We start from the raw sequence: 72089 nt of genomic DNA on the forward strand, positions 1-72089 counted from the left end.
TTAGATTGCAAACCAAAGTGCACAATACATAGTAAAAGGTATATGCAACACATTTTAATACTCAAACCTCTCATACTTACATTTTCCATCATTTTGCTCCATTTAGCCTATTTGAGATCGGGGTTGGACTCCAAAACCTCATGTCAACATAACTTGATCCTTTTAGCAAACTATGAGCTCTAACACCCTACAATGGTCAACAAGAACATTACCAAACATAGCACTGACCCAAACTACAATTCAAAGTATACTTAACTCTTTGGGCACTTATAGGTTCTGACTTTGATAATTCTGTACTTCTTGTGACCATGACTCTGCTCGAGGTAGGATCTTGAGCCTTATGACTTAAACAATTAAACCACAAACATTACCTCAATGGTTGTAAGTCACGTCCATATATCACAGACTTCAATGCATTAGGACTGTTCATAGCTTGACCAACCTTGACCTCTTGCAAGAACCTCTTCTTCTTTGTGACCTTAGGTACTTTAGTCTTCTTAACCTTCTCCCTTGCTCTTCGTACCTTGAAGTCCTTGCCTTTGCCTTAGTTCAATCAGCTATCTCCAAGTCATGCCCATTGAGTTCCACTTAGTCAATGTCCATCCTTCAACTTGACTTGTGATGTCCACAATTCATAGTCATCTCAGTCTATGGGTCCATCACGCTTGACTCCATGTGATGAACCTTGTAAGGTTTTCACTAAATACATGCTCAACACTTAATACATAGGTCAGACCTTTAATTGTGTTGCCATCCAAAAAACCAAAACCCAGATTGGACCATTCATTATATTCATCAATCATTGTACTTGCAAGAGTGATCAAGGTCATATTATTTCTCTCAACTACTCCATTTTGTTGAGGGGTGTAAGTTGTGGAGACTTCTTGTTTAATCCCAACCTCATCACAATACTCATGAATATAGTTGTTGTCAAATTCATTTCCATTGTCACTTCTTATTTTTCTTGATTTTGCAATCAAACTCATTTTGTACTTTCTTGGTAAATTTATTTAATGTTGATGCAACTTTTGACTTTTTTGGAAGAAAGAATACCCAATTACATCTAGAGAAATCATCAACAATGACCAAACAATACAGGTTTCCCCCAACACTAGTGTTGGGGCCTTCGTCCTCCCAAGGTCCTCAAAAACGTGATTTAATAATATCTTCCAAGTGTGACATGTAAATAGGTACCTTCGGACTCGGGCTAAAAGCATATACGATGTAAAAAGCATGATCGTGACGAAGGTTGGAGTCGCTCCGAAGCTACGTGCAGGGGAGCTTCGGCTAAATGGCGGAAAAAGGAACCGACTTAAAGGGGAAAAGGCTATCTAGTCCTCATAGGATTATCTATAAGTTGATAATAAATGTAAAGGGCATGAATGTAATTTCTCACAGGTTGCGTCATGTGCCTATAAAAAGATGAACAGTACCCCCGTACTGTTCACGCTGACTTGTACTTGCTCGTGCGTCACGCTTGTACTTTTACCTTCTGTCAAGCCGAAGGTACATTTGTAATTCAATATTGTTTCTACTTTTCCATGATAATATAATGAGGATGAATTGACAATGCTATATAATTGTTCATGTTATCTCTTATATTTCATATGCTTCTCCTTTTATTAACATATACCGCGATGATGAAGGTATGTCCTCCATGACCTTCGTCTGAGGATCATTATATCCAAAGGGAAATAATGCTTCGAAGGACGAAGGGCATTAACATTTAACATTTTGTGTTGCCTTGTTCTTAATTCATAGCACTTGAGAATAAGTCCCCAACATTGGCGCCCACCTCCGGTGAACCCTTTTCGACCACCTTCGGCAAGCACTGACCTTCGTCATGCCACCGAAGAAAGCTTCAGCACCAGGGACCACTGCACTGCAACCGCTGGACCCAAACCAAGAAACTCTTTCTCTTCGAGAGGCTCGAAGCCAGAAGAGTAAAGCCACCAGTCCAACACTCCAGGGGGAGGAGTTGGACCAAGAGATCAGGGACATGGAGATCATCCATCAGCAAGTACAAAGAAAGAAGGAGAAGATGACGCGACTGGCTGATCTTCAAAGGAAGATCGATGAAGCCACTAAAGAAGTGCATCATCTTGTTCAAGATGAACAAGATCGAAGGCCCCGATACAGGGAGCTTCGTCAAGAAGGCTTATTCATTGAGGATAGATGGTATGATGATTTTAATCATGATGCCTTTACTTTTGATGATGCTTCTCCCTTGGCAGCAGAACTGCAAGCTACCCCATGGCCCCCATCATACAAGCCACCTCAGCTACCCATGTATGATGGGCACTCAGATTCAAAGCAGTTTCTGATGAGCTACGAAGCAACTATATCTTCGTATGGGGGCAATACTGCAATCATGGCGAAGTCCTTCATCATGGGGTCCGGAATGTAGCCCAAACATGGTATTCTTCTCTTCGGCTAGGGACTATCACGTCATGGCAGAAGCTTAAGGACATGTTGGTTACCAGCTTCCAAGGCTTTCAAACAAAGCCGGTCACAGCTCAGGCTCTGTTTCAATGCACGCAAGACCACGAAGAATACCTTCAGGCATATGTATGAAGGTTCTTGCGATTGAGGTCACAAGTGCCTACGGTACCCAATGAGATTGTCATTGAGGCCACGATCAAGGGTCTTCGCCCAGGACCTACTGCCCAATATTTCGCCAGGAAGCCCCCACAAACTCAGGAGAAGCTGCTTCAGAAGATGGATGAGTACATCCGAGCTAACAATGATTTTCGCCAAAGAAGGGAGGAAGCTTACAGATTCTCCGAAATGACCAGGGGCTTCGGAGGAAGAATCCATTCGAGGCATGTCAGGTCAATCCATAACTCCACTCAAAGTGACGACAAAGGAAGTCAGTCTCAGAGGTCACAATATACCTCACAATCTTCGGGGCAACAACAAAGCTCTTTCAGGCCACCAGCTCCAAGGGGCAGAGGCGCCAGGGGCTTCGGAGAAAGATTTGGGGATCAGCCTAGAAAGATCTATTGCTTATTCTGTGGTGAGGACAAGGGCCATACTACAAGAATGTGTCACGTCACCATTCAGAAGCAAAAAGAGATAGCAGAAGCCGAAGCTCGGCAGAATTAGCCGAAGCAGGTCTTGCACACTGCTTCGTGTCACTCTCCTTACATACCAGAGTATGTGAACAATCATCCTGTAGCTTCTATCGCTTCGGCTAGCCATTCACAGGCTTCATGGCCACAACTCCCGCCTCTGCCACCAATACAACCGACCTATTCCCGAAGCCAGCAGCCAGAAGGGCGCCGACACTCTCAACAGCAACGAGAATTCAGGGAGGAATTCGAAGCCCGCACAGTCAATAGTACTATGCCAGAATCAAAGCGCATCTATTGAGAGATATCCTACCTCTGAAACATTTTTACTTTCATTGTCATTTTGTTTTTAATAAGGAACAATCAATGTAAACCTAGTTTTAATTTCTTGTAATAGCTTTGCTCCTGTCAGAATGAAATTTATCTTCTTCACAAACTTACGAAGCTCAAAAATTGCTGAAGCTCAAAAGACGTTCCTAAGGGAATGCAGAGCTAAAAATCGCAGTGCAAGTTTCACCGAAGCTACAAAAAGTCGTTCCTAAGGAGCGCAGCGTAAGTTTTGCCGAAGCTACAAAAAGTCGTTCCTAAGGGAGCGCAGTGTAAGTTTTCTGCTCAAAAGTCATTCCAAAGGGAATGCAGAGCCAAATACCGCCGAAATAGAAGGCGAAGAAGTTCAAAAGACGTTCCTAAGGGGATGCAGAACTTACACCGAAAAATAAGCGGTGAAGCCGAAAAATAAGCGGCAAAGAGATTTTGATTGTTCCTAAGGGGACACAGAGATTGTGTTTCAGCGTGGGTGTGTGTCTTCGGCATTAGCATCATTCTTTGCATCATATCATTGCATCATCTCGCATAGCATTACATGATACATCATATCACACCAATGACACGAATTGGAAACGAAGTCGATCTTCGGAGAATGCTTTACAAAAATGAAAAGGTGCTAAGGCACAAAGTAAGCTGAGAATTACAGCTTCATCAGCTCTGATGTGGAAGAAGAGATCTTTTGTTTACGAAGCATTGATGTTTTTACGAAGCTTGGATGTTATTTACGAAGCGTGGATATTCTCACGAAGCATAAATATTCTTCTTTTACGAAGCATGAAAAGAAGGGAAGGTGTTTTTTCGCCGAAGGCTCAAAAATGCTAGATCAACTGAAGGTGCCTTCAGCATTATAGCCGGCTCTTCAGCCTTCTGCGTAGGAGGAACAGGTTCTCTTGGTTCAACAGCTGAAGAAGCCTCCCCACCAAACTCAGGCACCATGGCTGGTTCCATATAGCATGGTCGATGGGTAAGGACCTTTAACTTTTGGCCCTTCGGCACAGGCTCGTCTGGAGTGGCCGAAGCAGCAGTTTTCCTCTTCTTTCCCTATCCTCGCAGTGGATAGCGGTAGTTGGGGTAAACAAAGCCAATGGCATCAAAAACTTGTTCAATCTCCTTTTTCCCCGACCTCCGAAGGCTGTGGATAATGCATTATCTTCTGCCTTGGAATATGATCCAAGCAGTTCATCACTTGTAACTTCGATGCATTTTAACCAGTCATCGTTTGGTTCATCGAACTTATCCCTATATCTGAAAGTATACTTCAGCCGGACCAGCTCACGTTCGCTAGACTTTGTGACAGTCTCCTTCGGCATTTCCCAGTTCTCTACAAGCGGCCATACTCTGAAGGCTATATGCTCTTGAATTAAATCTCTTGTACTAATGAAAAAACAGACAGTACCAAATGCCTTCTGGCAAGCTTCCGCAGCATCATCAATTTCAACCTTCGGCCTTCGAAGGCCGAAGCGGGACCAAATGGGGCGCATAATGACTTCCTTAATATCTTCTCTTGCCTTCAAATCATTCTTCACGTAAAACCATTCCTCCATCCAAGCTTCGGGCCATCTTTTCCAGAATGTTGGCACCGGGTAGCTTGCGTCAGTGGCGGACGCAGGACGAAAATTCAGGGGGGGCCAAAAAGACCACATGAGAGACATGATTTTCTAGTTCGCCATGTCCGTCAACCGCATGGGACAAGTCATATCGTTGCGACGAGCGAGATCTAGCTTGTCGAGCGGATTGACGTCATGTAAAAACAAAACAAGGGACGAAGGCGGCAGGAAGGGGCGAAGTCGGGTGGCGTCGCATCGGGAATGGGTCGGCGGCGAAAACAGGACAACGAGCAGACTGGTTTAGGTGGTGTCGAAAAGATTAGAGTTAGACAGGTAGATGCAAGGACTAGACCGAGAGGATCAGACGAGCAGGCTCATAACATGGTTGTTTTATGTCATGTTCTAAACCTTTATAACTAACTGTTAACTGGTTTTAGCTGGGTTGTGGCATCTAACAACTAATATTTATTTGAGGAATATAACTAACAATTAGTTGATCCATTCTAAACCTCTCGACTAATTTTAGCAACTAGCTATTAGTTTTAGAGATTTAGAACAAGACTCTATACTATCTAAAACTTTGATTTTTTTTTCTACACTTAATACTAAATAATCATATACATAAAAGGGTGTACAAAATTGAGGGGGGGCCATGGCCTACTTTGCCCCCCCTATGGATCCGCCTCTGGCTTGCGTTGGGGCGAGCGGTATATCCATAATAGCCAAAATTATTATGATATTGTTCTTTGCCCATGGCCTTCGTCTCATATACAAGTTCGTGCATACTGCAAAAGAATTTCGCGCTTGGCTCCAGCCCCTAGCTTCTCACAGCCCAAACAAAAATACCCATTCTAATAATAGCTTCGGGGGTTATCTGATGAAGGTAAATCTGATAAATTTTCAGCACTTCGACTACAAACCTGCTCAATGGAAATCGAAGCCCAGCTTTGAAGAAACTTTGGTAAATCACAACTTCGTCTTCCTCAGGGGCAGGGACGTTGTTGTCTCCACCAACTCGCACAATAGACATATCCCGAAAGTACCTTCCTCTCATATTGTCAAGATGACTCTGTTTAATTGTTGATTTCCCAAAAATTGTATGACTCGGCCTCCACGGCTGATCCTCAGAATCCTCTCCCCCGCTTTCAGCATCATAATCATCACTGTCACCGGTATCTTCAGACAGGCCTTCCAGTATTTCCTTAGTAATCTTCTCTGTATTTGATTTTGCCATTAACTCGATAAACCCAGCTATGTAAGGATTTGCAGCCTTCTTCTCTTCAAAGAGCTTCTCCTCTTCAGTTAGCTTCATCTCAGCAGCAACTTTCTTGTCTTGAGACATTTTTCCTTCGGAAATGACGAAAATTTGTATTTCTATCTGAAGTTCAGGAAGCTTGAGAAACTAGCAAGCATTAGTGAGCAAGAGCTATAAAAATGAGAAAATAAAGCAAATGGCACAAGCAGCGTACCAAATGAGGTCGGTGCGAGTTCTTATTTATACGTTCAGCACGCTCCAAATTGGGGGGCCGTCCGTCATTGACTGTTGCTATTCTAGCAAAGGGAAGGTGTTTTTTCAGACCTTTGGCTTAAGGCCTTCGTCCATGTTGCAGTCTGAATTCGTTATCTTAAACAAATTAATACTGCGAGGGGCTACTGTTGGGGGCCTTCGTCCTCCAAAGGTCCTCAAAAACGTGATTTAACAATATCTTCCAAGTGTGACATGTGAATAGGTACCTTCGGACTCAGGCTAAAAGAATATATGATGTAAAAAGCATGATCGTGACGAAGGTTGGAGTCGCTCCGAAGCTACGTGCAGGGGAGCTTCGGCTAAATGGCGGAAAAAGGAACCGACTTAAAGGGGAAAAGGCTATCTAGTCCTCATAGGATTGTCTATAAGTTAATAATAAATGTAAAGGGCATGAATGTAATTTCTCACAGGCTACGTCATGTGCCTATAAATAGATGAACAGCACACCCCTACTGTTCACGCTGACTTGTACTTGCTCGTGCGTCACACTTGTACTTTTACCTTCTATCAAGCCGAAGGTACATTTGTAATTCAATATTGTTTCTACTTTTCCATGATAATATAATGAGGATGAATTGATAATGCTATATAATTGTTCATGTTATCTCTTATATTTCATATGCTTATCCTTTTATTAACATATACCGCGATGATGAAGGTATGTCCTTCATGACCTTCGTCTGAGGATCATTATATCCAAAGGGAAATAATGCTTTAAAGGACGAAGGGCATTAACATTTAACATTTTGTGTTGCCTTGTTCTTAATTCATAGCACTTGAGAACAAGTCCCCAACAACTAGCATATGATGTAGGACCAAATAAATCCATGTGAATTAACTCTAGTGGCCTTGGTGTTGACATAAAAGCATTTGTAGGATGTGTATTGGCAACTTGTTTTCCGGCTTGACATGCACTATAAAAGCTTTTCCTTTTTCAAACACAACATCTTTCAAACCCCTAACCATTTCTTTCTTTGGAAGCTTCTTGTTGGGGAAATGATCCCCGGTCCATAGGACCCACCGGCCAGAGAGCGCGAGGAAGAGCCCCTGGTCGCTGGGACCCATTGGTCCGCTAGAAAAGGTGGTTACATCAACCCTAAAAAAACCCGCCCCCGGTCGAGCCCCGCGACACCGAGCCTGGTGTCGACCGCGGTAGAATCTGAAAGGAGGGGCCAGGCATGTTGGAGGGGAACCACTCAAGTGGATCTCGCGCCTGGCCCCAAAATGACCCATCATTAATACCCGACCACATTAACCATGCCTAGCACCGAGCCACAGCACGGACGCCGGTCCACTTCCCACTCATGACCTATGAACCACTTGGGCTGCATAGCACTCATGTTCGATAGGTTGAAGGCTTGGCTTCGCAAAGTGAAAGGCGCTGCATACATGTGAAGGCTACACGGCTCTACGGTGGGGCCCAGGCTATGCCTCGTCACTGTTTGGGCCCATTTGTAAGCCCTTCTTTGGGGTAGGTTCCGTAGTATGTCTAGTTTAATTGTACTTCACACCACTGTAATGACCCCGTAGGGGGCAATATTCCGGGGATGTAGCAGGTAACAGGAGGTATAATGGTACTTGGGGTCCCACCTACCCGCCCGATGACCTATAAATACCCCCGCACTGTACATGGACAGGACACGCATAACAAGACGCTATAGTTCTCTACCTACTGTTTTGTTGTGCACCTGAGCCCTCTCATTACTGAGTGATTGGGCCCACCTACCCACGTGTACACCCGACCGAGTACCAAGTGAGTCTGTTCTTGTGCCCCAACTAGCAACAGGTCACCGGACTGGTCCGTTGGCGCACCAACCGGTTACCCATAGATTTTGTTTTAGTACAGACAATGACTGCACGCCAGACTAGTCTGATCTACCACCAGACTTTGTTCCCAAAGAGTTTGTAAAACTAGATCTTGCCAGCCATGGTGCATCAGACCAGTTCGGTGTGCACATCTGGTGCACTAGACTCCAATACAGAACTAGCCATAGGTTGACGTCACTAGAAGGTCCGGTGAAACACCAGTGGTGCACCAAACCAGTTCGGTGTGCACAACTAGTGCACTGGACCCCCAGTACAGAATTAGTCATTCGTTAGCGTTACTGGAAGGTCCAGTGGCACATATGTGGTGCACCGGACGTGAACTATGTAGAACAGTAACGACTAGTTTTTGGTGGGTTGCTATTTATACCCTATCCAAAAGTCACATTCATTATCTTGCTCCCCAACCACATAGCATTCATTGTGAGAGCTTGCAAGACCTATAGCATAGTGATGTGATTAGTAAAATAATAATCCCACATTTAGGGCCTCATTAGTGCAAGATAGAGCCTTCTAGAGCAGACACTACTCACATTAGACTTATCTTAATCAAGTGAAAGTCTATAGCTTGTTACTCTTGGTGATCGACACCACCTAGACAGCTTATTGGTGATTGGAGCATGATGATGACCCTGGAGGATTTTTGGGGACCCAGCATGGAGTTGAACACGGTTGTGACCGATTCACAATGCTAGAGGGGCGAAGAATCAGCTCGTAGTGAGCACTTAGTTCTTGCAAGGACTAAAGGGGAGCTATACCCTTGCATGTGTGCTCCAACTAGGATTAGTGGAGACTACCGACTCGTCGATACCTCGAGAAAAAATCGTAGGAGTCTTCTAACCCTTGCTTTACTTTATGCACTTACTTTGATCATTTACATTTCAAGCAATTGCCATGGTAGCATAGGGTTGTTCTAGAGCGCCTAGCTTGTCATTATATAGATAGATAGTTTGGTGAAGTTGGGCTTTAAATTAGGACTTAATCTCTTGCAAGAAATTTAGAAAATTACAATTCACCCCCGTCTTGGGCATCATGATCCTTTCAATTGGTACTAAAGATGTGTTGCTCCTAGTTTAGTTTAATCGCTAGAGTAAAGATGTTTGGTGGGGATGGACCTCCTCCCGTTTTTATGATGACGATTTTCCATATTGGAAAATTCATATGGAAGCATATTTATAGGCCATAGACATTGGAGTCTATAGAGCCACCACCTAAGGGTCCCCCAAACCTAAGGATCCCAACAATTGATAGTCGCCTAGAGGGGGGGGTGAATAGGGCGAAACTGAAATTTACAAATATAAACACAACTACAAGCCGGGGTTAGCGTTAGTAATAATAAATGAGTCCGCAAGAGAGGGCGCAAAACAAATCCCAAGCGAATAAGCAAATGAGACACGGAGATTTGTTTTACCGAGGTTCGGTTCTTTCAAACCTACTCCCCGTTGAGGAGGCCACAAAGGCCGGGTCTCTTTCAACCCTTCCCTCTCTCAAACGGTCCCTCGGACCGAGTGAGCTTCTCTTCTCTAATCAAAGCCGGGAACAAAACTTCCCCGCAAGGGCCACCACACAATTGGTGCCTCTTGCCTTGATTACAATGGAGTTGTGATCTCAAGAACAAGTGAGAAAGAAAAGAAGCAATCCAAGCGCAAGAGCTCAAATGAACACGGCAAATCACTCTCACTAGTCACTAGGGTTTTGTGTGGAATTGGAGAGGATTTGATCTCTTTGAATGTGTCTAGAATTGAATGCCTAGAGCTCTTGTAGTAGTTGAGAAGTGGAAAACTTGGATGCAATGGATGGTGGGGTGGTTGGGGTATTTATAGCCCCAACCACCAAACTTGACCGTTGGCTGGAGGCTTCTGTTCGATGGCGCACCGGACAGTCCGGTGCACACCGGACAGTCCGGTGCCCCTGCCACGTCACCACTGCCGTTGGATTCTAGCCGTTGGAGCTTCTGACTTGTGGGCCCGCCTAGGTGTCCGGTGCACACCGGACATGCACTGTTTGATGTCCGGTGCATCGGTATGGGCAGCCCTGACGTCTGCGCGCGCTGCGCGCGCATTTAATGCTGCGCAGGGAGCCGTTGGCGCCGCAGAGAGCCGTTGCTCCGCTGGCACACCGGACAGTCCGGTGCACACCGGACAGTCCGGTGAATTATAGCGCGCCGGCTTCCGAGAATTCCCGAGGGCGAAGAGTTTGAGTCTGAGTCCCCTGGTGCACCGGACAGGTACTGTGCACTGTCCGGTGGCACACCGGACAGTCCGGTGCGCCAGACCAGGGGTGCCCTCGGTTGCCCCTTTGCTCCTTTATTGAATCCAAAACTTGGTCTTTTTATTGGCTGAGTGTGAACCTTTTACACCTGTATAATCTATACACTTGGGCAAACTAGTTAGTCCAAAGATTTGTGTTGGGCAATTCAACCACCAAAAATATATAGGAACTAGGTGTAAGCCTAATTCCCTTTCAATCTCCCCCTTTTTGGTGATTGATGCCAACACAAACCAAAGCAAATATAGAAGTGCATAATTGAACTAGTTTGCATAATGTAAGTGTAAAGGTTGCTTGGAATTGAGCCAATAAAACTACTTACAAGATATGCATGGAATGTTTCTTTCTTATATAACATTTTGGACCACGTTTGCACCACATGTTTTGTTTTTGCAAATTCTTTTTGTAAATCTATTTCAAAGATCTTTTGCAAATAGTCAAAGGTACATGAATAAGAGTTTGCAAAGCATTTTCAAGATTTGAAATTGTCTCCCCCTATTTCAAATGCTTTTCCTTTGACTAAACAAAACTCCCCCTAAAAGAGATCCACCTCTTAGTGTTCAAGAGGGTTTTGATATACCATTTTTGAAATACTACTTTCTCCCCCTTTTGAACACAATAGGATACCAAATGATAAAGACTTTTGGAAAGCACTAAGTTTTTGAATTTGGTGGTGGTGGTGCGGTCCTTTTGCTTTGGGCTCATTTCTCCCCCTTTTTGGCATGAATCGCCAAAACGGAATCATTAGAGCCCTCGAAGTGCAATCTTCCCCTTTGGTCATAAATAAGTGAGTTAAGATTATACCAAAGACGAAGTCCTTTTGCGTTTGAGCTTTTACTCTCTCCCCCAAGGATGAAGTCCTTTTCCTTGATGCTCATTTCTCCCCTGAAGAAGAGAGAGTTGCTCGGAGTGATGGCGAAGCATGAGTTACGGAGTGGAAGCCTTTGTCTTCGCCGAAGACTCTAATTCCCTTTCAATATACCTATGACTTGGTTTGAAATAGACTTGAAAACACATTAGTCATAGCATATAGAAGAGATATGATCAAAGGTATTCAAATGAGCTATGTGTGCAAGCTTAGCAAAAGAAATTTCTAGAATCAAGAATATTGAGCTCATGCCTAAGTCTGGTAAAAGATTGTTCATCAAGTGGCTTGGTAAAGATATCGGCTAATTGATCTTTAGTATTAATGTAAGAAATCTCGATATCCCCCTTTTGTTGGTGATCCCTAAGAAAATGATACCGAATGGCTATGTGCTTAGTGCGGCTATGCTCGACGGGATTGTCGGCCATTTTGATTGCACTCTCATTATCACATAGCAAAGGGACTTTGGTTAATTTGTAACCGTAGTCCCGCAGGGTTTGCCTCATCCAAAGCAATTGCGCGCAACAATGTCCTGCGGCAATGTACTCGGCTTCGGCGGTGGAAAGAGCGACCGAATTTTGCTTCTTTGAAGCCCAAGACACCAAGGATCTTCCCAAGAACTGGCAAGTCCCTGATGTGCTCTTCCTATTAATTTTGCACCCCGCCCAATCGGCATCCGAATAACCAATTAAATCAAATGTGGATCCCCGAGGGTACCAAAGCCCAAACTTAGGAGTATAAGCCAAATATCTCAAGATTCGTTTTACGGCCGTAAGGTGTGATTCCTTAGGGTCGGCTTGAAATCTTGCACACATGCAAACGGAAAGCATAATGTCCGGTCGAGATGCACATAAATAAAGCAATGAACCAATCATCGACCGGTATACCTTTTGATCCACGGACTTACCTCCCGTGTCGAGGTCGAGATGCCCATTAGTTCCCATGGGTGTCTTGATGGGTTTGGCATCCTTCATCCCAAACTTGGTTAGAATGTCTTGAGTGTACTTTGTTTGGCAAATGAAGGTGCCCTCTTGGAGTTGCTTGACTTGGAATCCTAGAAAATACTTCAACTCCCCCATCATCGACATCTCGAATTTCTGTGTCATGATCCTACTAAACTCTTCACATGTAGACTCGTTAGTAGACCCAAATATAATATCATCAACATAAATTTGGCATACAAACAGGTCATTTTCAAGAGTTTTAGTAAAGAGTGTAGGATCGGCATTGCCAACTTTGAAGCCATTAGCAATAAGGAAATCTCTTAGGCATTCATACCATGCTCTTGGGGCTTGCTTGAGCCCATAAAGCGCCTTAGAGAGCCTATAGACATGGTTAGGGTACTCACTGTCTTCAAAGCCGGGAGGTTGCTCAACATAGACCTCTTCCTTGATTGGTCCGTTGAGGAAGGCACTTTTCACGTCCATTTGATAGAGCTTAAAGCCATGGTAAGTAGCATAGGCCAATAATATGCGAATTGACTCAAGCCTAGCTACGGGTGCATAGGTTTCACCAAAATCCAAACCTTCGACTTGTGAATACCCTTTGGCCACGAGTCGAGCTTTGTTCCTTGTCACCACACCATGCTCATCTTGCTTGTTGCGGAAGACCCATTTGGTTCCTACAATATTTTGGTTAGGACGTGGAACTAAATGCCATACCTCGTTCCTCGTGAAATTGTTGAGCTCCTCTTGCATTGCCACCACCCAATCCGAATCCTGGAGAGCTTCCTCTACCCTGTGTGGCTCAATAGAGGAAACAAAAGAGTAATGTTCACAAAAATGAGCAACCCGAGATCGAGTAGTTACCCCCTTATGAATGTCGCCGAGGATGGTGTCGACGGGGTGATCTCGTTGGATTGCTTGGTGGACTCTTGGGTGTGGCGGTCTTGGTTCTTCCTCATCCTCCTTTTCTTGATCATTTGTATCTCCCCCTTGATCATTGCTATCATCTTGAGGTGGCTCGTCTTCTTGATTTTGCTCTTCATCATTTTGAGCCTCATCCTCATTTTGAGTTGGTGGAGATGCTTGCATGGAGGAGGATGGTTGATCTTGTGTACTTGGAGGCTCTTCGGATTCCTTAGGACACACATCCCCGATGGACATGTTCCTTAGCGCGATGCATGGAGCCTGTTCTTCACCTATCTCATCAAGATCAACTTGCTCTACTTGAGAGCCGTTAGTTTCATCAAACACAACGTCACAAGAAACTTCAACTAGTCCAGTGGACTTGTTAAAGACCCTATATGCCCTTGTGTTTGAGTCATAACCAAGTAAAAAGCCTTCTACAGTTTTAGGAGCAAATTTAGATTTTCTACCTCTTTTAATAAGAATGAAGCATTTGCTACCAAAAACTCTAAAATATGAAATGTTGGGCTTTTTACCGGTTAGGAGTTCATATGATGTCTTCTTGAGGATTCGGTGAAGATATAACCGGTTGATGGCGTAGCAGGCGGTGTTGACCGCTTCGGCCCAAAACCGGTCCGGTGTCTTGTACTCATCAAGCATGGTTCTTGCCATGTCCAATAGAGTTCGATTCTTCCTCTCCACTACACCGTTTTGTTGTGGCGTGTAGGGAGAAGAGAACTCATGCTTGATGCCCTCCTCCTCAAGGAAGCTTTCAATTTGAGAGTTCTTGAACTCCGTCCCATTGTCGCTTCTTATTTTCTTGATCCTTAAGCCGAACTCATTTTGAGCTCGTCTCAAGAATCCCTTTAAGGTCTCTTGGGTTTGAGATTTTTCCTGTAAAAAGAATACCCAAGTGAAGCGAGAATAATCATCCACAATAACTAGACAGTACTTACTCCCGCCGATGCTTATGTAAGCGATCGGGCCGAATAGATCCATGTGTAGGAGCTCCAGTGGCCTGTCAGTCGTCATTATGTTCTTGTGTGGATGATGAGTACCAACTTGCTTCCCTGCTTGGCATGCGCTACAAATCCTGTCTTTCTCAAAATGAACATTGGTTAGTCCTAAAATGTGCTCTCCCTTTAGAAGCTTATGAAGATTCTTCATCCCAACATGGGCTAGTCGGCGGTGCCAGAGCCAACCCATGTTAGTCTTAGCAATTAAACATGTGTCGAGCTCAGCTCTTTCAAAATCTACTAAGTATAGCTGACCCTCTAACACACCCTTAAATGCTATTGAATCATCACTTCTTCTAAAGACAGTGACACCTATATCAGTAAAGAGACAGTTGTAGCCCATTTGACATAATTGGGAAACAGAAAGCAAGTTGTAATCTAATGAATCAACAAGAAAAACATTGGAAATGGAATGGTCATGTGAAATAGCAATTTTACCCAAACCTTTGACCAACCCTTGATTTCCATCCCCAAATGTGATAGCTCGTTGGGGATCTTTGTTTTTCTCATATGAGGAGAACATCCTTTTCTCCCCGGTCATGTGGTTTGTGCACCCGCTGTCGAGTATCCAACTTGAGCCCCCGGATGCATAAACCTACAAAACAAATTTAGTTCTTGACTTTAGGTACCCAAACTGTTTTGGGTCCTTTGGCATTAGATACAAGAACTTTGGGTACCCAAACACAAGTCTTGGAATCCTTGTGTTTGCCCCCAACAAATTTGGCAACTACTTTGCCGGATTTGCTAGTAAGCACATAAGATGCATCAAAAGTTTTAAATGAAATGGCATGATCATTTGATGCATTAGGAATTTTCTTCTTAGGCAACTTAGCATGGGTTGGTTGCCTAGAACTAGATGTCTCACCCTTATACATAAAAGCATGATTAGGGCCAGAGTGAGACTTCCTAGAATGAATCTTCCTAATTTTGTTCTTAGGATAGCCTGCAGGGTATAAAATGTAACCCTCGTTATCCTGAGGCATGGGAGCTTTGCCCTTAACAAAGTTAGACAAGTTCTTAGGAGGGGCATTAAGTTTGACATTGTCTCCCCTTTGGAAGCCAATGCCATCCTTGATGCCAGGACGTCTCCCATTATAAAGCATGCTACGAGCAAATTTAAATTTCTCATTTTCTAAGTTGTGCTCGGCAATTTTAGCATCTAGTTTAGCTATATGATCATTTTGTTTTTTAATTAAGGCTAGGTGATCATGGATAGCATCAACATTAATATCTCTACATCTAGTGCAAATAGAAACATGCTCAACATTAGATGTAGAGGGTTTGCAAGATTTAAGTTCTACAACCTTAGCATGCAACATTTCATTCTTAGTTCTAAGGTCGGAAATAGTAGCATTGCAAACATCAAAATTTTTAGCCTTAGCAATTAAATTTTCATTCTCTAATCTAAGGCTAGCAAGAGATGCATTCAATTCATCAATCTTAGCAAGCAAGTCAACGTTATCATCTCTAAGATTGGGAATTGAAACATTACAAACATGTGAATCAACCTTAGCATTTAAAATAGCATTTTCATTTCTAAGGTTGTCAATCATCTCACGGCAAGTGCTTAGCTCACTAGACAATTTTTCACATTTTTCAACTTGTAGAGCGTAAGCATTTTTAACCTTAACATGTTTCTTATTCTCCTTGATTAGGAAGTCCTCTTGGGAGTCCAAGAGATCATCCTTTTCATGGATGGCACTAATTAGTTCATTTAATTTTTCCTTTTGTTCCATGTTAAGGTTAGCAAAAAGAATGCGCAAGTTATCCTCCTCATTTTTATCATCCTCATCACTAGATGTTTCATATTTAGTGGAGGACCTTGATTTTACCTTCTTTTTGCCGTCCTTGGCCATGAGACACTTGTGGCCGACGTTGGGGAAGAGAAGGCCCTTGGTGACGGCGATGTTGGCGGCGTCCTCGTCGTCGGAGGAGTCGCTTGAGCTTTCGTCGGAGTCCCACTCCCGACAAACATGGGCATCGCCGCCCTTCTTCTTGTAGTATTTCTTCTTCTCCTTTCTTCTTCCCTTTTTGTCGTCGCCCCTGTCACTGTCACTAGACATAGGACATTTTGCAATGAAGTGACCGGGCTTACCACACTTGTAGCAAACCTTCTTGGAACGAGGTTTGTAGTCCTTCCCCTTTCGTTGCTTGAGGATTTGCCTAAAGCTTTTGATGATTAGGGCCATCTCCTCATTGTCGAGCTTGGAGGCGTCAATTGGTTGTCTACTTGGTGTAGACTCCTCCTTCTTCTCCTCCGTTGCCTTAAAGGCCACTGGTTGCGCCTCGGAGGTGGAAGGCTCGTCAAGCTCGTTGATCTTCTTGGAGCCCTTAATCATGCATTCAAAACTCACAAAATTCCCGATAACTTCCTCGGGGGTCATTAGTGGATATCTAGGATTCCCACGAATTAATTGTACTTGAGTGGGGTTAAGGAAAATAAGAGCTCTTAGAATAACCTTAACCACTTCGTGGTCATCCCATTTTGTGCTCCCGAGGTTGCGCACTTGGTTCACCAAGGTCTTGAGCCGGTTGTACATGTCTTGTGGCTCCTCCCCCTGGCGAAGGCGGAAGCGACCGAGCTCCCCCTCGATCGTTTCCCGCTTGGTGATCTTGGTGAGTTCATCACCCTTGTGCGCCGTCTTGAGTAGGTCCCAAATCTCCTTGGCGTTCTTCAATCCTTGTACTTTGTTGTATTCCTCCTTGCTTAGGGAGGCAAGGAGGATGGTTGCGGCTTGGGAGTTGAAGTGCTCGATTTGGGCCACTTCGTCCGTGTCATAGTCCTCATCCCCTATTGATGGTACCTGTACACCATACTCAACAACATCCCATATTCTTTTGTGGAGAGAGGTTAGATGAAATCGCATCAAATTACTCCACATAGCATAATCTTCACCATTAAAAGTTGGTGGTTTGCCTAATGGGACGGAAAGTAAAGGTGTATGTTTAGGAATGCGAGGGTAGCGTAGGGGGATCTTACTATACTTCTTGCGCTCTTGGCGCTTAGAAGTGACGGAGGGCGCATCGGAGTCGGAGGTCGATGTTGATGAAGTGTCGGTCTCGTAGTAGACCACCTTCCTCATCCTCTTGTGCTTGTCGCCTTTCCGATGCGGCTTGTGGGAAGAAGATTTTTCCTTCTTCTCTTTGTGGTGAGAAGAAGATTTCTTCTCCTTCCCTTTGTTGGAGGAGCTCTTCTTCTTCTCCCTCCTTTTGGTGCGGGACTCTTCCGATGAAGTGCTCCCGTAGCTTGTAGTGGGCTTTTCGCCGGTCTCCATCTCCTTCTTGGCGTGATCTCCCGACATCACTTCGAGCGGTTAGGCTCTAATGAAGCACCGGGCTCTGATACCAATTGATAGTCGCCTAGAGGGGGGGTGAATAGGGCGAAACTGAAATTTACAAATATAAACACAACTACAAGCCGGGGTTAGCGTTAGTAATAATAAATGAGTCCGCAAGAGAGGGCGCAAAACAAATCCCAAGCGAATAAGCAAATGAGACACGGAGATTTGTTTTACCGAGGTTCGGTTCTTTCAAACCTACTCCCCGTTGAGGAGGCCACAAAGGCCGGGTCTCTTTCAACCCTTCCCTCTCTCAAACGGTCCCTCGGACCGAGTGAGCTTCTCTTCTCTAATCAAAGCCGGGAACAAAACTTCCCCGCAAGGGCCACCACACAATTGGTGCCTCTTGCCTTGATTACAATGGAGTTGTGATCTCAAGAACAAGTGAGAAAGAAAAGAAGCAATCCAAGCGCAAGAGCTCAAATGAACACGGCAAATCACTCTCACTAGTCACTAGGGTTTTGTGTGGAATTGGAGAGGATTTGATCTCTTTGAATGTGTCTAGAATTGAATGCCTAGAGCTCTTGTAGTAGTTGAGAAGTGGAAAACTTGGATGCAATGGATGGTGGGGTGGTTGGGGTATTTATAGCCCCAACCACCAAACTTGACCGTTGGCTGGAGGCTTCTGTTCGATGGCGCACCGGACAGTCCGGTGCACACCGGACAGTCCGGTGCCCCTGCCACGTCACCACTGCCGTTGGATTCTAGCCGTTGGAGCTTCTGACTTGTGGGCCCGCCTGGGTGTCCGGTGCACACCGGACATGCACTGTTTGATGTCCGGTGCATCGGTATGGGCAGCCCTGACGTCTGCGCGCGCTGCGCGCGCATTTAATGCTGCGCAGGGAGCCGTTGGCGCCGCAGAGAGCCGTTGCTCCGCTGGCACACCGGACAGTCCGGTGCACACCGGACAGTCCGGTGAATTATAGCGCGCCGGCTTCCGAGAATTCCCGAGGGCGAAGAGTTTGAGTCTGAGTCCCCTGGTGCACCGGACAGGTACTGTGCACTGTCCGGTGGCACACCGGACAGTCCGGTGCGCCAGACCAGGGGTGCCCTCGGTTGCCCCTTTGCTCCTTTATTGAATCCAAAACTTGGTCTTTTTATTGGCTGAGTGTGAACCTTTTACACCTGTATAATCTATACACTTGGGCAAACTAGTTAGTCCAAAGATTTGTGTTGGGCAATTCAACCACCAAAAATATATAGGAACTAGGTGTAAGCCTAATTCCCTTTCAACAATCTTGTGGGTTATGAGGCTAACTATGAGAAGTGGGATGCAAAGGCCAAAATCACCCTCTTTAGGGGCCTTTACAAAGATGTGTTTAATAGAGTCCGAAATCATAAGGATTCTCATTATCTTTGGTCTGACATTTGTGCTTTACATGAAGGGACCAAGAGTGAACGTGAGGAGCGTTATCACATTCTGATGAGAAAATTAAATTCATTTAAAATACTTTGTAATAAAAACATCAATGACATGTACTCATGACTTAATATCCTTGTAGAAGAAGTGTCACACCCAGGTTCCAGGGACCCGGGCGCAAAATCGTCTCAAATGTGCTAGGACCAAGTCTCACACATATGATGACTCATGGTACATAAATGAATGTCACATCATTTATATATAACGGAAATTAGTAAAAAATAGTTAAATAATTACATCATATGAAGACAACGATCCAGCAACCACTAATGACTAGGAGACGACAGCCTAGACTGTGACGGAACATTAGGCCCACCTATAGTTGTCCTTGTCCAACGGACCTTGAACAACCCTGTAGATGCACATAATCACTCAACAAGTTTGGTATCTGTATCCTTTTCCTTGCCCAAGAGCGTTTCACCCGTCACGCAGATATTACAACACATCGGAGGAACGAATGAGCGGAAGCGAATTACAATAACTTAATTTACATTCATCAAAATATAGAAAGAGTGTTATAGTTATTACAGAACAAGGGTATATGAGTGCATAAGTATTATTATTACAAACTTGGGAGGCAAAAACCCCTCCCGCATAAAAGTATATTGTTTTTCAAAGGGGAGGCCATCATCCTCCCGCAACCACTTCACTGCTGAGATTCTTCTTTGGGCACCACCTTAGTGCAAAAATAGCAAAAGTCTGTTGTTTCCTCACCTACAACAACATGGGTTCGAGAACCCTGAGTACGGAGTGTACTTTCGCAAGTCTTACCCGTCAAAATAAAAGACTCTCAAGGAAATGCTAGCTTAAGGGAGTCAAGGTAAGGCTTAATCAAGAATCAAGACTCTGTTTTGCATAAATGCTTACTAATAGTGGATCCTTAAAAATCTAGTTTTATTAGCAAGTTAAGTCATTACCTGTCACTAGAGTTCTTTCTACCCTAGTTCAAGCACTTGGCCTATACTAGCCATCTTTTATCAACCCCTTCTTGTTTATTGGAATGCTACGTGTAGGGCAGTGACCAAGTCTTCATGTCCGAGAAGTAACGACGATCCGAATCGATTAATACCTAGCTGGGGATCTCCAATCACATGATATATGTAGCACTTAACCCTTGCATATGTCAACCCACCACGAGGGTTCTAAAGACCAGACCGGGTTCACGCCAACCGAGAGCACAGATACACAACCGTCCAGCCTCTTGCCATGGAGGGTACACGCTACTCTCGCCATCTCTCCACTCCCATTGCGTGTTGGCCTTTCTGGTATTAGTCTGCCCGAGGCAAAGCTTACCCATGATGAGGCATGTGACCAGTTAAAAGGTCCTCAATCATCAAGTCTACATCGAGACGGTCCTTAATCGACTCAAACGGAGACACTACACCGAGACTCTCTTCTCGTGCAAGTCACCCGCCCGGTCTCAGCTTTATCATTTAAAACCCAAAGTTTAGTACCTGGCAGAGGTACATCTTTTCCGATGTTGAACCCATCATGGCCATGATGGATCCACCATCAAGTTTTATTTTTGAAAACATAACATCCACTGTGAAGCATCAGCTTTTTGGTTTAAAACAAAACATTTGCTTTTCTAAAGTAGAACTAAGCATTAGAAAACATTTTAATAAAATAGGTAATCAAGGAATGGTAAACAGTTCCAAGGAAGGAAATGTAGCAATTGGTTTAACACACAACTCCTATCACCTAATGCATCATGTAAGGTGATAAAGATTTAAAAACAGCAAGGAGGTGGCAAATCCACCGGGGCTTGCCTTGTGTTGTAGGAGAGTCGGGCTCTGTTCCACAAATATCAAAATAGAAACAGTTCTCGGCAGGTGGATTCTCTATCGATGGAGTAGTCTCTTCCTCTTCAACAGTCACTTCTTCTTCGTTTTCTATATATAACCATATATAACCATGAATGCTCATGTAATGCTTATGAAAATGCAATAATAGAACAGATACACCAAGTTGTATCTTGAATACAACTTTCCTTCACGGTGCTCTAGGGAAACTAGGGTCTTCTAGGTCAACAGCCTAGTAGGGTTAGACAGTTTTACCCTAAGGGCTAGGGTTTTGGGTTTGAGACTCAAACAATGGCCAAAGCATATCAAACTTTACCCATGGGTTCTAAGTACCAAAATAAGTTCACCCAAAAAGTTTTATGATTTTTGGAGCTACTAAATAATTCCTATAATTCCAAGAGACTTGGTTTTGGTCTTCTTAAATACTACATAATTCCTAGATTGGACTAAAAATCTTGGAACTATTTTTATTAAATACTAGAGAAATTTAGGAGCCCAACAGAATTGGTCTCATATTTTTATATCATTTTTCCATAATTTTCTATGGATTTCCTAAGTCTGGCAGAAAAGGAAAAACGAAAATAATGAACAGTGTTGGGCTGAAAACTAGCCCAAGTCAGCCCGCGTCTAGGCGAAAACGCGCCCGCGCGCGCTCGCCCTGACGTTTTTGCGCAAAGACCCTGAGAAATAAAAAAAAACAGAAAAGAACCCACACACTGTTTCTATGTGTCGCTGACAATTACAAAAAACCCCCCATACTTCTATTTCTTCACAGTTCTTGGTCCACGACGGGGCCATGCCGAACACCAGGCCGGAGCTGCGATTTCACGGCGATGGTGACCCGGTCAGAAGGCAACAAGCTTATAAACATCAAGCACAAGTCTATTCGAGCAAAACCCTCACTTAATTCGAAAGATTTGACCCTAATTGAAGCTTGTTCATGGTCACGGCGGCGGAAAGACCCTGGTGAGCGTGTTCTGGACAACTAACAGCAGTGGTGCTAAAATTGAAGCTCGGGTGAGCTTCACGGGTTCACCAGAGACTGTGTACATGTCTAAATTTGGACTGAACGGGGACGGGAGAGTGGGTCAACAGAGACGGTGTCCGCGACGACGTTCTACGGGGCGACCTGGTGTTCCGGGGTTTAGGCTTAGGTAAAGTTCAATTGACTGATATTGTGAGAAACATGAGGCTAAAGGCAAGCCAAAACAAGAGGCAAATGGGTAAGTACTGACCCGAGGAGGGCTGCCCACGAATGGGTCCTTCACGGCGGCGGAGGTGACCAAATTCAAGGAAATCCGATGATCGTGGTCGATAGGGGATGAAACGGGATGGTTAGTGTGCTATTAGCTCCGTAGCTAAGGGGCGAAGATCAGTGCACGGTCAATTTGGACGACGGGGGTAAGGGCGCGGTGAATTTATAGGACTGGTGATCAACGACGGCGATCGTGGTTGTAACCTTCACCGGACCTCGCTGGCAATCAACGGCGACGTCGGGCGCGGTCCTTTTCTAGGGGTTAGACACGTCTTGCTGCGACAGTAGCACAGTTAAATCAACGATGCCGTGGATGAACGGAGGGAAGCGACGCCGGCGACCAGGTATGGCCACAAGGGCTAGTGGCCGCATGGCGGCCGGGATATGTGCGCTCCACCGTGGCGATCTTACCCAATCCATGAATATCGCTGCGAAGAGATGCCCCCCGAGCGCCCGACTGAGACGCGGTGCGAATCACGGCGCCGATCGGTGCCGGCAGCGAGGTGCTCCGCACCTGGGATATTTCTGTTACTGTAGTATTACAATTGTTCTTCAGAGCACCTGACCGAGCACAATTGGGGGCGATTTGCTCCAAAATTTGTGTGGCGAGTTGATCATTCATCTATATCAAAGTTGTTGATCTACAATCCATCTTCAATTTTGTTATAGCATCCCCAGTCAAATTCTCATTGGATCTTGCTCAAATTTGATCCCAAAGTTCGGCCAATGTCACTTGTGGCCATATTTCAGTTCAAAAGCTAACTGACAGCCCGATTTGAAGTCCTTCTATCTTCAATTTTTGTACAATACCATGTAACACCCCAGGTGTTTATATTCCGTTCGACATCGAGTACAGATTTAAGCATGTGATATCAGTGAATAAGACGGACACTAAAGTCTAATCATCTTCATCTATCACGATTTTAATATCGCATCTGTTTCGTCTGTCGCGAATGCAACATCGCTTTTGTTTTCATCTATCTGGGTTCTTCCTAAATTTTCGTGATGTCCGGAACATAGTTGTTCCGAAAAATCGGTGCGTCCGATGATTATCTAAAATTCATCGCTCACGCGAATACGAATCCGGAAGCCCGACCCACTCGAATAATTTTTATCGTCGGACAAATTCATTTGAACTCGACGACTAAAATATTCGGGGCAAAATAATTGGGATCGCGCTTCGTCTGAGTGAAATCATGCACGCGAATATGATTCAATTTATTCGTCCGTACGCTGTTTTGACGACGAAATCGTGTATACATTAGCGGCTCTGGTTTCTGCTAATTTCGGTCGAATCACGCAGAGCAGATTAAAATAACAAAGCCGAAATATGTTTAATTCGGTCCGTTGCTTTTCGCCTTGATTTAAAAAGGTGAATTAACGATACGAATTCATCCGACTCCCGAGTAAACTTAAACCAAATTAAGTGTCGGCCGATTCAATTTGCTATTTCAAAGTCCGAGAAACTAATATGTATAGCCCAAGTGTCATTTTAATTTGATCTATTTGACTTTCGCCTAAATCGTAACACTAAAACTCGGATTAGGTTTTTCGGCTCGTGTCGCACTAATTAAGTCTAGTGTGAGACTAATTAAATTTACAATTATTCGAAAACTTTATGGTTTAGATTCTAATCAAGTTGAGTCGGTGCTACTAAAAATCAAAATAGTGGTTGCTTTGGAAATGTGTATTACGGAGTAGAGAAATCGTATAGGAATTGAATAAAAAAAACTTCTCAGATTTTGTTTTCAGCCGGCGTCGTTATCCTGCGCCGCTCAACTCTGAAAAACAAAAATCCCACCGGTCACCGCCCCCTTCTCTCTGATTTTTTCACGCGTTGGCCACAGCCTTATCTTCTGGCCGCGCGCCTTCTTCTTCCGCACAAATTTTCCAGCTCCCTCTGCGTTTCTCTCTGCTCGCCTCGGCCTCCAACTCCGGCCGTGGTGGCCACCGGAAGCGTGTCTCCCGGCCCCGGCTCAACGGTCTGCGTTCTCCCTGCTCTCCCAAGCTGCGCGCCCCTGTCCTGTTCCCTGCGCGCGCTGTTCCTGCTCGCTTTGGCGTCCGCGCCATGGGGCCCTGCGCTCGTCGCGACAGACTCCAGTCCTCCTCTACCGAGCAGCTTGCCCAACCTTCTTCTCCCTACACGCCGGAGCTCGCCCAGCCGACCGAAGCTCCAAGCTCCAGCCATGGCGCGTCCTCGCTCCCTCTTCCCTGCTCGCCGGTTCTCCTTGCCGAGCTCCCCTACGTGCTGATCTCTGCGCTGCGGCTTTCCTTTCCCCAAGCTCCTCCAGCCACGCAGCCCAGCTGCTTCTTCCTCCTCCCGGCGTTCTTCCTGTGCCGCGCGCCCTGCCCATCTCCCAGTCCCAGCTTGCCGCACGCGCAACTGCTCCTTCTGCCCAGCCGCCCCGGATCTTGCTTGGCCATAGCAAGTTCCTCCCTGTCCTCTGCTCGCGCTGCTCCAGTCGGCCGCGCGTCCAGCTTGCCCTGTCTGCACGCCGCGCTCCCTTGTCGTGGCTTTCTGCTTTCTCGTTGCGCGCATAGCGTTCCGTTGTTCCTGCACATGCTGTCGCGAAGCTCCCTGTTCAGTTCGCCTCCATCACATTGTCGTGGGCGCGAAACTGCTCGCAGTCGATATCAAATCCATGACGCGCGTGTTGGACACGATAAAACGCTGCGTGTGCTGGTGTCCGAACTCGCCCTGGCCATGGCGCTTGGTATCGTGGTGTGCTTTTTCTCTGCGCGCGTCCTCTTGTTAGCTGTCGTGACTACCGTCAAATCATCGGAGTCGTTCAACTCGCCGATCACATCTTGGCCGGTCGTCGATTTCCTATTCGTCATGGTACAACACCGTTATTAAATCTGGTCTCCAACCCGCCATGACGTTCGTCGTCCTCTAGTCCCAGTTCGACCCATCCGTGCGTTCGCTCTTCGTCCATCGGGCTTCACGCGTGCTCGCATTTGTTGTCGAGCTGTTGAACCCGTCTTTCCTTGCTCGTGACTTCGTCATCGCCAGAGCCCTCACTAAATTCGTGTCCTCGCGAGCTTGCTCCAGACTTCAAGCGAAGGTTGTCGTCGTTCGTGCATCCCCAAGAAATCCCAAGCGTCGAATGAAGATGAAGCTAGCAGCGTGGTATTCCCTAAGTGCTCGACACAAGAGCTGAACCAGAATCCTTGCCGTGTTCGCGGATAGCGCGTCAGATTTAGAATGGTAAGCCAATTCAAAATTTCCATTAGCTTAATTATTGAAGTAGTTCGATGAATATGATGTGTTTATTTTCATGATTTTGAAGCAGTCGCATCACGATAGGATTAAATATATGTGAAGTACGATAGAGTTAGTAATGCGAAAGATAGATTAATTTAAGTAATATTCGGGCGAGCTGATGACGAAAGAAATAAGCTTAGTATTCCTATTAGCTAGTTAATAGAATTTTCTAGTGTCGTTATGTCAATTTGATAAATTGATATAGTCGATGTCCTGCATAATTAGTTAGTTTATTCTAGGTATGATATTCTATGTATGTTGGTCGATTTCATGATTTGAATGAATGTTGATTGCTATTTCGAATATTTAGGATTAAGTAACATCGATATATCTGTTTTAACCAAAATCTAGGGTCTGTCTGATAAGTAATGCGTATAAACACTTTAGGTCTTTTAGTGCTAAAGTTGGAATTGGTATATTGTATAAAATATGCTTGGTTATAGGTTATAAGTGTTTCATCCTTTTTAGCGTAGATTATCTATCTTGTACTATTTATACTCGTTATACTCGTGCTCATACATGTGCATCATGCATCTCATGAGGTACGATAAATAATCGCGTGATGCGGAAGAAGAGCCAAGTCGACCCCAAGCGCGGGCTAAACCGCATGGTGATGCGGATGGACAAACCGGAAGTTGGATAATCTGAATGAGTGTCAAGCCAAAGGATACTCGCCAAGTGGTCGCCACCTAACAACACTAACCTAGTGTTACTCAGGCAAGCCCCGGTGCATTTGCCACCTCCTTGATGTTTTAAAATCTTTATCACCTTGTTTGATGTATTAGGTGATAGGAGTTGTGTGCTAAACCGTTGATGCATTTCCTTCCTTGAAAATTGATTTCCCTTCCTTGATATCCGTTTTGAAAAGGAATTTTATGATGCTTAGCCTTGCTTTAGCATACAAAAATGTTTTGTTTTAAAACAAAGGTGATGCTTCAGTGGGTGGGAATATTTTCAAAAATAAATTTTGATGGTGGATCTGTCAAAGGCCTTGATGGGTTCAACATCGGAAAAGATGTACCTCTGCTAGGTACCAAACTTTGGGTTGTAACTAATAAAGTTGAGACCGGGTGGTTGACTTGCACGAGAAAGGAGTCTCGGTGTAGTGTCTCCGTCTGAGTCGATTAAGGACTGTGCCGATGTAGGCCTGCTGACAGAGGACCCTTTAACTGGTCACATGCCTCGTCATGGGTAAGCTTTGCCTCGGGTAGACTAATACCAGAATAAGATAACACGCAATGGAAGTGGAGAGATGGCGAGAGTAGCGTGTACCCTCCGTGGCAAGAGGCTGGACGGTGGTATATCTGTGCTCTCGGTTGGCGTGAACCTGATCTAGTCTTAAGAACCTCGGTGGTGAGTTGACATATGCAAGAGTTAAGTGCTACATATGTCGTGTGATTGGAGATCCTCAGCTGAGAATAATCGATTCGGATCACCGTAACTTCGCGGTTATGAAGACTTGGTCACTGACTTACACATAGAAATCCAGTGAACTAAAGGAATGATGAAAAGATGGCTAGTGTAGGCCAAGTGATTGAACTAGGGTAGAAAGAACTTTAGATGCAGGTAACTTTACTTAACCTGACAATTAAAAGATGGATTTTAAGGATCCACTCATAGTAAGCTTTTCTGCAAAACAGAGTCTTTGATTCTTGATAAGCCATACCTTGAATCCCTCTAGCCAGCATACCCTTGAGAGTCTTTTCTTTAGTCAGGTAAGTCTTGCTGAGTAATTCCATACTCAAGGTTTTATTCCCTGTTGTTTTTCAGGTTTTAACTTTGTGCTGCTGTTGATGGTGTTAAATGCCCGTGGGCTCGACCTTCTTATAAGTCTAAGTAACTCTCCTATACTTCTTATGGAGGATGGTCACTTGAGCTAGCATATATTTCAAACTTATACTTTTGCAATCACTCCGATAAAATAATGTAAATTTTTTGTAACTTGTAAAATTTGGTAATAAGATTTCCGCTGCAAAAATATTGGTGTGTGTGATTTGTGTTACTTAATCCCGCGATCTTGGTTGTAAGTGGTTTATCCGATGTCCTTGGGGCAATCGGACGGATCCTGTTAAGTTATTTGGTGCACATGCATAGCAGTCTGAGGTCTTTGAGACAAGGACAGGTGCATGTGGGCCCAATAACTTGGGAGGTTCTGCCACAGCTGGTATCGGAGCAGGATTAAGTATATACGGTCACATACGTATTTTCAAAACAAAAGTTTTGGTTTCAAAAAACCTATTTTCAACTAAACACATTGTTTGGCTTTGAAAAACAGTTTTGAAAAACTATGATGCTAACGACATCCTCTATTAAGCCCTAAATTAAGGACTATTAGGTGGCTTATTTGAAAACCACTAACCCACAATCGGGGGTATTGCATACATGTGTATTGTTATTTTTAAGGCCATTCAGTTTTGAATGGATCGACGCTCAAGGTAAGGTGAGATGTGAGAGCATGACCGAACAACCGTCGGTCTAGGGAAGAGCATAAAAAGCGCTTGATTATATACATGTTCTACATATGTATATATGAAGGTTGCGATATGGAGTATTTACTTTTCGGGATTCAGTACCCCATGGATGTGTATGGGTATACAGACATGGGAATAGTGAGAAGTGTAATGTACTTGTAACGACGCACCTACGCTCTGGTAAGAAGGTGAGTTACCATAATGAGTTGCCCTATGGTTAAAGTGTGGCAATGACGCCTATGCGTGGCTCGGCGCTTAATGATGAGCTGGCCTCCATATAGCAATATATGGAGTATAAACTGTGATAAACTGTCCTGTGTGAACTGCATCATGGGAAAATTGGGCTGTGATGGAATTTTTCTGCACGTACACTAACCTCGAAAACGTATGGGTAGTTGATGACTAGCAAAATATCGAGAGAGTCGTAAGTATGCCACCGATATAGAACGCTATTGCCACCGTATGTTGGCAAAACTCGTGAGGACGAATAAGACGAGCATGCATCCTGATTGTTGCATTATGTTTGTCACCTATACACCCAAAATGCTTCTCTCATCTTTATTCCAGTAACCATTGATTGTAGATAATGTGGTGTAATGCTGAATTATGAACTTCGATGAAATAGGTGTCCTCCATTCTTTACGTAACCTGTTAAGGTCTTATATGGTGTTTGCTCTTGTGCTTGATACGTCGATAGAAGGTTGGTGACTTGATTGCCTAAACCCAAAACTAGGCCATGTTCTTAATTAGTGAACCATGACCCAAATTTGAATTTTTCGTTATCCCTCGATGACCAAACTCATACAAATTTAGGTTATGGCCATGCCCTGTTCATTTCATCGACCCATGATCTACTTGGCTCTCTACTTGTAACTATCCTTACAAGTGGAATATCTCCTTGTATATTGTCACCCTTGCCCAATTCATTTGTGTCGCGTGAGGTTTCTTATTGGTTATGTCTGATAATGGTGTTATGACTAAAACCAGTGGTGTCGTGACGAAACCGAGGGCCTTCTGTGTGTACGCACATGGTTGCGCTACTCGGCACACGCTAGTATCACAGTTAGTAGTCATAATCCATTATGAGATTATATCAATATGTTGTCTTCCGTAGACCTCCTCCTTGAAACAATTTCTATGTTGTTTGTGAAGTGATCAAGCAACATCTGTCATCTCCGTTGGATCAAAAGGGCATACCACTTTCATGTGTGGTCTTATTTCTTTTGATCTTGGTAGAGACTACTCATACAAGTTCCCTTTACATCCTTTGTGTAAAGGTGAAGCCTTGAAGCTTTTTAGTATTGAAGATAGTTGATTAGCTCTCAAAATGGAGATAGGTTTTCCCTGCTGCTGAGATGCAGGAGTTTGTTCATTCACTCTCTTATTTAGTCCATGTATTCCTGAACCAAGTTAGTTCATATCGCATGAAGAAACAGATGAACAACCTAACCAAATGGATTTCTACCTAAATGCATGACCTTTTGCTAGCAAATGTGAACTCTCAACCCTTAGCTTATCGATGGTACTGAGAGGACCTGCTCAATGTCAAAGGTAGTTCAACAAGTTGGTTTTACTAACTTGTATTGCTTTATGAACAAAGGTTGAGTTTAGAGATCGTTTTATCGATTTGCCTAAACTCATTTTGGTTCAACCCACTTAAGGAAGTACTTTCAAGAACCGAGATTAAGTCGGCCAGAAACCACCTAATTATCGCCCTAGTCATGCCTCGATCGCCTCACGTGGCTTTTCCAGCATGAGTGATTAGGTCGAGCCATGCCTAGTGCTTGATAAAATGGATTGGTTGCAAAGTCAACATCAACGGATCTCTTCGTTGACATTTTCCGAGTCTTTATCATTTTTCTTGGACTTGGATTTTCTGGCTAGCCGCGGGTCAACTGTGATGTTATTAGACATTCACACCCGTCTCGTGTGCTATGAACTTACCACGACCACTTGTTGGTAAACCTCCTTCTGTGTGTTTTACCCAAGATGGTGCATCTGATTCTGTTTGGGTAAAGTCACATATCCACCGCTCGCTCAACAGACTCAGATAGTACAGTGTCATTAGAAAAAGCAAACTGCACATATGGAACCTTATGTGTTTCTCTGGCAGCCACCGTCTCTATTGGTGGACACTGCTAAATTAGCCTAAGGCGATACATGTTATGTCCACTAGAGAAACCACATCCCGAGACACCCGCCTTTATTTGGAAATGTCTCACGATTATCGCTGATATGGATATGGGTTACATGCTGCTCTACTCTTAAAAGTCTTTCGCTCCGAATCTCGGGACGAGATTCTTTTAAGGGGGAGGGCTGTAACACCCCAGGTGTTTATATTCCGTTCGACATCGAGTACGGATTTAAGCATGTGATATCAGTGAATAAGACGGACACTAAAGTCTAATCATCTTCATCTATCGTGATTTTAATATCGCATCTGTTTCGTCTGTCGCGAATGCGACATCGCTTTTGTTTTCATCTATCCGGGCTCTTCCTAAATTTTCGTGATGTCCGGAACATAGTTGTTCCGAAAAATCGGTGCGTCCGATGATTATCTAAAATTCATCGCTCGCGCGAATACGAATCCGGAAGCCCGACCCACTCGAATAATTTTTATCCTCGGACAAATTCATTTGAACTCGACGACTAAAATATTCGGGGCAAAATAATTGGGATCGTGCGTCGTCTGAGTGAAATCATGCGCGCGAATATGATTCAATTTATTCGTCCGCACGCTGTTTTGACGACGAAATCGCGTATACATTAGCGGCTCTGGTTTCTGCTAATTTCGGTCGAATCACGTAGAGCGGATTAAAATAAAAAAGCCGAAATATGTTTAATTCAGTCCGTTGCTTTTCGCCTTGATTTAAAAAGGTGAATTAACGATACGAATTCATCCGACTCCCGAGTGAACTTAAACCAAATTAAGTGTCGGCCGATTCAATTTGCTATTTCAAAGTCCGAGAAAATAATATGTATAGCCCAAGTGTCATTTTAATTTGATCTATTTGACTTTCGCCCAAATCATAACCCTAAGGCCCTGTTTGGGAACAAAGTTTTTGAAAACTACAGTTTTTGAAATACTATACTATACTTTAGTTATGACAATACCGTAGTTTATAATACCGCAGTTTTGAAAACTGAGGTCCAGAGCTAAGTTTAGAATGCCTTAAAACAACTATAGTATTTGCAATACTTCAGTTTTGAAAACAGAGATTTTACCCAGCTTGCCAAACACCATTATGTATATAATACTGCAGTATTTGAGAATACTGCAGTATTCTTCCAAAACTGCAGAAAAACTTTGTTCCCAAACACCCCCTAAAACTCGGATTAGGTTTTTCGACTCGTGTCGCACTAATTAAGTCTAGTGTGAGACTAATTAAATTTAGAATTATTCGAAAACTTTATGGTTTAGATTCTAATCAAGTTGAGTCGGTGCTACTAAAAATCAAAATAGTGGTTGCTTTGAAAATGTGTATCACGGAGTAGAGAAATCGTATAGGAATTGAATAAAAAGAAACTTCTCAAAAAAAATTTCAGCCGGCGTCGTTATCCTGCGCCGCTCAACTCTGAAAAACAAAAATCCCACCAGTCATCGCCCCCTTCTCTCTGATTTTTTCATGCGTTGGCCACAACCACAACCTTATCTTCTGGCCGCGCGCCTTCTTCTTCCGCACAAATTTTCCAGCTCCCTCTGCGTTTCTCTCTGCTCGCCTCGGCCTCCAACTCCGGCCATGGTGGCCACCGGAAGCGCGTCTCCCGGCTCCAGCTCAACGGTCTGCGTTCTCCCTGCTCTCCCAAGCTGCGCGCCCCTGTCCTGTTCCCTGCGCGCGCTGTTCCTGCTCGCTTTGGCATCCGCGCCATGGAGCCCTGCAGGGACGGGCCGGTAAATTTAGAGGCCCTGTACTAAAATTCAAAAGAGGTCCTATTTCATAGAAAAAAAATACAATCAGAACTATATTGTAATAGAATTCATATATTCTAAATTGCAAAACATTTACTAGATGTGTTTGAAAAGCAGCAAGCTAGCTGCTAACTAAGTTAAGCTTAAATGGTGTAATATTAGTCTGCTCATTGATGCATATTGTTTAGACTTACTACTGAGATAAGAAGTTTTTTAGGCCCCTTAGAATTTTGGGCCCTGTGCGGTCGCACTTGTTGCACGTGCGTGAAGCCCGGCCCTGGAGCCCCGCGACGAGCGCAGCAGACTCCAGTCCTCCTCTGCCGAGCAGCTTGCCCAGCCTTCTTCTCCCTACACGCCGGAGCTCGCCCAGCCGACCGAAGCTCCAAGCTCCAGCCATGGCGCGTCCTCGCTCCCTCTTCCCTGCTCGCCGGTTCTCCTTGCCGAGCTCCCCTACGTGCTGAGCTCTCTGCTGCGGCTTTCCTTTCCCCAAGCTCCTCCAGCCGCGCAGCCCAGCTGCTTCTTCCTCCTCCTGGCGTTCTTCCTGTGCCGCGCGCCCTGCCCATCTCCCAGTTCCAGCTTGCCGCACGCGCAGCTGCTCCTTCTGCCCAGCCGCCCCGGATCTTGCTCGGCCATAGCAAGTTCCTCCCTGTCCTCTGCTCGCGCTGCTCCAGTCGGCCGCGCGTCCAGCTTGCCCAGTCTGCACGCCGCGCTCCCTCGTTGTGGCTTTCTGCTTCCTCGTCGCGCGCCTAGCGTTCCGTTGTTCCTGCGCGTGCTGCCGCGAAGCTCCCTGTTCAATTCGCCTCCGTCGCGTTGTCGTGCGCGCGAAACTGCTAGCAATCGATATCAAGTCCGTGACGCGCGCGTTGGACACGGTAAACCGCTGCATGTGCTGGTGTCTGAACTAGCCCGGGCCATGGCGCTTGGTACCGTGCCGTGCTGTTTCTCTGCGCGCGTCCTCCTGTTAGCTGTCGCGACTGCCGTCAAATCATCGGAGTCGTTCAACTCGCCGATCACATCTTGGTCGATCGTCGATTTCCTATTCGTCATGGTACAACACTGTTATTAAATCCGGTCTTCAACCCGCCATGGCGTTCGTCGTCCTCTAGTTCCAGTTCGACCCATCCGTGCGTTCGCTCTTCGTCCATCAGGCTTCATGCGTGCCCGCATTTGTCGTCGAGCTGTTGAACCCGTCCTTCCTTGCTCATGACTTCGTCATCGCCAGAGCCCTCAATAAATTCGTGTCCTCGCCAGCTCGCTCCAGACTTCAATCGAAGGTCGTCGTCGTTCGTGCATCCCCAAGAAATCCCAACCGTCGGATGAAGACGAAGCTAGCAGCGTGGTATTCCCCAAGTGCTCGACACAAGAGCTGAACCAGAATCCTTGCCGTGTTCGCGGATAGCGCGTCAGATTTAGAATGGTAAGCCGATTCAAAATTTCCGTTAGCTTAATTATTGAAGTAGTTCGATGAATATGATGTGCTTATTTTCATGATTTTGAAGCAGTCGCGTCGCGATAGGATTAAATATATGTGAAGTACGATAGAGTTAGTAATGCGAAAGATAGATTAATTTAGGTAATATTCGGGCGAGCTGATGACGAAAGAAATAAGCTTAGTATTCCTATTAGCTAGTAAATAGAATTTTCTAGTGTGGTTATGTCAATTTGATTAATTGATATAGTCGATGCCCTGCATAATTAGTTAGTTTATTCTAGGTATGATATTCTATGTATGTTGGCCGATTTCATGATTTGAATGAATGTTGATGGCTATTTCGAATATTTAGGATTAAGTAACATCGATATATCTGTTTCAACCAAAATCTAGGGTCTGTTTGATAAGTAATGCGTATAAACACTTTTGGTCTTTTAGTTCTAAAGTTGGAATTGGTATATTGTATAAAATATGCTTGGTTATAGGTTATAAGTGTTTCATCCTTTTTAGCTTAGATTATCTATCTTGTACTATTTATACTCGTTATACTCGTGCTCATACATGTGCATCATGCATCTCATGAGGTACGATAAATAATCGCGTGATGCGGAAGAAGAGCCAAGTCGACCCCAAGCATGGGCTAAATCCCATGGTGATGCGGATGGACGAACCGGAAGATGGATAATCTGAACGAGTGCCAAGCCAAAGGATACTCGCCAAGTGGTTGCCACCTAACAACACTAACCTAGTGTTACTCAGGCAAGCCCCGGTGCATTTGCCACCTCCTTGATGTTTTAAAATCTTTATCACCTTGTTTGATGTATTAGGTGATAGGAGTTGTGTGCTAAACCGTTGATGCATTTCCTTCCTTGAAAATTGATTTCCCTTCCTTGATATCCGTTTTGAAAAAGAATTTTATGATGCTTAGCCTTGCTTTAGCATACAAAAATGTTTTGTTTTAAAACAAAGGTGATGCTTCAGTGGGTGGGAATGTTTTCAAAAATAAAACTTGATGGTGGATCTTTCAAAGGCCTTGATGGGTTCAACATCGAAAAAGATGTACCTCTGCTAGGTACCAAACTTTGGGTTGTAACTAATAAAGCTGAGACCGGGCGGTTGACTTGCACGAGAAAGGAGTCTCAGTGTAGTGTCTCTGTCTGAGTCGATTAAGGACTGTGCCGATGTAGGCCTGCTGACCGAGGTCACTTTAACTGGTCACATGCCTCGTCATGGGTAAGCTTTGCCTCGGGCAGACTAATACCAAAATAAGATAACACACAATGGGAGTGGAGAGATGGCGAGAGTAGCGTGTACCCTCCGTGGCAAGAGGCTGGACGGTGGTGTATCTGTGCTCTCGGTTGGCGTGAACCTGATCTGGTCTTAAGAACCCGGTGGCGAGTTGACATATGCAAGGGTTAAGTGCTACATATGTCGTGTGATTGGAGATCCTCAGCTGAGTATAATCGATTCGGATCACCGTAACTTCGCAGTTATGAAGACTTGTTCACTGACTTACACGTAGAAATCCAGTGAACTAAAGGGATGATGAAAAGATGGCTAGTGTAGGCCAAGTGATTGAACTAGGGTAGAAAGAACTTTAGATGCAGGTAACTTTACTTAACCTGACAATTAAAAGATGGATTTTAAGGATCCACTCATAGTAAGCTTTTCTGCAAAACAGAGTCTTTGATTCTTGATAAGCCATACCTTGAATCCCTCTAGCCAGCATACCCTTGAGAGTCTTTTCTTTAGTCAGGTAAGTCTTGCTGAGTAATTCCATACTCAGGGTTTTATTCCCTGTTGTTTTTCAGGTTTTAACTTTGTGCTGCTGTTGATGGTGTTAAATGCCGGTGGACTCGGCCTTCTTATAAGTCTAAGTAACTCTCCTATACTTCTTATGGAGGATGATCACTTGAGCTAGGATATATTTCAAACTTATACTTTTGCAATCACTCCGATAAAATAATGTAAAATTTTTGTAACTTGTAAAATTTGGTAATAAGATTTCCGCTGCAAAAATATTGGTGTGTGTGATTTGTGTTACTTAATCCCGCGATCTTGGTTGTAAGTGGTTTATCCGATGTCCTTGGGGCAATCGGACGGATCCTGTTAAGTTATCTGGTGCACATGCATAGCAGTCTGAGGTCTTTGAGACAAGGACAGGTGCATGTGGGCCCAATAACTTGGGAGGTTCTGCCACAGCTGGTATCGGAGCAGAATTAAGTATATACGGTCACATACGTATTTTCAAAACAAAAGTTTTGGTTTTAAAAAACCTATTTTCAACTAAACACATTGTTTGGCTTTGAAAAACTATGATGCTTGCGACATCCTCTATTAAGCCCTAAATTAAGGACTATTAGGTGGCTTATTTGAAAACCACTAACCCACAATCGAGGGTATTGCATACATGTGTATTGTTATTTTTAAGGCCATTCAGTTTTGAATGGATCGACGCTCAAGGTAAGGTGAGATGTGAGAGCATGACCGAACAACCGTCGGTCTAGGGAAGAGCATAAAAAGCGCTTGATTATATACATGTTCTACATATGTATATATGAAGGCTGCGATATGGATTATTTACTTTTCGGGATTCAGTACCCCATGGATGTGTATGGGTATACAGACATGGGAATACTGAGAAGTGTAATGTACTTGTAACGACGCACCTACGCTCTGGTAAGAAGGTGAGTTACCATAATGAGTTGCCCTATGGTTAAAGTGTGGCAACGACGCCTATGCGTGGCTCGGCGCTTAATGATGAGCTGGCCTCCATATAGCAATATATGGAGTATAAACTGTGATAAACTGTCCTGTGTGAACTGTGTGAACTTTACTTAACCTGACAATTAAAAGATGGATTTTAAGGATCCACTCATAGTAAGCTTTTCTGCAAAACAGAGTCTTTGATTCTTGATAAGCCATACCTTGAATCCCTCTAGCCAGCATACCCTTGAGAGTCTTTTCTTTAGTCGGGTAAGTCTTGCTGAGTAATTCCATACTCAGGGTTTTATTCCCTGTTGTTTTTCAGGTTTTAACTTTGTGCTGCTGTTGATGGTGTTAAGTGCCGGTGGGCTCGGCCTTCTTATAAGTCTAAGTAACTCTCCTATACTTCTTATGGAGTCACTTGAGCTAGCATATATTTCAAACTTATACTTTTGCAATCACTCCGATAAAATAATGTAAAATTTTTGTAACTTGTAAAATTTGGTAATAAGATTTCCGCTGCAAAAATATTGGTGTGTGTGATTTGTGTTACTTAATCCCGTGATCTTGGTTGTAAGCGGTTTATCCGATGTCCTTGGGGCAATCGGACAGATCCTGTTAAGTTATCTGGTGCACATGCATAGCAGTCTGAGGTTTTTGAGATAAGGACAGGTGCATGTGGGCCCAATAACTTGGGAGGTTCTGCCACATGCCAGAACTTAGTCACTTAATCAAACTTGTACTCCTAACATAGACCTACAAGTTTGCTATATTAACTTAGGGTAAAACTCTGATAGATTTAGAGCTATAGAGCCTCAAAGTTGACCCCATTGTTCTGAAATTCAGACTTGACCTTATAAAGCTTCATGGGGTACTTTTTGCAAATAGGTCCAATTTCCACTATTCAACATGTAAATCCTCCAATATAAAAGATATTTGGTTTGAGGTGCTCTTTTACCTTGGTACTTGCACTTTGGTCCAAAAGTGCACAAAACTTACACTTAACCCCCTAGGGTTTCAATTAGAGTTTCTAGGGTTTTTAGCACTTTAGGGTTTTGATGCCACCCAAGTCCTTCAAATGTGATATCTTATGATCAGTTCTCATGTCTTTTGAGGTTTTCACTTATTTGGGCTTCACTTATATCCATAAGCCTAATTTAGGGTTAAGCACTCTACCCTAGGGTTAATCACACATCAAGTCACATCAGTACAACTGATTTGAAATTTTTACCTAATGAATGCACTCTAGGTGTAACAAACACATGATATGCCAATGCTCATGATGTTATGCTCAAGTTTTAGTGACAGTAACACCAGGGGTGTTACATCCTTCCGCTCGTAAAAGAATCTTGTCCCGAGATTTAAGGTCCTAGGGCAAGTAGTGGAAAAGGAAACACGTCACATTTTTATTTCCTTGTTTGTCGTACAGAGCAGGGGGTGGTATGGGTCTATTCCATCTTTACAAACAATTGTACATATCTCACAAATTACATGAAGCTAAAAAGCCAGGGAAATTCTTTTCTAAGAAGCCTTGGGTTTCCCATGTAGCTTCATCTTCAGTATGTTGGTTCCATTGTATCTTATAGAATTTAAGAGTTCTTCTTTGGGTGACCCTGTCCTTTTGATCTAGGACTCGAATGGGATGCTCTGAATATGTTAAGTCTGGTTCCAAGGTAACATCCACCATATCAATGGTTCGATTAGGAACCCGAAGGCACTTCTTCAATTGGGATACATGGAACACATCGTGCACTGCAGACAATGTCTTGGGTAGTTGGAGTCGGTACGCCACTGGTCCACATCTTTCAAGAATAGGAAACAGACCAATGTACCGGGGTGCAAGCTTTCCTTTTACACCGAAACGGGTTACACCCTTCAATGGTGATACTTTTAGGTACACATATTCTTTGACTTGAAAGTACAAGGGTTGGCGTTGTTTGTCTGTATAACTCTTTTGTCGAGCTTGTGCTTCTTTTAAGTTATGTATGATTCGTTGAACCTTTTCTTCCATTTCTTTAACCATATCAGGCCTGAAAAGCCATCTTTCCCATGGTTCAGACCAATTCAATGGAGTACGGCACCGTCGTCCATACAAAGCTTCAAATGGTGCCATCTAAATACTTTCTTGATAACTATTGTTATACGAAAACTCTGCCAATGGTAAACAATCATCCCATTTCTGCAGAAATTCTAGAACACATGCACGTAACATGTCTTCGAGTATTTGATTCACTCTCTCAGTCTGTCCACTTGTTTGAGGATGATAGGCTGAACTGTGGAGCAACTTAGTACCCAGAGATTTGTTGAGTTCTTCCTAGAATTTGGATACAAATTGTGGTCCATGGTCCAACACAATTGTTTTTTGGGATCCCGTGCAGACTGAGAATACGAGCAATGTAAAGTTCCGCATATGTGATCACTGGATACTTTACTTTTACTAGAAGAAAGTGGGCAATATTTGTAAGTCGATCAATTATAACCCAGATAGAATCAAATCCTTTCGCTGTTCTGGGTAATCCCACAATGAAGTCCATGCTAATGTCCTCCCATTTCCATGTTGGGATGGGAAAATATTGCAGTGGACCAGCAGTCTTCATATGTATGGCTTTGACACGTCTACTAGTGTCACATGTCGCCACATAGCGTGTAATCTCAATCTTTATTTTTGTCCACCAATAATGTTGTTTTAAATCTTGATACATCTTAGTGCTTCCGGGATGAATGGAATATCGACTAAGATGAGCTTCATCCGCCAACTTCATCATTTTTAGGCACAACTATGCGATTATTAAACCATACTATGCCTTGATTATCCTTTCTGAAACAATTTGCTTTGCCAGCTTTTATTTTCTCATGAATATGTTTCATACCCTTATCATTTCTTTAGGCATCAATAATTATTTGCAGAAGAATCGACTCAAGCTTCAGTTGGTTCAAGGTTCCATGTTGAATCATTCCTAGGTTTAACTTCTCCATTTCTTGACATAATGTGATGTCAGAGGTCTTTACTGTAAGACAATGGTAGGAAGCCTTGCGACTTAATGCATGTGCCACCACGTTAGCCTTTCCTGGGTGATAATGGATTTCTAATTCATAATCCTTAATCAGCTCAAGCCATCTTCTCTGCCTCATGTTTAGTTCTGACTGGGTAAAAATATACTTTAGACTTTTATGATCTATATATATGGCAGATATTTCCCAGCAGATAATGACGCCATATTTTAAGGGCATGCACCACAACAGCTAATTCCAAGTCATGAGTTGGATAATGTTCCTCATGCTGGCACAATTGTCTTGAAGCATATACAATAACTCGGCCCTCTTGCATTAAGACACATCCGAGGCCACTGCCCGATGCGTCATAGTACACATCAAAAGGCTTTTCAATGTCAGGTTGAGCCAATACCGGAGCAGTGGTCAATAATACCCTCAACTGCTCGAAGGCTTTGTTACATCTTGAGGACCAGTTAAATTTTGTATCATTCTTCAATACACTTGTGATGGGCTTCACAATCTTGGAGAAATCTAGGATAAATCTGTGGTAATAGCCAGCCAGTCCAAGGAAACTTCGAACTTGATGTACAGTGGTTGGTGGTTTCCACTCTAGAATATCCTTGACCATGCTGGGATCAACCGCAATCCCATTTGCAGACAATACATGTCCCAAAAATTGGATTCCTCCAGCCAAAACGCGCATTTGCTGAATTTAGCATATAATTGGTGTTCCCTTAAGCGCGTTAATACGATCCATAGATGTTTAGCATGCTCCTCTTCATTCTTAGAATAGATCAAGATATCATCAATGAAGACCACCACAAATTTATCTAGCTCGAGCATAAACACCGAGTTCATTAGATATGTGAAGTGGGCAGGAGCATTCGTCAATCCGATGGACATAACCAAATATTCGAATAATCCATACCGCGTAGTAAATGTGGTCTTGGGTATATCTTTGGGTCGAATACGGATCTGATGATAGCCTGACCTGAGGTCGATCTTGGAGAATACCCGAGCTCCAGTAAATTGATCGAACAAGATATCAATCCGGGGAAGAGGGTACATGTTCTTGATAGCGACCTCGTTAAGGGGCCTGTAGTCCACGCACATTCGAAGTGTTTGATCCTTCTTCTTGACAAAGATTGCGGGACATCCCCTACTGTGGGAGACCGATCGTCAGCCAGGTTCATGGAAGGAGGAGGCCTAAAAAGGTCCAGCTCCCCATCAGGTCCTTCACCTGCTGTCCCTGATCGTCCGACTCCCATTGCAACAGGGTCGGCAGGCACATCCGGGTGTAGTCGGGAATACAGTACATGTACTTCCTCATGTAAAGTATTGCGGTACACCTGCAAGTTGTCGAGGGCCGCACTAGTTCTGCCACCCGAGCATGAGCTTTGGCTTCATGGTCCCAAGCAACCGAACGTGAGTTGACGGCCCAATCGACCGCCAAATCCCATTCAGCAAGCTCGTCTTGCAGGCGTCTGACGTCATCTGCCAACTCATTTATACGCTGACCATCTTGTGCCCACACCCTGTTTCGGTGACGTAACTCCGTCCGAAGCTGTTCCACTTGGGCTTCCAAGTCTTCGATTGGATCGTTGCTGCCGCTACTGCTGCCTTCATGTTTTGGAGCCAACTGATGACGAGGCACGCCAATAGGTCTAGCGGACTTACGTGTAGTTTTCCTCATACGCGACATATCTCCATAAGGGGGAAAAATTTATTAGTATAGTTTTTAAACATGATGCATGCATAATTACGGAATCAACCTCCGTTGATTCTCAACCTCCTATATATTGCACTCTATTACCTGGTCTTACAAGATGAGTACTTCTAGAAAGTGGTAAGGTAAGAATGAAAGAAATTTTCTTGGATAAGTATTTGAAAATTCTTTTTAAAATGCTTCATAATATCTGAAGAGATGGGCTTCGCTTCGATACCAGCTGTGACGGAACCTCCCAAGTCATTAGGCCCACCTACAGTTGTCCTTGTCTAACCGACCTTGAACAACCCTGTAGATGCACATAACCACTCGACAAGTTTGGTATCTGTATCCTTTTCCTTGCCCAAGAGCATTTCACCCATCACGTAGATATTACAACACATTGGAGGAACGAATGAGCGGAAGCGAATTACAATAACTTAATTTACATTCATCAAAATATAGAAAGAGTGTTATAGTTATTACAAAACAAGGGTATATGAGTGCATAAGTATTATTATTACAAACTTGGGAGGCAAAAACCCCTCCCGCATAAAAGTATATTGTTTTTCAAAGGGGAGGCCATCATCCTCCCGCAACCACTTCACTGCTGAGATTCTTCTTTGGGCACCACCTTAGTGCAAAAACAGCAAAAGTCTGTTGTTTCCTCACCTACAACAACATGGGTTTGAAAACCCTGAGTACGGAGTGTACTTTCGCAAGTCTTACCCATCAAAATAAAAGACTCTCAAGGAAATGCTAGCTTAAGGGAGTCAAGGTAATGCTTAATCAAGAATCAAGACTCTGTTTTGCATAAATGCTTACTAATAGTGGATCCTTAAAAATCCAGTTTTATTAGCAAGTTAAGTCATTACCTGTCACTAGAGTTCTTTCTACCCTAGTTCAAGCACTTGGCCTATAATAGCCATCCTTTTATCAACCCCTTCTTGTTTACTGGAATGCTACGTGTAGGGCAGTGACCAAGTCTTCATGTCCGAGAAGTAACGGCGATCCGAATCGATTAATACCCAGCTGGGGATCTCCAATCACACGACATATGTAGCGCTTAACCCTTGCATATGTCAACCCGCCACTGGGGTTCTTAAGACCAGACCGGGTTCACGCCAACCGAGAGCACAGATACGCCACCGTCCAGCCTCTTGCCACGGAGGGTACACGCTACTCTCGCCATCTCTCCACTCCCATTGTGTGTTGGAATTTCTGGTATTAGTCTGCCCGAGGCAAAGCTTACCCATGATGAGGCATGTGACCAGTTAAAAGGTCCTCAATCATCAAGCCTACATCGAGACGGTCCTTAATCGACTCAGATGGAGACACTACACTGAGACTCTCTTCTCGTGCAAGTCACCCGCCCGGTCTTACCTTTATCATTTAAAACCCAAAGTTTGGTACCTCGTAGAGGTACATCTTTTCCGATGTTGAACCCATCATGGCCATGATGGATCCACCATCAAGTTTTATTTTTGAAAACATCCCATCCACTGTGAAGCATCACCTTTTTGGTTTAAAACAAAACATTTGCTTTTCTAAAGCAGAACTAAGCATCAGAAAACCTTTTAATAAAACATGTAATCAAGGAATTGTAAATAGTTCCAAGGAAGGAAATGCAGTAATTGGTTTAACACACAACTCCTATCACCTAATGCATCATATAAGGTGATAAAGATTTAAAAACAGCAAGGAGGTGGCAAATGCACCAGGTCTTGCCTTGTGTTGTAGGAGAGTCGAGCTCCGTTCCACAAATATCAAAATAGAAACATTTCCCGGCAGGTGGATTCTGTGTCGATGGAGTAGTCTCTTCCTCTTCAACAGTCACTTCTTTTTCGTTTTCTATATATAACCATATATAACCATGAATGCTCATGTAATGATTATGAAAATGCAATAATAGAAAAGATACACCAAGTTGTATCTTGAATACAACTTTCCTTCACGGTGCTCCAGGGAAACTAGGGTCTTCTGGGTCAACACCCTATTAGGGTTAGACAGTTTTACCCTAAGGGCTAGGGTTTTGGGTTTGAGACTCAAACAATGTCCAAAGCATATCAAACTTTACCCATGGGTTCTAAGTACCAAAATATGTTCACCCAAAAAGTTTTATGATTTTTGGAGCTACTAAGTAATTCATAAAATTCCAAGAGACTTGGTTTTGGTCTTCTTAAATACTACATAATTCCTAGATTGGTTTAAAAATCTTGGAACTATTTTTATTAAATACTAGAGAAACTTAAGAGCCCAACAAAATTAGTCTCATATTTTTATAATTTTTATATAATTTTATATGGATTTTCTAGGTCTAGCAGAAAAGGAAAAAGGAAAATAATGAACAGCGTTGGGCTGAAAACTAGCCCAAGTCAGCCCGCGTCTAGGCGAAAACACGCCCGCGCGCGCCCGTTCTGGCGTTTTTGCGCAAAGGCCCTGAGAAAATTAAAAAAAAACAGAAAAGAACCCACGCATTGTTTCTATGTGTCGCTGACAATTACAAAACCCCCCCATACTTCTATTTCTTCATAGTTCTTGGTCCATGACGGGGCCATGCCGAACACCTGGCCGGAGCTACGATTTCACGGTGATGGTGACCCGGACAGAAGGCAACAAGCTTATAAACATCAAGCACAAGTCTATCCGAGCAAAAACCCTCACTTAATTCGAAAGATTTGACCCTAATTGAAGCTTGTTCATGGTCACGGCGGCGGAAAGACCCTGGTGAGCGCGTTCTGGACAACTAACGATAGTGGTGCTAAAATTGAAGCTCGAGTGAGCTTCATGGGTTCACCAGAGACTATGTACATGTCTAAATTTGGACTGAACGAGGACGGGAGAGTGGGTCAACAAAGAGGGTGTCCACGACGGCATTCTATAGGGCGACCTGGTGTTCCGGGGTTTAGGCTTCGGTAAAGTTCAATTGACTTATATCGTGAGCAACACGAGGCTAAAGGCAAGCCAAAACAAGAGGCAAATGGGTAAGTACTGACCCGAGGAGGGCTGCCCATGAATGGGTCCTTCACGGCGGCAGAGGTGACTAAATTGAAGGAAATCTGATGATCTTGGTCGATAGGGGATGAAACAGGATGGTTAGTGTGTTATTAGCTCCGCAACTAAGGGGCGAAGATCAGTGCACGGTCAATTTGGACGACGAGGGTAATGGAGCGGTGAATTTATAGGACTGGTGATCAACGACGGCGGTCGTGGTGATAACCTTCACCGGACCTCGCTGGCAATCAACGACGACGTCGTGCGCGGTCCTTTTCTAGGGGTTAGACATGTCTTGCTGCGATAGTAGCACGGTTAAATCAATGATGTCGTGGATGAACGGAGGGAAGCGATGCCGGTGACCAGGTACGACCACAAGGGCTAGTGGCCACGTGGCGGCTGGGATATGTGCGCTCCACCGCGGCGATCTTACCCAATCCATGAATATCGCTGCGAAGAGATGCCCACCGAGCGCCCGACTGAGACGCGGCGTGAATCACGGCGCCGATCAGTGCCGACGGCAAGGTGCTCCGCACCTGGGATATTTTTGTTACTGTAGTATTGCAATTGTTCTTTAAAGCACCTGACCGAGCACAATTGGGGGCGATTTGCTCCAAAATTTGTGTGGCAACTTGATCATTCATCTATATCAAAGTTGTTGATCTACAATCCATCTTCAATTTTGTTATAGCATCCCAGTCAAATTCTCAATGGATCCTGCTCAAATTTGATCCCAAAGTTCGGCCAATGTCACTGGTGGCCATATTTTAGTTCAAAAGCTGACTGATAGCCCGATTTGAAGTCCTTTTATCTTCAATTTTTGTACAATAGCAGAACTTAGTCACTTAATGAAACTAGTACTCCTAACATAGTTCTACAAGTTTGCTATATTAACTTAGGGTAAAACTCTGATAGATTTAGAGCTATAGAGCCTCAAAGTTGACCCTATTGTTCTGAAATTCAGACTTAACCTTATAAAGCTTCATGGGGTACTTTTTGCAAATAGATCCAATTTCCACTATTAAACTTGCAAATCCTCCAATAAAAGATATTTGGTTTGAGGTGCTCTTTTACCTTGGTACTTGCTCTTTGGTCCAAAAGTGCACAAAACTTACACTTAACCCCCTAGGGTTTCAATTAGGGTTTCTAGGGTTTGTTTTTAGGGTTTTTAACACTTTAGGGTTTTGATGCCACCCAAGTCCTTCAATGTGATATCTTATGGTCAATTATCATGTCTTTTGAGGTTTTCACTTATTTGGGCTTCACTTATATCCATAAGCCCTAATTTAGGGTTAAGCACTCTACCCTAGGGTTAATCACACATCAAGTCACATCAGTACAACTGATTTGAAATTTTTACCTAATGAATGCACTCTAGGTGTAACAAACACATAATATGCCAATGCTCATGATGTTATGCTCAAGTTTTAGTGACAGTAACACCAGGGGTGTTACATAGACCTCTCACGATCTCATCACAGCATCCTCCTTGCACCTCATCCTAGGGGTACCTGTTCTTGACCTGGGGGATGTGAGTACAGCAAGGGTGAGCTCACACACATTCATCGCTCAACAAGTTGTGGGAAATAATGTGCATGAACTCACCAAAGGTGGGAGCTCATGTGAAGTGTAAGGCTTACCAAAGAGGATGGTTAAAGCTGAGCATTGCTTTTAAAGTTGGTCAAATTTTTATTAGCAGTTACTAAGTATATGTAGATACCAACCCAATTAAACAAGAGATCAAGATTAATAATGTCGGGGACCATAATTAGGGGTACCCTCAAGGCTCCTAAATCTCAGCTGGTAACCCCCATCAGCACAAAGCTGCAAAGGCCTGATGGGTGCGACTAAGTCAAGGATCGGTCCATTCGAGGGACACGATCACGCCTCGCCCGAGCCCAGCCTCGGGCAAGGGCAGCCGACCCCGGAGGATCTATGTCTCGCCCGAGGACCCCCTCCAGCAACGGACACACCTTCGGCTCGCCCGAGGCCCAGTCTTCACCAAGAAGCAACCTTGGCCAAGTCGCCACGCCAACCGACCAAATCGCAAGGGCATTTAATGCAAAGGTGGCCTGGCACCTTTATCCTGACGCGCGCCCTCCGATTGACAGAGCCGAAGTGATCGTAGTCACTTTGCCGCTCCACTAACCGGCCTGACAAGAGGACAGCGCCGCTTGCGCTGCTCTGACTGCTGTGCCACTCGACAGAGTGAGGCTGACAGCAGCCAAGTCCGGCCTCAGGCGCCATAGGAAACTCCGCTTCGCCCGACCCCAGGGCTCGGACTCGGGCTCAGCCCCGGAAGACGACGAACTCCGCTTCGCCCGACCCCAGGGCTCGGACTCGGGTTCAGCCCCGGAAGACGACGAACTCCGCTCCGCCCGACCCCAGGTCTCGGACTCGGGCTCGGCCCCGGAAGACGACGAACTCCGCTCCGCCCGACCCCAGGGCTCAGACTCGGGCTCAGCCCCGGAAGACGACGAACTCCGCTCCACCCAGGGCTCGGACTCGGGCTCAGCCCCGGAAGACGACGAACTCCACTCCGCCTGACCCCAGGGCTCAGACTCGGGCTCAGCCCGGGAAGACGACGAACTCGCTCCGCCCGACCCCAAGGCTCGGACTCGGGCTCAGCCCCGGAAGACGACGAACTCCGCTCCGCCCGACCCCAGGGCTCGGACTCGGGCTCAGCCCCGGAAGACGACGAACTCCGCTTCGCCCGACCCCAGGGCTCGGACTCGGGCTCAGCCCCAAAGGACGACAAACTCCGCTTCGCCCGACCCCAGGGCTCGGACTCAGCCCTGGCCTCAGCCGACGGTCTCCGCTTCGCCCGACCCAGGGGCTCGGACTCGACCTCGGCCTTGGAAGACAGACTCGACCTCGACCTCGGAGGAGCCTCCACCTCGCCCAACCCAGGGCTCGAACCGACCACGTCAACAGGAGGCGCCATCATTACCCTGCCCCAAGCTGACCCAGGCTACGGGGAACAAGACCAGCATCCCATCTGGCTCGCTCCGCCATACGAGTAATGATGGCGCCCCGCACGCTCTATGACGACGATGGCTCTCAGCCCCCTTACGGAAGCAAGAGGACGTCAGCAAGGACTCGACAGCCCCGATAGCTGTCCTTCCGCCAGGCTCTAGCGCTCCTCCGACGGCCACGACACCACACGAACCGGGTGCCAAAATCTCTCCGGCTGCCACGATGGCATGTACTTAGGGCACTAGCTCCCCTCCGCTAGACACGTTAGCACACTGCTACACCCCCATTGTACACCTGGATCCTTTCCTTACGCCTATAAAAGGAAGGTCCACGGCCCTCTTACATAAGGTTGGCCGCGCGGAGAAGGACGGGACGGCTCTCGCGTAAGGCCGCTCGCTCCCTCCCGCGTGGACGCTTGTAACCCCCTACTGCAAACGCACCCGACCTGGGCGCGGGACAAACACGAAGGCCGCGGGATTTCACCTCTCATGCCTGTCTCCCTCCGGCTTCTTCCCCCCTTCGCGCTCCGTCTCGCGCCGACCCATCTGGGCTGGGGCACGCGGCGACAATTTACTCGTCAGCCCAGGGACCCCCCGGGTTCGAAACGTCGACAGTTGGCGCGCCAGGTAGGGGCCTGCTGCGTGTTGACGAACAGCTTCCCGTCAAGCTCCAGATGGACAGTCTCGAACAACCTTTCCAGCCCGGGACGGTGCTCCGTTTCGGGAGTCTTGAGTTCATGTCCCTCAACGGCAGCTACGACATGATACTCCTTCCCCCGCCACGCGACAGTGACAATGGCGGCCGACAACCCGCCCGCCGGCGGAGGAATCGACGACGTCTTCCCCGCGCGGTGGAAGAACAACATTCGAGCTCGCCCCGTCCCCTCCCCCGCCGAAGGAGGAGGAGGCGGGGCGACCAAGGCCAAGCAGGAGGCGGCACCTCGTCGGCTATCGAGCGAGTCGACGGCGCCGGTGCCCCAACGGGGGGCACGTCGGGCATCGACCTCGCGTCTGAGACGAAGACGAGCGTCGTCTCCCCGCAACACGCCAACCCCAAGCAAACGGACGACGCCAGCACGCTCGCAAGGGACTTGCTGGGCGTCACCCTCGTACCTGAGACGGCGGTGCAGTTTACCCCTGACGTGACTTCGTCACCGCCCATCGACCAAGAGGTACCGACCAATTCCCATCTCGTGCCTTTTGGATTCAGCCTCGACCCACCAAGCGACTTCGCTTCGGTGGACGCTTTCATAGAGGCGAGTCCAAACCCTCTGGGGTATCGTATGCGATCACCCTGGGACCGGTTGACGGCCTTCTCGACCTATGGGCCCTCGGGGTTCGAGGAAGATGACGAGCCCGACTTCTGTTGGGATCTCTCCGGACTTGGTAACCCCAGTGCCATGCGGGACTTTATGACCGCGTGCGACTACTGCCTTTCTGACTGTTCCGATGGTAGCCACAGCCTCGGCGACGAGGACTGCGGCCCAAGTTGTGAATGTTTCCACGTCGATCTAGGGGGTCCCGACAAAGGCAACCATCTTGGTATGCCAGAGAACGGTGATCTCCCTAGGCCTGTGCCTCGCGTTGACATCCTTCGGGAGCTAGCTGTGGTCCCCGTCCCGGCGGGGGGTCATGACCCACATCTCGAGCAAATCCGCGAGATGCAGGCCAGGCTCGACGAGGGGGCAGGAACACTTGAGCCGATCCGCCGGGACATCGGGCAGGAATGGGCGGGCCGACCTCCGGCCGGAGAAGTGCGTCATCTACCCCAGGGTATCCAGCACCGCATCGCCGACGATGTCAGGGTAAGACCTCCACCGACTTCCAGTGGAGTCGGCCAGAACCTGGCTGCAGCGGCAATACTTCTTCGCGCGATGCCGGAGCCATCAACCACCGAAGGGCGGCGAATCCAGGGAGAGCTCAAGAATCTCCTGGAGGATGCCGCGGTCCGACGGGCCGAAAGCTCCGCCTCCCGAAGGCAGGGGTGCCCCTCGGAACATCGTGCCGCAACTTCCCGATTCATGCGGGAAGCCTCGGTCCACACCGGACGCACGCGCAACACAGCGCCTGCGGCCTCGGGTCGCCTCGGCAACAAGCACCATCACCGCAACCGTCGGGCCCACCTCGACGAGAGGGTGCACCGAGGCTACCACCCCAGGCGTGGGGGACGCTACGACAGCGGGGAGGATCGGAGTCCCTCGCCCGAACCACCCGGTCCGCAGGCTTTCAGCCGCGCCATACGACGGGCGCCGTTCCCGACCCGGTTCCGAACCCCGACTACTATCACAAAATACTCGGGGGAGACAAGACCGAAACTGTGGCTCGCGGACTACCGGCTGGCCTGCCAACTGGGTGGAACGGACGATGACAACCTCATCATCCGCAACCTCCCCCTGTTCCTTTCCGATACCGCTCGAGCCTGGCTGGAACACCTGCCTCCGGGGCAGATCTCCAACTGGGACGACCTGGTCCAAGCCTTCGCCGGCAATTTCCAGGGCACGTACGTGCGCCCTGGAAACTCCTGGGATCTCTGAAGCTGCCGCCAGCAGCCGGGAGAGTCTCTCCGGGACTACATCCGGTGATTCTCGAAGCAGCGCACCGAGCTGCCCAACATCACCGATTCGGATGTCATCGGCGCGTTCCTCGCCGGCACCACCTGCCGCGACCTGGTGAGCAAGCTGGGTCGCAAGACCCCCACTAGGGCGAGCGAGCTGATGGACATCGCCACCAAGTTTGCCTCTGGCCAGGAGGCGGTCGAGGCCATCTTCCGGAAGGACAAGCAGCCCCAGGGCCGCCCACCGGAAGATGTCCCCAAGGCGTCAACTCAGCGCGGCGCCAAGAAGAAAGGCAAGAAGAAGTCGCAAGCGAAACGTGACGCCACCGACGCGGACCTTGTCGCCGCCGCCGAGTACAAGAACCCTCGGAAACCTCCCGGAGGTGCCAACCTCTTCGACAAGATGCTCAAGGAGCCGTGCCCCTATCATCAGGGGCCCGTCAAGCACACCCTTGAGGAGTGCGCCATGCTTCGGCGCCACTTTCACAAGGCCAGGCCACCCGCGGAGGGTGGCAGGGCTCGCGACGACGATAAGAAGGAAGATCACCATGCAGGAGAGTTTCCCGAGGTCCGCGACTGCTTCATGATCTACGGTGGGCAAGTGGCGAACGCCTCGGCTCGGCATCACAAGCAAGAACGTCGGGAGGTCTGCTCGGTAAAGGTGGCGGCACCAGTCTACCTAGACTGGTCCGACAAGCCCATCACCTTCGACCAAGGCGACCACCCCGACCGCGTGAAGAGCCCGGGGAAATACCCGCTCGTTGTCGACCCCATCATCGGCAACGTCAGGCTCACCAAGGTCCTCATGGACAGAGGTAGCATCCTCAACATCATCTACGCCGAGACCCTCGGGCTCCTGCGGATCGATCTGACCTCGCTCCAAGCAGGCGCTGCGCCTTTCCACTGGATCATCCCCGGGAAGCGCGTCCAGCCCCTCGGACGACTCGATCTACCCGTCTGCTTTGGGACACCCTCCAACTTCCGAAGGGAGACCCTCACGTTCGAGGTGGTCGGGTTCCGAGGAACCTACCACACAGTACTGGGGAGGCCCTGCTACGCCAAGTTCATGGCCGTCCCCAACTACACCTACCTCAAGCTCAAGATGTCGGGCCCCAACGGGGTCATCACCGTCGGCCCCACGTACCGACACGTGTACGAATGCGACGTGGAGTGCGTGGAGTACGCCGAGGCCCTCGCTGAATCCGAGGCCCTCATCGCCGACCTGGAGAGCCTCTCTAAGGAGGCACCAGACGTGAAGCGCCACGCCGGCAACTTCGAGCTAGCGGAGACGGTTAAATTCGTCCCGCTCGACCCCAGCAACGACGCCTCCAAGCAGATCCGGATCGGCTCCGAGCTCGATCCCAAATAGGAAGCAGTGCTCGTCAACTTTCTCCGCGCAAACGCTGACGTTTTCGCGTGGAATCCCTCGGACATGCCCGGCATACCGAGGGATGTCGCCGAGCACTCGCTGGATATCCGAGCTGGAGCCCGACCCGTGAAGCAGCCTCTGCGCCGATTCGACGAAGAAAAGCGCAGAGCCATAGGCGAGGAGATCCACAAGCTAATGGCGGCCGGGTTCATCAAAGAGGTATTCCATCCCGAATGGCTCACCAACCCTGTGCTTGTGAGAAAGAAAGGAGGGAAATGGCGGATGTGTGTAGACTACACTGGTCTAAACATCGATCAAATCGTGGATTCCACCGCTGGGTGCGAAACCCTGTCTTTCCTCGATGCCTACTCGCGGTATCACCAGATCAGGATGAAAGAGTCCGACCAGCCCGCGACTTCTTTCATCATACCCTTCGGCATGTACTGCTATGTTACCATGCCGTTTGGTTTGAGGAATGCGGGTGCAACGTACCAACGGTGCATGAACCACGTGTTCGGCGAACACATTGGCCGAAAGGTCGAGGCCTACGTCGATGACATCGTAGTCAAGACGAGGAAAGCCTCCGACCTCCTTTCCGACCTTGAAGCGACATTCCGATGTCTCAAGGCGAAAGGCGTGAAGCTCAATCCCGAGAAGTGTGTCTTCGGAGTTCCCCGAGGCATGCTCTTGGGGTTCATCGTCTCCAAGTGGGGCATCGAGGTCAACCCGGAGAAGATCGCGGCCATCACCAGCATGGGGCCCATCAGGGACTTGAAAGGCGTACAGAGAGTCACGGGATGCCTTGCGGCCCTGAGCCGTTTCATCTCGCGCCTCGGCGAAAGAGGCCTGCCTCTGCACCGCCTCTTAAGGAAGGCCGAATGCTTCACTTGGACCCCTAAGGCCGAGGAAGCCCTCGGGAACCTGAAGGCGCTCCTCACGAACGCGCCCATCTTGGTGCCCCCCGCTGTCGGAGAAGCCCTCTTGATCTACGTCGCCGCGACCACTCAGGTGGTTAGCACCGCGATCGTAGTTGAGAGACGAGAAGAGGGGCATGCATTGCCCATCCAGAGGCCAGTCTACTTCATCAGTGAGGTACTGTCCGAGACCAAGATCCGCTACCCACAAATTCAGAAGCTGCTGTACGCGGTGATCCTAACGCGGCGGAAGTTGCGACACTACTTCGAGTCTCATCTGGTAACTGTGGTGTCATCCTTCTCCCTGGGGGAGATCATCCAGTGCCGAGAGGCCTCGGGTAGAATTGCAAAGTGGGCGGTGGAAATCATGGGCGAGACGATCTCGTTCGCCCCTCGGAAGGCCATCAAGTCCCAGGTCTTGGCGGACTTTGTGGCTGAATGGGTCGACACCCAGCTCCCAACAGCTCTGATCCAACCGGAACTCTGGACCATGTTTTTCGACGGGTCGCTGATGAAGACAGGAGCAGGCGTTGGCCTGCTCTTCATCTCGCCCCTCGGGAAGCACCTGCGCTACGTGCTACGCCTCCATTTCCCGGCATCCAACAATGTGGCTGAGTACGAGGCCCTGGTCAACGGGTTGCGCATCGCCATCGAGCTGGGGGTCCGACGCCTCGACGCTCGCGGTGACTCGCAACTCGTCATCGACCAAGTCATGAAGAACTCCCACTGCCACGACCCGAAGATGGAGGCCTACTACGATGAGGTTCGGCGCCTGGAAGACAAGTTCTACGGGCTCGAGCTCAACCACATCGCCCGACGCTACAACGAGACTGCGGACGAGCTGGCTAAAATAGCCTCGGGGCGAACAACGGTTCCCCTGTACGTCTTCTCCCGAGACCTGCATCAACCCTCCGTCAAGACCGACGACACGCTCAAGCCCGAGAAGGCCTCAGCCCAGCCCGAGGCACCCTCGGCTCAGTCCGAGGTACCCTTGGCTCGGCCGGAGGCACCCTCGGCTCAACCCGAGGCACCCTCGGCTCGGCCCGAGACACCCTTGGCCCCCGAGGGTGAGGCACTGCGCATCGAGGAGGAGCGGAGCGGGGTCATGCCTAATCAAAACTGGCAGACCCCGTACCTGCAATATCTCCACCGAGGAGAGCTACCCCTCGACCGAGCCGAAGCTCGGCGGTTGGCGCGGCGCGCCAAGTCGTTCGTCTTGCTAGGAGATGGGAAGGAGCTCTACCACCGCAGCCCCTCGGGCATCCTCCAGCGACATTTCCATCGCCGAAGGCCAGGAGCTCCTACAAGAGATACACTCGGGGGCTTGCGGCCATCACGCAGCACCCCGAGCCCTTGTTGGGAACGCCTTCCGACAAGGTTTCTACTGGCCGACGGCGGTGGCCGACGCCACTAGAATTGTCTGCACCTGCGAAGGGTGTCAGTTCTACGCAAGGCAGACCCACCTACCCGCTCAGGCCCTGCAGACCATACCCATCACCTGGCCGTTTGCTGTGTGGGGTCTGGACCTAGTCGGCCCCTTGCAGAAGGCACCCGGGGGCTACACGCACCTGTTGGTCACCATCGACAAATTCTCCAAGTGGATCGAGGTCCGACCCCTAAATAGCATCAGGTCTGAACAGGCGGTGGCGTTCTTCACCAACATCATCCATCGCTTTGGGGTCCCAAACTCCATTATCACTGACAACGGCACCCAGTTCACCGGCAGAAAGTTCCTAGACTTCTGCGAGGATCACCACATCCGGGTGGACTGGGCCGCCGTGGCCCACCCCATGACGAATGGGCAGGTAGAACGTGCCAACGACATGATTCTGCAAGGACTCAAGCCTCGGATCTACAACGACCTCAACAAGTTCGGCAAGCGATGGATGAAGGAACTTCCCTCGGTGGTCTGGAGTCTGAGGACAACGCCAAGCCGAGCCACGGGCTTCACACCGTTCTTTCTAGTCTATGGGGCCGAGGCCATCTTGCCCACAGACTTAGAATACGGTTCCCCAAGGACGAGGGCCTACGCTGACCAAAGCAATCAAGCCAACCGAGAAGACTCACTGGACCAACTGGAAGAGGCTCGGGACATGGCCTTACTACACTCGGCGCGGTACTAGTAGTCCCTGCGACGCTACCACGCCCGAGGGGTTCGGTCCCGAGACCTCCAGGTGGGCGACCTGGTGCTTCGGCTGCGACAAGACGCCCGAGGGAGGCACAAGCTCACGCCTCCCTGGGAAGGGCCGTTCGTCATCGCCAAGGTTCTAAAGCCCGGGACGTACAAGCTGGCCAACAGTCAAGGCGAGGTCTACAGCAACGCTTGGAACATCCAACAGCTACGTCGCTTCTACCCTTAAGATGCTTTCAAGTCGTTCATATGCCTCGTTCACACACAAAGTCTAGTCATCAAGGAAGGGTCAGCCTTGCCTCGGCAAAGCCCGACCCTCCCTCGGGGGCTAGAAGGGGGAACCCCCTCTGTGTCAACATTTTCCTCGGAAAAAGATCTTTTCTGCCAGAATGTCTTTCGTGCTTTTTTGACTACTTCAAAAGTGGATCCTGAAAACGACGGAGTACACGTAAGCAGCCAAGGCTGACCGAGCCGAGGGACTCCTACGCCTCCGGGATACGGATACCTCACTCATCACCTTCTGCGATAAGTAACTCACGCTCGGATAAGTGATTCCACGGACCGAACAAGTCTTCACGCTCGAAAACTCCTCTGCCGAAACGATTTTTCGGGCCTTCTCGACTGCGTCGGTGACAGAATCCTATGGACGAGTAAGAGTGCGCGTAAGAGGCAAGGCCGACCGAGCCGAGGGATTCCTACGCCTCCGGGATACGGATACCTCACTCATCACCTTTCGTGAAAAGTAACTCTCGCTCGCATAAACAATTCTGTTACCGACAAATAAGTCCAGATACTCAAAACAAGTGGAAAAGAAACGCAGCTTTACAACACGACGATGGTATGTTTGGGCCTCGGCGGCCGCAGAAAACATATACGCACTACAAGATGATCCGATCCTGGAGGCTCGGATCTTGACAGTTGAAGGGAGCAGCAGCACCCTCGGCGTCAACTACACCTTCGGCGAGGTCCGACCTAGCCTCGGACGGCGACGCGGTCGGAGGATCCCCCACTCCAAAGGACGACATCAGCACCACGCCCGGGCCATCGCTGCCAGGGCCTTCTCTAGGAATCCGGCTCGAGCAGACGGCTCGGCCGGCCACCCCGAGGCCTCAGCCAGCTGTCCCCCGAGGACATCGGCCAGGCTCGCGGCCCCTACAACACGACTCCGGCGTCGGTCCCGCCAGTGGACGACCTGGCCAGGCTCCGGCCGACCAAGTCTTCTTTTTGAGCCAACTCCGCCTCTGTCCGTGCTGACACCGCTACCTCCGGCTTCGGCTCATCGAAGAGCGGCCGAGGGGTTCCTTTAACTAAGCAAGAGAAGCCTCGGACAGCAAGGCCGACCGAGCCGAGGGACTCCTACGCCTCCGGGATACGGATACCTCACTCGTCACCTTTGCACGAGGCGACTCACGCTTGGTGAAGCGGTTCAGATAGCCGATAGGCGAGTCTTAGTGCTCGAAATGAGGAAAAAACACGGCTCCGTGCCGAAAATACATACATGTTCAGGCCCCGACAGCCGCAATGAACAAAACACCGACATTCGAGGTGCCATTACAAACGGAACTCCGGTTCCGTCCCCGCGGGTATGAACAACCTCCACACCGGGGAGCCTGCGGGGCGACAAGCTCTGGGCGACTCACCAGCGACCTCTGCAGCAGCAGCTATGGTCCCAGGACGGACGCGGCCACCGGAAGGCTCTCGTTCGCGTCCCCGCTCAAGGGACGCGAACCAGACATCAAAGCCAAAAAGCCGGAGGCCGGAACGTAGACGGCGCTGACGGCCCCGACGGTGGGGAAGCTCCCCCCGGCTGCCACCAACGCTGCACCGGCGAACGCGGGCCGCCCCAAAGCGCACCGGCAGGTCCTCGCTCCCGTCCTCGCCACGAAAGCAAAGAGGAGGACGGAATGTTGCATCCTAGCTGGGCAGCAACAGTTCGCCTTCCCCGGCATGGCTGGAGGACGCCTCCTCCGCAGAGCTGGAGGATGGTTTCCACCACCAGAAGCTGGAAGAGGAGGTGGCCAGCCAACCCGTGCGGGAGGTAGACCCCCGGCTCGCCTCGCTCTCCGCCCCAGCAAGGATGATGAACATCCTTGAAGCTGAGGGCGGGGCCAAGATCGCAGCCCGGCTCGCTTTTCCCCGCCATCAAACTGGAGGTCACTGTCTTGGGTGACCGCCGGCGAGGGGGTGCAGCCGGGCTGCCTGATGAAAATCCTTGAAGCCGAACGATGGCTGAAAGGTACCAACTTCCACGAAGTTGCGTTCCTCCAACGACAAGGCGGAAGGAATGTGGGAGTTCCCCATCCGGGGGCTCGGAAGGAGGAAAGACGCGACTTATAAGGGGGCGCAAAGACATGGTCGCCTTTCAAGGGGATCACCCTCCTTTTAAAGGCGACTCTCCCCACTTGCGTCCTCAGCCATCGCGGGCTGAGTCTTCTCCAACACGCTCCAAGGTCCTCCCCCTACGGCACAGGGGCTGGGTCCCGCGCGTCATGCAAGTTGGCCCGGGGTAGAAGAAGCCAAATCGCCGCGCGCGGTGCATGCAACCGCCCAGCGGTTACAAGCATTCCTCCACTTTCGCCCACACCAGCGGGTGAAAGGGCGGACAGCCATGCAGTCGGCATGCAACCGCGCCAAGTGGGCGCACCCCTCCGACTCCAACGCGCCCAGCATGGAGGCCCGGGCCCACGCGTCATGCAACCGACGCGCCGGTTGCTACGTGCGAGCAACTGCACCGCCACTCGCGCCACTACCGCGCCTCCTCGACTGCGGAACCAGTACCGCGACTCGAGGCGACCCTGCGTATGACCCAACAGTGCCAGCCAGGCGCGACGGTCAATACGGCCAAAAATGGGCCGACAGTAATGGCGGTGGCAGGCGGGCGGAAGCAGCGGTCACGTCGTCAGCCAAGCTTACGTCCCATCCAGGGGCAGCAAGGAAACCCTCTCCCACGGCGTGAAGACGGCACGCCCGTGTTCCGTTCCTCGAACGGCTCGCACACGCGCAATGGCTGACCCGCGAACCACTCGCCCCGTCGCATTAACTCCGCGGCGGGACAGACGGCACCTTTGGCAGGAGAAGCGAGCGACGCTTCACCTTCGCCATAATGACCGCGTCAAAAAAGATGCGCCACGTCATCTCGATTTCGTATTCTTTCCCTTTTCCTCTTTCTCTCTCTCTTACAACAGGGACCGGGAAAAGGGGATACCCCGAAAGGGATCCTTCTCCGCGAAGGAAACGCGCCCCGAGCCCCACTACTGATCAGAGGTTTGAAGGCTGGCCCCTCGGAGGGGTTTAACAGCCGCCTCAGAGCGCTCGGGCTCCGCGCCCACTACTGGTCAGAGGTTCGAGGGCTGGCCCCTCGGAAGGGTTCAACGGCCGCCTCAGGCCACTCGGGCTCCGCGCCCACTACTGATCAGGGTTCGTAGGCTGGCCCTAGAAGGGTTCACAGCCGCCTCAGACACAGAGCGAGGGATGGCCCTGGGTACGTTCGATACATAACCAAGGCTCGGGCTACGCTCCCGAGGTACCCTAGGACATTTCCGAGACCAGCGGGAACGATCTTGTAACAGAATCCCATCAGAGGGAGGCATCGAGCCCTTGGACCCCGTCAAAAGGGGACCGGGTCCGGCAGATCACCCGCAGGTACTTTTGGAGCGCGCCTCCGGGCCTCTAGCCGACCCCTAACAAATGGGGCACGGGCATCCACTCGGATTACCCGTCAGCAGCTCACTGGAGACACCATGTTCGGCGCCCTCCGAGGGCAACATGGCGCTTTCCCCCCTCCTCCTTGCGGAAAGGCGACGCAGGGGCGTATGTAAAAAAGTCGAGTCTGTCCTTGACCGTCCTCTCGCCCTGTGCAGAGGCTCGGGGGCTGCTCTCACAAACCCGGCTCCGGCCAAACCGTTGACAGCGTCAACATACCAGCCCGAGAACTTGGGACCCGACCATGCACCCAGGCTACGGCCAGCTCGCATGAGGGAACAACCAGACCAGCCGAAGTGTTGCGAAACGCACTAAGACCTCGAAGGAGTCAAACCACTCCTTCGAGGCCTCGGGGGCTACACCCGGCGGGTGCGCTCGCACGCACCCACCGGAACAAAACGCAACCAAGAAAGGCTGGTCCCCTTGCAAAAAAGTGCGACAAAAGCCTCCAAGCGAGTATTAACACTCCCTTCGAGGCTTGGGGGCTACTGTCGGGGACCATAATTAGGGGTACCCTCAAGGCTCCTAAATCTCAGCTGGTAACCCCCATCAGCACAAAGCTGCAAAGGCCTGATGGGTGCGACTAAGTCAAGGATCGGTCCATTCGAGGGACGCGATCACGCCTCGCCCGAGCCCAGCCTCGGGCAAGGGCAGCCGACCCCGGAGGATCTACGTCTCACCCGAGGACCCCCTCCAGCAACGGACACACCTTCGGCTCGCCCGAGGCCCAGTCTTCACCAAGAAGCAACCTTGGCCAAGTCGCCACGCCAACCGACCAAATCGCAGGGGCATTTAATGCAAAGGTGGCCTAACACCTTTATCCTGACGCGCGCCCTCCGGTTGACAGAGCCGAAGTGACCGTAGTCACTTCGCCGCTCCACTGACCGGCCTGACAAGAGGACAGCGCCGCCTGCGCTGCTCTGACTGTTGTGCCACTCGACAGAGTGAGGCTGACAGCAGCCAAGTCCGGCCTTAGGCGCCATAGCAAACTCCGCTTCGCCCGACCCCAGGGCTCGGACTCGGGCTCAGCCCCTGAAGACGACGAACTCCGCTTCGCCCGACCCCAGGGCTCGGACTCGGGCTCAGCCCCGGAAGACGACGAACTCCGCTCCGCCCGACCATAGGGCTCGGACTCGGGCTCAGCCCCGGAAGACGACAAACTCCACTCCGCCCAGGGCTCGGACTCGGGCTCAGCCCCGGAAGACGACGAACTCCGCTCCGCCCGACCCTAGGGCTCGGACTCGGGCTCAGCCCCGGAAGACGACGAACTCCGCTTCGCCCGACCCCAGGGCTCGGACTCGGGCTCAGCCCCGAAGGACGACGAACTCCGCTTCGCCCGACCCCAGGGCTCGGACTTAGCCCTGGCCTCAGCCGACGGTCTCCGCCTCGCCCGACCCAGGGGCTCGGACTCGACCTCGGCCTTGGAAGACAGACTCGACCTCGACCTCGGAGGAGCCTCCACCTCGCCCAACCCAGGGCTCGGACCAACCACGTCAACAGGAGGCGCCATCATTACCCTGCCCCAAGCTGACCCAGGCTACGGGGAACAAGACTAGCGTCCCATCTGGCTCGCTCCGCCATACAAGTAATGATGGCGCCTCGCACGCTCTATGACGACGGCGGCTCTCAGCCCCCTTACGGAAGCAAGAGGATGTCAGCAAGGACTCAACAGCCCCGACAGCTGTCCTTCCGCCAGGCTCCAGCGCTCCTCCGACGGCCACGACACCACACGAACTGGGTGCCAAAACCTCTCTGGCTGCCACGATGGCATGTACTTAGGGCACTAGCTCCCCTCCGCTAGACACGTTAGCACACTGCTACACCCCCATTGTACACCTAGATCCTTTCCTTACGCCTATAAAAGTAAGGTCCAGGGCCCTCTTACAGAGGGTTGGCCGCGCGGAGAAGGACGGGACGGCTCTCGCGTAAGGCCGCTCCCTCCCTCCCGCGTGGACGCTTGTAACCCCCTACTGCAAGCGCACCCGACCTGGGCGCGGGACAAACACGAAGGCCGCGGGATTTCACCTCTCACGCCTGTCTCCCTCCGGCTTCTTCCCCCCTTCGCGCTCCGTCTCGAGCCGACCCATCTGGGCTGGGGCACGCGGCGACAATTTACTCGTCGGCCCAGGGACCCCCCGGGTTCGAAACGCCGACAAATAACAACACCCACAATGCAATGCAATGCAAATGACAAATTGAGTTTAATTCCATAAATTAAACATGTGAGGGTCCGAGCCGCTCGTGACCGTGAGTATGGCTGATATACCAGTTTTACACACTATAGAGGTTGCACATCTTTACCCACAAGTCGTGATACCCATTGGCCACGAAGTTGATCAGACCCCATATGTGTCAAGGGAGGGCGAGTCTGACCCAAGAAGATCGGTTGCGAGATCCATGAGTTGTTGCAACAGACTCTTGAGGAAGCGGGGAGGCGGTAATGGTGTGGCGTGCCCGAGATTATGAAGAGAAGGGACTGACCACAGGGACCCACGAGTAAGTGAACCAGGGAGTTAACTGACATACCGACCTCGTGGACAGTGACCGAGCGCGCACGGTGGGAGGGAGTTGGATAAGTGGGTTGCGCAGTGGGAAGCCGGGATCGGGCCGCGGAGATTAGTGGGCCGGCACGCCACGCGGGAGGAAATCGCGAAGTGGGATGACAACTGGGTCCCGCACGCCAGTGACAGAGCGCAAGTGGGCCGACCACATGTCCCCGCCGGTCAGCGCATAGGTGGTAAGTGGGCTGACGCGGGGAAAGGAAAATGGGTCGAGGACGGAGGAAATCGGCCCAGGTAGGTATAGGTGAGCCTTTTTCTTTCTTTTTATGTTTTCTTTTCTATTTCTTTTCTTTTTCTTTTTATTTCATTTAAACCTCTAATTTTAAATCCCATTCAAACTTCAAGTGTAATTCAAAATGTGCTTTAAATGTTCAACCTAACTTAAATGCACACTTAAAGGTCTCAACATGAATGCACATTTGTTTTTATTTTATTATAGTGCTTATGCAAATGCTTCTATAATTCATACACATACACAAAGGAAATATTTTTAGAGAAATAATTTCTAATGTGTAATATATTTTTTAAAGGTATTTTAAGAAATATAATCTCTAGTTTATAAAATTCTTGAGAGAATAATTATAAATGTATATTTCAACAAAGGGATGACTAAAAGTATATGGGTGTACTTTTATTAAGGCTTTAGTAGCAACTATATTTGTTTTAGGAGGTGTTAACTTCAAGAATAAGATAAGTATTATTAAATGATTCTGATTCAAAAATCTTCGGAGAACTTTTCTTAGTTTTCAAAATGGGATTTCAGGTGCTACAAATTCTACCCCATTAAAAATAATCTCGTCCTCAAGATTACTAAGAAAAGAGATGTAACAAGTTTGGTTTAAAATTTAGTTTCCCATATGGTTTAGGGACCACAAGTTTTGTTCCAAGTCTTAAATACTAGTTAGTAGATGATTAGGGAAATATGGACAGAGTATGCCTAGCCATCTTATTAGGTGAGATGAGGTACGGTTATGGCAAGTATAGGTCGTGGCAAGGAAGAGTATAATAAGGAAAGACTTCATCCTGAACTGTGGATCTTGATTCCTCTTGAAGTTGGGTTTGACTCATCTCCTTTCTTATCGAGGTTGAGCTCTTCTTTTCAGACCTTGGTGTCTTTGTCCGGGTTAGGGACAAGAGGTTTAGTAGGTAGAGTAGCTAGTTTAAAATGTGGCTTTGAGTTAAATCAGTGTAGTCAGAATCTCATTTGGTTGTTTTCTTCTGGATTGGTTGGATAGGTTATATAACCTATTATGTAGGTCAAGTTGTTGTTCATGACCAAGTTGGTATAAGGCACCAATATAGTTTTAAACATGATTATAGAAGTAGGGTCTAACTTATTTCACCAGTATTAAATTGTTAAATGACTGTCCTAAGATTAGGTCATATGAGATTAGATGGGATCTAGATTGGATTAGCTGAGATCTAAGTAATTAGGATTTGATCATGTTTGTTATTCTAGGATGGGATAAGTATACTCATTAGGACAAGATGAAACTATTGGGATAAGATAGAATCTTTTAAGATAAGATGGATCTATTTAAAATAGAAATACTTAATGGGGGATAATCTAGGTTATCTAGTCATCTTATAAATATTTCTTTATGCCTATATGTATATGTAGATGCAATTGTGGACATTACTCCACAACTCAACACACTCAATCTGAGAATCAAATCAAGCAGTCATCATAAGGACAAACACTCAAGCATATAAATATTTACAAAAATAGTTTTGATTTGGTTCCTATGATTAGGTTTCCTATTCATAAAAGTCACTTTAGGTACATGATTTCAAAGTGTGAAATCCACCTTTGTCTTTAGAAGAGAAAAGGTAAGAGTAATCAGAGTAAAGCAGCAATAGATGAGAAAAGATTAATAAAAGTTTAGAAAGAATCAGAGTAGCAAAGGTAAGTGTTGGGGACTTGTTCTCAAATGCTATGAATTAAGAACAAGGCAACACAAAATGTTAAAGGTTAAGGCCCTTCGTCCTTCGAAGCATTATTTCCCTTAGGATATAATGATCTTCAGACGAAGATCATGAAGGACATACCTTCATCATCACAGTATACATTAATGGAAGAAGAAGCATGTAAAACATAAAAAACAATATGAATGATTATGTAACATTATTAACTCAACTTCTATTATATTATCATGAATAAACAGAAATAATGCAAAATTATATTTGTACCTTCGGCTTGACAGAAGGAGATAGTACAAGCGTGATGTACAAGCGAGTACAAATCAGCATGAACAGTACGAGGGTATTGTTCATCTATTTATAGGAACAGGGCGCAACCTGTGTGCAATTACATTTATACCCTTTACAATTGATTACATTCATGACACAAACTATCATGGGTCAATCTGTCTTTTCATCTTAAAGTCGGTGCAACCCTTCGTTTTAGGCATGACGTTATGCCGAAGTTCCCTATAAGGTAGCTTCGGCGTTATTTCCGTGTTGATCTTCCGAAGGTGTTTCTTCTTACAGGACCTTCGGCTACGAAGCAGACCCCCAACAGTAGCCCCTTCGCGGTGCTAGATCATTTTTCGTAACGAGCTTGATCAGTGAAAAATTGTCCTAGGCTTCGGAATGCCGAAGGTCCGAAAAACACCTTCCCTGAGCTCGTTGCCGAGAAACGATTAAAATAATCCGAGCGCGGGGTGGTCCCACCATGCAACGGGTATGCACGATCTGCCGATTCATCTTGCACGCACCGTGGTCCACCGTTCAGTGAGTGCGGGTGACTGTTGAGCGGGTACGGGCGACTTGACGATTCACCTTCACACCTGCAACACTATATAAACAGACGGGTAGGTGTGAAGTTACCACAACATTCATTGCCATTGCACTGTTGTGTTGCTAAAAAAATTAACCATAGCCAAAGCTTTCCCATCGCATTCTCAAGCAAAGCATCGTTTTGAACTAGCTTCGTCATAAGAGAGAGCTTCATCACAACCATAAAAATCATCAACATTCGTAAGAACTGCAAGGAATTCAACACCTTATGGCTAGAGTACGTTCAACCGCTAGGGTGACCCGCGACAGAGAAGACACCGAAACTACAGAGACTGCTCCGATCTCTAAAGTGATGAAACAATCGGGAATGGTTGTGACAGAGGTAGCTACTGAGGAAGGTGCACCTGCTGCCGAAGCTGAATATGCTGACATTGAAGAAGATGTTATTGATGAAGAAGAGGAAGATTATAATACTCTCATGCCAGCCAAACCCAGTCACTTGGACTTTGGAAAATCTACCGTTTCTGAGGCTGATATGCCTATGATGATAAAGCTAGGCTACTTCGGAGAAGCTGAGAAGAAGCTGATTCGTTTTGGCGGAGAAGAAACCACTCCGACACCGGAAAAAGATGAGGTGGTATTTTTCAGGAGCTTCTTCAGAGCGGGATTGAGGTTTCCTTTGAACGAAATGATTGGAGAAGTTTTGGAAAACTACGAGATCTATCTTCATCAGCTGACTCCTAACACTATCGTTATGCTCAGCGTCTTCATCTGGGCTCTCCGAAGCCAAGGAATAGACCTGAATGCCGAAGCCTTCTGCCGAGTGCACGAGCTTCATTATCAGACGAAGGCCAGAGAAGATGGCCTTCATGAGAACTTTGGTTGTTACAATTTCGCCTATCGCAAAGATATGAAGACTCCGGTGGTTAGCTATCGCACCAAGTGGCCAACTGGTTGGAAAAATGAGTGGTTTTATGTGAAGGCCGATGAGAAGAAGCGGGAGAATCTCAAGACACTAGTACTGAGCCCTGTGAGCTTAAGCTTCGGGATGACTAGGCCGCTGTGCCATATGGAGCCAGGGTCACCATGCCAACAAGCTGTGGCTGAATTCCGAGTGGTAGCCAAGCAGATCAGCACAAGAGATCTAGTCCAAGAATATCTGGCCTATAGGGTGTTCCCGACACTAAGTGAATGGAACATGCCGAAGCTAAAGGGGATAAAGGAGAAGAAAGAACTTGTGCGACTACCTTATAAATTCAAATTTGAGAAACAGTTCAAAGGGCCATGTCAAGAATGGTTAGAAATGATAGAAACCATGTGCAACGAAATTTTGGGGAATTACACTAAAAAAGAAGATCAGTTGATGACTACAGCCTTCGGCACCCGACCAAAGCGAAGGTTGAATCGGGTGATGGATGCCCTAAACTTTGAATATCCTGATTATGAACGATTGAACAAGGGTGCCGAAGGGCAAAAAAGAAAATAGATTGTTAGCATTCTGAGCAGACAGGCTGCTAGAATGGTAAAAGAAGATGAAGAAATTCTGAAGAGGAAAAAATCGAGCCCTGAGCCGAAGGTAGCTGCTCCGAAGAAGAGGAAAGCTGCAACTCCGAAGCCAAAACCAACTGAAATAGAAGAGACACCTTCAACACCTTCAGCTGCCGACGTGGAAGAAATTTTAAAGGTAATGACCGAATCCTTGCCTATGAAGCTAAGTCCACTGGGGCCACATCCGACGAAGCTTTTATAGAAGAAGGAGGAGCCTTCGGCAGCCATGAAGTCTGCTGGGCCAAAAAGGCAGAGGATTATTACTGTGATTGAAGCCATTGAAGAAACACCACCGCCAGCCTCGGCGTCAAAAACACTAGCTGCGAAAGACGCTACAGCTACCGAAGCTGCCCCGCCGAAGTTGCAACTGCCGAAGATACAAATCTGGAGGGCACATTTTCTGATATTGATAAAATGCTTTTGAATATGGCCGCGGAAGAAGCTTCTGCAGCCACCGAAGAGACCCTGGCCACAGTGCCTGGAAAAGAGAAGGAGATCGCCGAAGATACTTCGGAGGAAAAGGATTTCAATTTTCAAAACATAATTGGTCAAAAGCTGTCTAAGGCTGAGAAAGAAGAACTGAGAGATTATGCAATATCATGTGGCTATCAACCAGGAGCATTGCTCTTCGGCGGTATTGACGACGAAAGCTTAGGATGCCTCCGAGACCGAACTGGAGCGAAGGTTATCAGTACTCTGTCAAAGGGTATTGGTTTCCCGAAGCTTGAGGCCGACATCAGCCGCTACCAACGACAACATATTGTCGGTAGTTTATTCTATTCTAATTTCGAGGTAAAAATTTTTCTTCGGCTTTTCATTGTTTTAACGACGAAGGTGTTTTCTGACGAAGGTTGTTTTTGCGTAGAGCATGCTATTAAGTAAAGCCTTGAGAATGCAACATGACCTTGAAGATAAAAAACATGAGGTTATAATTGAAGGCTTAGAGAGCAAAATAAAAGATCACAAAGCTGCTCTTGAAAAGAAGGATTTTGAACTTCAATCAATGGAAGGCTTACTGGCGGAATCCCAAGCTAGAATCGCCAGATTGAATAGTGAACTCCTCGCAAAGATAGAAAACTTCGAACAAGAAAAGAAGAAGTTTGATGCGAAGTTTGAGGCTGAAGTTGAAAAGGTTCAAATTTACAGAAATCATTGAAAGAGCTTCAAGATAAATGTCTAGACTTCGGCAACTGATGCGTGTAGCGGCTGAAGCAGGTCTTCAACTCAATTGGGGCCAATTCTGAGAAGTTTGAACCTTCAGTTGAAGACCTGCCAGGGACCTTCGAACACATTGAGGGCAAAGTTGATGCTCTTGACGAAGTTATAGGTGGGCACGGCGATTTCTATGCCCTGCTAGCTTCTCGGGGCACAGCTGTTGCCTTCATGAAAACTGGTTGCACGCATGGGAAGATCGTTAATAGACCAAACTTCAGTTTATCACCAGCAGATTTAATTGATATCCCCAGCCTGGCTCGAAGCATAGGAAATAGATTCATAACACAAATCTGGACGAAGGGTGGGCGAAGCTTAGCTGGTGACGAAGCTCGGAGTCACCTCAAGCCGGTAATAAAGTCATACCTGATGCTTACCTTCTCCTTGAAACTTGAGTTTACCTTATAACACTTTGTTATGTACAGGATGACGAAGCCGAAGAGCAATGATCCGAAGCTTGGCGGATGATCCGAAGCTTGGCAGATGGTGATGAAGCTGAAGACATTGCTATGAAAAAACTCTAGAGAAATTCTTGAATTATCCTTGTAAAGAATATTGTAATTTAAGAATCAGATACTACTCTGTAAATTTATCCATACCTTGTAATATATTTTTACCTTTCCGTCCATGTGTGAAGTGCTTTTATGTGGACGAAACTTGTATTTTTTTGAGCCGAAGGCGAAAAACACCTTCCCTTCTTTTCGTACACAACGAAGCATAAATCTGCTTCTTTTTCCTCTCGCCGAAGCCTTGTCATTAGAGCCGAAGCAACTGTCTGTACTTGTATGATATGATGATGATGATCCTAAGTATGTCTAAATGAATGTATATGAATGCAAATGAATGATGTGATGTATTGTGCAAATGAATGTCCAGACACACACTTACGAAGCCACATCCAAACTCTGCATTCCCTTGGGAATGACTGAAATCTCTTTGCCGTTTATTTTTTGACTGCACCACTTATTTTTCGGTGTAAGTTCTGCATCCCCTTAGGAACGTCTTTTGAACTTCTTCGCCTTATATTTCGGCGGTATTTGGCTCTGCATTCCCTTAGGAACGACTTTTGAGCAGAAAACTTACGCTGCGCTCCCTTTGGAATGACTTTTTGTAGCTTCGTCGTGCTCTACATCCCCTTAGGGACGACTTTTGAGCTTCTCCCTGTTTTTTTCTCTCTGCACTCGATGGTGCCCGCTCAGATGTTACATTTTACATTCTTTTTGGGGGATTTTGCTCTCATGAAGCCGAATAAGAAAAGAAAAATTACAAACTATGGCCCCATTAAAAACCTTTCTCCCCCTTTGGAAAGGAAAAGGGTGCCATAGGAAAAAATGAAAAAAGATTACATCAAATTACACATAATATCGTCGAAGCTCATCCACATTCCCAGATCTAGGAATGTCGTTGCCATCCATATCCTTCAACCTGTAAGAACCAGGCCTTGACGAAGATACCACCAGAAAAGGTCCTTCCCACTTCAGCTGCAATTTGCCTACTTTGTCCGGATTAGCCACTCTCCGAAGCACCAAATGCCCTGGCTTGATATTTTTCAGCCGGACTTTTCTGTCGCGCCATTTTATTGTTTTGTCTTGATATTTATTGATATTTTCCACAGCCTAAAGTCTGGTCCCTTCTATAGTGTCTTTTGCCACGTGATAATCAGCTTCATCTTCTGTCGAAGCTGTTGTTCTTATTGACCCCGCTTTAGCTTCTTCTGGAGTTATAGCTTTGTCACCAAATAATAACTTTGAATGGCGTAAAACCTGTTGATCTTGATATGGTCGTATCGTGGCTCCACACCACTTTAATCAACTCATCTGGCCACTTTCTCTGGGCTGATTAAAGATTAGCTTCATTATTCCTGTCATTATAATACCATTTGCTCTTTCAACAAGTCCATTTGACTCTGGATGTCTGACTGACGCAAAATGAATCTTCATGCCAATTTGATCACAGAATTCCTTGAAAGCTTCGGCATCAAACTGTGTTCCGTTGTCCACAGTTATAGCCTTCGGCACGCCGAAGCGACAAATAATGTTTTGCTAGAAGAATTTCTGGACTGTGACCGAAGTTATTGTGGCCAAAGGCTTTGCTTCAATCCACTTGGAAAAATATTCTATAGCCACCACAACATATCTTAAATTGCCTTGTGCTGGTGGAAGTGGACCTAACAAATCCAGGCCCCATCTTTGCAATGGCCAGGTTGGCTGTATTAACTGGGTTAGCGACGAAGGTTGTTTCTGGTCTCTTGCACATTTTTGACAATTTTCGCACTTTTGAACCAGATCTGCTGCATCCGAAGCTGCCTTCGGTCAAAAAAATCCTTGTCTAAAAACCTTCCCCCGCAAAGGCCTAGACTCAATGTGAGATCCATACAAACCTGCATGTATTTCCTTCATGAGCTCTATACCTTCGGTTCTGGATAAACACTTGAGAAGTGGAGAGCAGACTCCATGTTTGTATAACTCCCCTTCTATTATCACATATGGTCTTGTTCTTGCCTCCATTCTCTTATTATAAGCTTCATCATCTGAAAGACGAGTAACTTGGAGGAAAGATATGATTTCAGTCCTCCAATCTTCACTATGTACCGGAGAAATAGTAAGCACTGCTCTCTCCATGAGTTCAACCGAAGGTGCCTTTATTGTTTCAAAAAATACTTCCGAAGGTAGAGGGAGCCCCTAGGCCGCCGAGTTGGCTAGTAAATCTGCGTGCTCATTTTCACCTCTTGAAATATTCTTAACAGAAAAACCTTCGAAAGAAGCCTCCAACCTTCGAACTGTATCCAGATATCTTTCAAGCTTCGGATCTCTTGCTTTGCTACTTTTGTCCACATGGCCAGAAATAACTTGAGAATCAGTTTTCAGAATGGCCCTTCTTATTCCCATTGCCCTTAACTTCCGAAGCCCCAACAGAAATGCTTCGTACTCAGCAATATTATTTGTGCAACTGAAATCAAGCTTGGCTGCATAACATGTTTTGAATTTTGAAGGTGCCACTAGGACCGCAGCCGCTCCTGCACTGAAGGTTCCCCAAGAACCATCACAGAACACTATCCAAGCTTCGACATCTTTGTTTACTTTTTCTTCGTGAGTCCCTGGTGTCCAATCAGCAATGAAGTCTGCTAACACTTGGGACTGAATTGAGGATCTATGCACATAGTCAATGGTGAATTCGTTAAGTTCTACAGCCCATTTCCCAATCCTTCCAGTAGCTTCTCTATTCCTCATAATATCCTTCAGTGGCTGTGACGAAGGAATTTTTATGTGATATGCTTGAAAATAATGCCGAACCTTCTGGAGGCCATTAACACAGCATATAGCACCTTTTCCAATTATATGTAATTTTTCTTTGACGGACTCAAAACTTCGGAGACGAAGTACACTGGAGCTTGCTTTTTGACTTAGCCATCTAGCTTCTCCTGTACAAGTGCCGCACTTACTGCAGAATGTGAAGCTGCGACATATAAGAGCAATGGAGCCCCTGGCGAAGCTGGAGTTAAAGTTGTTAAATCAATCAAATATTGCTTCAACTCTTCGAAGGCCTTTTGCTGAGCCGGACCCCATTGGAAGACTTCGGCTGACTTTAGTATTTCAAAGAAAGGTAGATTTCTTTCTGCTGATCTGGATATAAATCTGTTCAATGATGCAAATCTACCTGTCAGCCATTGAGCTCCTTTCTTTGTGCTTGGCGGTTCCATACGAAGGATAGCTTCAATCTTGCTTGGGTTAGCTTCAATTCCCTTCGTTAATACTAGACAGCCAAGGAACTTGCCCTTCTTTACCCCAAAAACACATTTTTTTGGATTTAACTTCAAACCAGCTTGCCTGAAGTTGGCAAATGTCTCTTGCAAATCAGCAATGTGATTTTCTTGCTTCGTGCTTTTAACTATGATATCGTCAACATAAGTCAACACATTCCTGCCTATTTGAGAATGAAGGATTCTGGCTGTCATTCTACTGAAGCTTCCTCCAGCATTTTTGAGCCCCTCAGGCATCCGAAGATAGCAATATGTGCCACTGGGGGTTATGAAGCTAGTCTTAGGCTCTTCTTCCTTCTTCATCCAGATTTGGTGGTAGCCTGAGTAACAATCTAGTAGACTCATGAGCTCTGATGAAGCTGCTACATCTACTATAGAATCTATTCTTGGCAATGGGAACTCATCCTTTGGACAAGCCTTGTTAAGATCTGTAAAATCAATGCACATTCTCCATTTGCCATTGGCCTTCTTCACCATAACTGTATTGGCTAGCCACTCTGGGTACTTGACCTCTCTGATAACTCCAGCGCTAAGAAGCCTCTTCACTTCGTTCCGAGCACCTTCAGCTTTGTCATCAGACATTTTCCGAAGCCTTTGTTTTCTTGGCTGAAAGATGGATCCACATTGAGTGAATGCTCAATGACATATCTGTTGACGCCGCAAAGATCATTGGCTGACCAAGCAAAGACATCTTTGTTGTTGAATAGAAATCTTAGCAAATTCTTTTCCTGCTCTTCGGATAACTGAGACCCCAGCAGTACTTTTTGTTCTGCTATGTCTTCACATAGGAGCATAGGCTTTGGCTGATCTGCCGAAGCAGCCTTCTCTCTTTTGTATCGATACTATTCACAGGCTTCAGCTCCATCTACGTTATGGATTGCCTTTGAATCTGTCCATTTTCCTCCGGCCTTCCTGGCAGCTTCTTGACTGCCATGAACAGCAATGGGCCCTTGTTCCGAAGGTATCTTCATGCATAGATATGCTGGATGAAGTATTGCTTCGAAAGCATTAAGTGTCCCACGACCAATGATTGCATAGTAGGGGTACTCCATGTCAACAATGTCAAACACAACCTGTTCAGTCCTTGTATTATGAACAAAGTCGAAGGTTACTGGCGTTGTGATTTTGCCAAGTGCTACAATTTGCCTTCCTCCGAAGCCACATAAAGGATGTGTATCTGTCTGAAGGCCTTAGCAACCTTTATCATGAATCTTATCTTCTGGCTCTTGCATCTGTCTGAAGGCCTTAGCAAATATGATATCCGCTACACTGCCTGTATCAACTAGAACATTGTAGACCAGAAATCCCTTAATGACACAAGATATGACCATAGCATCATTATGAGGGTAATCTTTGAGCTGAAGGTCCTCCTGGGAGAAGATGATTGGGATGTGAGGCCATTTTGACTTGATGAAGGGTCCCTGCACCCCAACATGCTGCACCCTTCTCTGTGCTTCCTTCTGCTTCTTGTTAGCCGGCTCTGAACCTGAGCCGCATGTTATCGGAAGCACCAGCTTCGTAGCAGAAGATGCTTCGGCTTGGTTGCTGAATGAAGCCATCAACTCAAGAGTGGGAGAGTTCACCAGAGGTGGGCACCAATGTTGGGGACTTATTCTCAAATGCTATGAATTAAGAACAATGCAACACAAAATGTTAAAGGTTAAGGCTCTTCGTCCTTCGAAGCATTATTTCCCTTGGGAAATAATGATCTTCAGACAAAGATCATGAAGGACATATCTTCATCATCACAGTATACATTAATGGAAGAAGAAGCATGTAAAACATAAAAAAATAATATGAATGATTATGTAACATTATTAACTCAACTTCTATTATATTATCATGAATAAACAGATATAATGCAAAATTATATTTGTACCTTTGGCTTGACAGAAGGAGATAGTACAAGTGTGATGCACAAGCGAGTACAAATTAGCGTGAACAGTACGGGGGTATTGTTCGTCTATTTATAGGCACAGGGCGCAGCCTGTGTGAAATTACATTTATACCCTTTACAATTGATTACATTCATGACACAAACTATCATGGGTCAATATGTCTTTTCATCTTTAAGTCGGTGCAACCCTTCATCTTAGGCATGACGTTATGCCGAAGTTCCCTGCAAGGTAGCTTTGGCGTTATTTCCGTGCTGATCTTCCGAAGGTGTTTCTTCTTACAGGACCTTCGGCTACGAAGCAGATCCCCAACAATAAGTAAGGGTTATCCAGTTCTATCTAGGTTTCGTCCTACACTCAACATCGCTCTGATACCACTTCTGTCACACTCGGGTTTCAGGGACCCGGGCGCGAAATTGTCTCAAATGTGCTAGGACCAAGTCTCACACATATGATGACTCATGGTATAGAAACGAATGCCACATCATTTATATATAATTGAGTTATAGTTAAATAATTACATCATATGAAGACAACGATCCAACAACCACAATTGACTGGGAGACGATAGCCTAGACCTCTCACGATCTCATCGCAGCATCCTCCTTGCGCCTCATGCTAGGGGTACCTGTTCTTGACCTTGGGGGGATGTGAGTACAACAAGGGTGACCTCACATACGTTCATTGCTCAACAAGTTGTGGGGAATAATGTGCATGAACTCACCAAAGCTGGGAGCTCATGTGAAGTGTAAGGCTTACCAAAGAGGATGGTTAAAGCTGACCATTGCTTTTAAAGTTGGTAAAAATTTTATTAGCAGTTACTAAGTATAAGTAGATACTAACCCAATTAAATAAGAGAGCAAGATTAATAACAACACCCACAATGCAATGCAAATGACAAATTGACTTTAATTCCATAAAATAATCATGTGAGGGTCCGAGCCGCTCATGACCGTGAGCAGGGCTGATGTACTAGTTTTACACTCTGCAGAGGTTGCACATCTTTACCCACAAGTCGTGTTACCTATTTGCCATGGAGTTGATTAGACCCCATACACCTCTACCAAGGAAGCGAGGCAGGGTACCACTACGAGGCCTTTACAAAGTTCCACTAGCTTTAGAAAACATGCTACAGTTTCTAGGA

The 72089-nt window shown here is 47.1% G+C and overlaps 1 protein-coding gene and 1 pseudogene across 1 annotated transcript; both read right to left on the reverse strand.

Annotated features, from left to right (window-relative positions):
• Positions 1-23952: 23952 nt before the first annotated feature.
• Positions 23953-26050, reverse strand: LOC100384086 (uncharacterized). Its single transcript, NM_001176683.2, has one exon. The coding sequence runs from the start codon at positions 24645-24647 to the stop codon at positions 23958-23960; it is 690 nt and encodes a 229-aa protein (NP_001170154.1). The 5' UTR covers positions 24648-26050; the 3' UTR covers positions 23953-23957.
• A 5405-nt stretch (positions 26051-31455) lies between these two features.
• Positions 31456-32730, reverse strand: LOC109942300 (uncharacterized; annotated as a pseudogene).
• Positions 32731-72089: the final 39359 nt, after the last annotated feature.

Source organism: Zea mays, chromosome 9 (genome assembly GCF_902167145.1).
Source record: "Zea mays cultivar B73 chromosome 9, Zm-B73-REFERENCE-NAM-5.0, whole genome shotgun sequence".
NCBI lineage: Eukaryota > Viridiplantae > Streptophyta > Magnoliopsida > Poales > Poaceae > Zea > Zea mays.

Excerpts from the sequence above, each read along its gene's own strand:
- LOC100384086 (NM_001176683.2), bottom strand. The coding sequence starts at position 24,647 with ATGCGCGCAACGAGAAAGCAGAAAGCCACGACAAGGGAGCGCGGCGTG.